The sequence below is a fragment of the Camelus dromedarius genome, chromosome 12, assembly GCF_036321535.1.
Source record: "Camelus dromedarius isolate mCamDro1 chromosome 12, mCamDro1.pat, whole genome shotgun sequence".
Classification (NCBI taxonomy): domain Eukaryota; kingdom Metazoa; phylum Chordata; class Mammalia; order Artiodactyla; family Camelidae; genus Camelus; species Camelus dromedarius.
Genome location: NC_087447.1, coordinates 65,809,735 through 65,881,823, shown reverse-complemented (window position 1 = coordinate 65,881,823; position 72,089 = coordinate 65,809,735).

Sequence of the window (72,089 nt, the reverse complement as noted above, 5' to 3'; positions counted from 1 at the left end):
ACCAAAGCAGAGTGTAGTCACACAGACCTTTTCCTCTTTAATAACATAATAGTGGCACACTTTATCAGTTTTAAAATATGGCAAAATCACAGAATTGTGACTTATTAAGAACTACCCAAAAATAATGTTAAAAATAATTACAACTCAGCTGTGAAAATATTGGCTATCTAAAATAAATTTTCCTCCAAGATTACCTGATTTAGGATTAAAAACAAGAGTCAAGGAATAGAACAAGAAGCAGTGGAATTTCCTGAATCGTCACTGGAAAATATTTTTGTAGGCTTACTGCTAGCAGATTTTATCCAGCTGTGTTTTACCATGAAACTTTCAATAGAATGTAAACAAAAACCCTACGCCATAAAATTTTCCCTTATTTGTTAGAATCTACCCATCCTAGAATTTCACAAGCCCATCAGTGTCCTCAATACATGCCCAGAGCCAAGTGGCAGAGGCACCATGCTGCTGGAGAATGCCTCGTCCGCCCATGTGACTACTGAGTCCACAACACCCCACCAATCACAAAACGCTCCACTGACGCAGCCTCTTCTGGCAGGGGCCAAATGGCAGTGCCTGAATTCACACTTACAGGAGGGTCAGGCAGCCTCTTTGACTGTGATGGCATAACTCACAGGTAAGCTGAAATGACATTTTCATGAGCATCACAGACTAGTCAAATTTGTTATTAGACAGAGGACGTTAAGAGTTGTAGTCATCACTGGCTTCCGTAAACTGACCATCTCTGGGGCAACACTTTCATTTAAATGGCCTTCATCAGCTTCTTACCCATTAAATTCAAATACAGCATTAATCACTTCAACTCTTCCTCCCAAAATATGCATCTGAGGGATGACTTTTCTTTTCCTAGAGCCACGAGGACCTGGCTTTGCTCCTGAGGACCTCAAAGAGTTCTGTAAGAGGTGAGCAGACGGCTCTGATATGCAGTATCTTATTTCCTATTATGTTTTTTTTAAAAGCTGCACCAACCCATTTTCTTCCTCGAGGGGTTCTTCGCTGACACTTGGAGGAAGTTACAGCAATTTCAGAAACCTTGCCAAGTAAGCACCGGCCCTGCGCATTGTCGGTGGAGGCTCTTCTCCTGAGAGCCTGAGCACTCACTTGGCCTATATTATTCCTCAGTGAACACTCTAGGTAACAGTGTAGCTATAATTTAAAACAAATTGTCACACTTAATTCTCACCGACTCCCCCAAAATTAAATAAAGAAACCCGCCTATGATAGCTAATTATCTCCTTTTAGATATAAGACTGGGGTTCAAACAAGTTAAGGTAATTGATTGATTTAAAAATCCTTGTTCACTCTACTGCACTTACAGTTTTTCCTTATGATATGTTAGAAAATAAGAAAATAATTATGAATAAAAGCATCTGAGACCCCAGAGGTGGGACTTTTCTAAACCTAGGGCTGTTCTAAGTGCAAGTCAGAGCTGATTCCACTCTTTCCCAAATGACTCGGGTTTTGTTTCTTTATAACCTGCTTCAAATCATCTGCCTTTTCTTTTCCTCTTCTGTTCACAGGCATTTTTGTGATGGGTATAATTACCAACAATAAAACATATCCCTCTTTCAGTTATTGTAAGTTGCTTGTGAAATTCCACATCAACAGTCAGTTCAACTTGATTCTAAGACTGTTAGTGGAGGGCGATCAAAACAATGCTGATTCCTTATTTTCGATTATTTGAATTAATTTGTGGTCCGACTGCTGAGAAAGATGGTCAGCGCTGCCATTGTATATTTGATGCCTCTGACAGTAGCAAAATACTACTGCTAGCAATTTTATATTTTACATAGTGATAATATTTATATTTTAGTAAATATCTGAAAATGTCTTGATTGATATGCTCGGCAGGTAAAATACACAAAAGTAAAAATGTAACCATATAATTGCACATGTATATCTGTTGCAAAGTGTCAAACCTAATGCCTTATTCTTAGAAAATAAAAATATTTTGAAATCCCCCCCTTTACTTCTTGAAATAAAGTGAATAGTTAATATAAAATGCAGACATGTATACAAATAAAAGTAATGAATTAATGGTAAAATAAGGTGAATGGAAAATTACTGTCTGAAGTCAGTTTCTGTTGCGTCCTCACTTGGTAGAAAGGGTGAGGGAGCCCTCTGGGGTCTCTTTTACAAAAGCACTAATCTCATTCGTGAGGGTTCCAGCTTCAGAACTATTGGGGCACACAGTCTGCTGCCCCCAAAATGTGTCAATGTCATATTGATTACTTTGAATTAAAGTTACTTAAGACGTGGCCAATGCAAGAGAGACACTCTGACCCTCCTCTCTCTCCCTGCAAGTAGGACATAAATCTCTCATGTGAAAGGTGCACTTCCTGCACCTGGAGGTGGAAGGACACCCTCATCACCAGAGAGAGGGCATTTGGGGCCAAGAAGCCTGTATGAATAAACCTTGTACTCCCTTAATTTACTACCAAACCCAAACTCTGTTCAGATGCTTTGATAACTGGGCACCCAAAACTTGTTTCTTTGTCCTGTCAGTTCTTCACAAATTTATTGCCTCTTTAAAAAGTATAAAAGCTGTCTGCTTTGGCCACTTATTAGGTCCTATTTCTATGAGACCTTCATGCACATGCATTAAATTTCTTTTTCTCCTGTTAATCTGTCTTGTGTCAATTATATTATTAGATCAGCCACAAGAACTCAAGAAGGGTAGGAGGGGAAATTTCCCCCTCCCAGACAGAACCTAAGCACCACCTATAGACCCCACCTTCTAATATCACCACATGGCATTAGGATTTCAACATATAAATTTGGGGGGAACACAGACCATAGCAGGGGTTGAGGGACCTCCCATTGCAGCCAAAGGCAAGTCTCTGAAGGAGCATCTTTGAGTAGATGGCAGCTAGGGTGTGAGGGCATAAGCCAGGTAAAGGGCATACAGACAGGACAGCAACCACTGCTGGAAGAAAAATATAATAAAATGGCATCTGTTTTATTGGACAAATTCTGAAGTGCAACTACACTTGAAAAAAGCAAAATAAAACATTCAGATGTTTGAACCTATTCATGGAATTATAATGAATATACAGTTACTGTTATAGGATAATATAGGTGGTTGGTTGGAGGTTTAAATACCACAAGCCATGTTGCTTTAAGAAACATCATTTTCCAACGTGTAGTTGAACCTTTGGAAAATCTGCATAAAAAATACAATCTTTCTTCAAATGACACAGTAGTTACATTTTTAAAAAATTCAGTGTATATAAAAATGTGCTGGAAAAATAAAGAAGAGTTTGGTCCCAGGACTGGAGAATGATGAACAAGGCTTCCACTTTCATAATATCTAGAGGGACATTTGAAACTTGTGAAGAACATTGAAATATTCTTCATTGTGGGACTGTCTTTATATTAAACATTAGCTTTCCTGACTTACCTACTAACAGCCCCTCTCAATCACTGAGACAAACAAAATGCCCCTGCCAGAAATCTCTAAACTCTGACCCCCAAACTTTCTAAGATGTGTCCAGGGTACAGTACAACCTCACTGAGAATTATCAGTATAGGCAAATTAATCTTGAGGAAGTGAACTGGGGACATGGGTAGGTTTCATGATACAATATTCCACGTTCTACAGTTCAATTTCAAGGACATGTAGAAAGACCCTTACCCACACACACACATTGAAGAGATAATTGTTAGAAAAAATATGGAACTAGTGCAATAATATAAAAGCAGAAAAACACTACATATACCTATTAAGTCGATGCTGGTTGTCTTATTAGTCTAAAGTGAAAAGCAAAGTTCTATTTACTGGTCTAAGGCTCATATTTGCATGCATATTTATAACAGAATTGTGGTTCATGCTTCTAAAATTTCCAGGTATCATTCAAGAAGAGTGCCAATTAGAACACAGTGGCATTCTAACGTTATGGAAAGAAATACAGAAATTACATTAATTAATGGAAGAGAGAAAGGTCAAAGTAAATTTAGAGAGAAATTCTTTCCCTATTACAACATATCTGTAACCTGAGTTATAATAGTTGGTCGCCATTGGACTCAGAACTATAGTCATTTTGAATAACATTTCATTTAATAATAAGAATGCAAAACCTTTGTACATCGGGCATTCATACTACATTAAAAAGTGTCCATTAAAATTCTCAGGATCTCAGAGTTAAAAATAGTCTGCCTTTCCTCTATTGGTGTATTCAGTTTATCTTATATCTTAAGGAATATAATTCCAGTAACTCTGAAATTCCCTACCCTTGAGTTTGTCTTGAAATAAAATGGAGAACAAAAAGGGCAGGCATAGAAGGAAAACAAGATTGCAAACGATTGAAGAAAAAAGTGTTGGAGTATGTGCCTCGCCGCCTTCACAGACTGCTTATACTTCCCTATAATCTGAACATGCTGGAAAAAACCCTTTCAGCTATGGCACAATTATTTTTCCTAAAGAAGACACATTATGGAACCAGAGGTACCTAAGCAGGCAGAAGTATACAGAGAAAACTAGATTTATGGGGAGATAATTGTTACGAATAATTATAGTAATTACTATTCAGAGAAAAATACATCATTCTTCATTAAAATCACCTCCTTCTCTTATGCTCTGAACTTCATCATTTCCTGTATCTCCTTGGAGTACATTTCCACAATTCTATCCACCTCCCACAACTATTTAACGTGTTGCTGTCCTTTGTCTTCCTTTTTAATCCACCCTTTGTAATCATTCCAGGTTGACCCTAAAATTGCTCTCTTTAATTACTTTAGGGGAAAACTATAATATATGCATCATATTAAGTTTAAAACATCTGGTTGATTTTCAAAGTCCCTAACACTGCTCCACCTGACATTTTGAACTATACTTCTTACTATTTTCTGAAATGCTTTCTGCTCATTATTCTACTCAAGACTGCTTGCTTACGGTGGTTCCCAAGTTCTGGTAAGGTGACTTTAAGTTCGGCGGAGGGGTATTTTGGACCCTCTACTTAGTCAGGAATCTAATGTCAAATTAGTCTTGGCTAACAGTTCTTCCCTGTTTCACTCCTGAACTACAGTGTCATCATGTCATTTTGCTATTCCTTATCGTTTAAACACAGAGACCTGAATAATCTGCTTGTCATTTGTCTTGAAGGGTCTTTGCTTTTTGTTATTGCTGTTGAAGATCAGTATGATTTACATATTCAACTGAAATATTGCTGCTCAGTGGGGGTGTGAGCGAGAAATTATACAAATGTCAAGATTTTGAGCTAAATGTCACAAGGAGATGGGTATTCAAAAGGAGGGGGTATTCCAGGACAAATAATTGAAAGTTAAAAGTGTGAACGAAAAATACTGCAAACCGTATCAGTAAACAAAGAATGCTGAAGCCATCAAGTCACCAGCATCTGCTGCCACCCTGCAGTGAAGACAAGCCTGCAGCCTGGCCTCTGCAGCCACTCACAATGGTGCACCCTGAGGGGACTCAGAATAAGAAAGGACAGGATACTGGCCCTAGATAGCTAGGTGCTTGTCAAAGGAATGAATTCAATGAGCCCAAATGTTTGCTCCCTCCCGTACATAGAAAAGCGCTAAATTCTTTCACTTGAGATGCCTGCTTTTCTTTAGTTAACAAGTAATCTTTTAATGTTCCAACTACCTGGTCTTTGTTGTGAAATTCCTATATATTGTGGCTCCTCCCCTGCCTCCGGAGCAGTCCCTCAGAGCCATCTGAGAGGCTATCATCCAGGCTCGAAGGGGTTGGAGTCCTCAGAAATGTCCACCAAATAAAACATAACTCTCAACTTTTAGGCTGTGCATTTATTTCAGTCGACAAAGCAAAAAATTGTAGAATCAAGCCTAATTCTCCCATTTTTCCTGATAATGATTTCTATAATTCTGATCAAGTAATGTGGCGTTACTGTATTACAATAGTGTTAAATTTAGGCAAATACTGTGAAAGATTGCCTTAGAAGAAAGCTTTTTTGCTTTTAAAAAAATGCTTTTCTGTATAAATCTTAGTCATACTATCTTACTTTAGAGATATGAAGGCCCCAGTTCTGATAATATTGAAAAGAGCTTCATAAAATCACCTAAATTTCTTGAGCCACATCAGTCTTTTTTTTTCCCCCCCTAGTTTCTCCAAGACTCAAAAAAGACATTATTACTGGAAAAACAGTCCTGGAATTGGTTACACATTCATATCTACTGAATCTTATTATGTTTGCTCATTCTGTTTTCCTCTATCTGGAATATTCCGGGAACACTAAATATCAATTGAAAGCCCTATAAATTTGTCAGCCTGGTCTTGTTTTTTGTTTTGTTTTGTTTTCACTATAAATTTCTACTAAATGAGAAGGATGACTTCAGTGCATGGAATGGAAACCAAGCAAAGTAAAAGGAGTTTTTGACCAAATAAAGAGGAGATTTTTCCCTTTCTCTTTGAAAAATCTAACCAGTCCCTTTGCTATATAATAAAGAATTTATCTGGTCTTTGGTTCCTCTAAATTCCTGGAATTTCCCTAGTGATGAGTATCTTTGTTATTCATGGTTAGCTTTGGACCACACCTGTGTTTATGTTGAAGAGGTGATTTAGGATAAGAGTTACTAGTTATGCCTGAGGGATGAACCCATGGACCATGTGATTAGCGGGTTGGGGTTTTGAGCCACTTGGTATCAGCCCAGCCTCCCAAAAACTGGTGAGAATAAGGGGCTACAGGTTTAGTTAAATCACATGGCTGAAGATTCAATCAATTACGCCTACATAATGAAATCCCAATAAAAACTTTAGACACCAAGCCCAGTGGAGCTTTCTAGTTGGTGAACACATTGATATTCCAGAAGGGTGATACATCCTGATTCTGTAGGCAGAAGGCACAGAAGCTCTGCATTTTGGGTCTTTCCAGACTTTGCCCTATGTGCTTCTTCTCTTGACTGCTCCTGATATGTATCTTTTATAATAAAACTGGCACTGGAAGTATAATAGTTTTGTGATTCCTGTGAGTTTTTCTGCTGAATTATTGAATCCAAGGAGGGTCTGGGGAACTCTCAAATCTGTAGTTAGTTGGCAAAAAATGTGGGTGGTCTGGTGACCCCTGCAATGCAACTGGTGTCTGATGGGAGGGCAGTCTTGTGGAGACCTGAGCCCTTAACACATGGGTTCTACACTAGCTACAAGTGATTAGTGCCAGGACTAAATTACAGTATGTTAGCTGGTGTCAGAATACTCACCCTTATCTTTGCAGATCTGCTTTTTCTGCTTGCATATTGTATCTTATTCTCCTATGACTTTGGTTTACATGAATCTTTGACTTGACAGGCACCCTCGTAATATTTTAGCCCCTTCTGATGAGGAACAAAGATTATCAGAGACCACGCCATATCCAATGGAATTGGAGGCAAACTTTGGTTACCACTGTCACATCTTGCTAAATTTTGACTAAGAAGTGCATTTAAACTAAAGAAATAATTATTTTCCTGGTTAAGGCACATTCTCAGTGATGAAAGAATTTCCCTGCTCCTCTCCCCACACAAAGTTTTAATACCTACTGCAAAGAACTTCCCTGCTTATAAAGTAGGTCAATTTTCACCCTTTAAGAAAGTGAACGAACAGATCGCTTTTTTTCCCAAATAAAAATGAATTTATTCAGCCCATCAAAGACCCAAAATATAACCTAAAATAGATGCTTTTGTGTGACAATTATTAACCATCTTCTACATCAATAAGTTTATGAATATTATTGGCTCTGAATGTGAACCATCTTTCCATGTTAGGTGAAGTCCTTCCCCTCCACAAAATTGCTTTGTGTTTAAGCTAACTACTTGCAAGTGCTCAACTGAGCTAAAATGGAATAATTTCTTAAACAGTGGAGAAGCCGAAGCTTTTGGTTTAGTCAATCACAAAGGGAAATTCTTCCTAGTAGTCCAGTTTATGTAACACAGATTTTAACTCACAGAGTCTTATTGCTATTTGAATGTCCAAATAGACCCTAAGATAAATCCTCATTGAAAAGTGAGTATGTCAGTGTTTTAAGCATGCGACCATAAGAAAGACAAACTCTCCTGAACTAATGTGTACCCCAATAATAGATGATTTTGGTGATCAGTTGCTGATCATTTAAACAGCTCAATCTCTCAGTGTCCTTAGGTTTAATTTCCTGAGACAGAGAGAATGTGATTGACTCAGTTTGGATCAGATAAACACCTTTGGTTCAACGAGCTGTGAATAAGAAGCTGGGATTATTTGGTACCAGTATGATAGGTCATTTCATCTTCACCAAAGTCTTTGATGTGGGCACTCAAAAAAATACATGTTAGGAGGCAAAAATTAGTATGCATACTACACTAGTGCACAAAGACCTAACTCATAATGTATTTCTGTTTATAATAATTAATAATTATAGTAATTATAATTTATAATAATGCATTTCATGTATAATAATTAATAATTGAAATTATTATAAAAATGTATTTTTATTTATTATAATAATAAATAATTATAGTTATAATAGTTCATTATTATTATCATTATTATTTTTATTATTATTATTTTCTAGGTTTCCTGTAAGTATTTACTCTGTGACTTTTTTTTTCAACAACTTTCAACACCTGTTTATTGAGCCACTGGTACATGCAGGGCACTCTGCTAGGCCTTGTTTTTGTCTTTTTTTTTTTTTAATTGAAGTACAGTCAATTACAATGTGTCAGTCTCTGGTGTACAGCAAGCACAATGTCCCAGCTGACTCTGGGACTTAATTGAGAATGTTTTATGCTCATTCTCAAGGCATAACACAACACAAGTCCTTGTTGACAGATTTTTATTAGAAGAAGGATATTATAATTTAATCTTTGTCTATGGTGAGGGGTTGGGAGATGAATATGAAAAAAGAGTATAGAAAATAAAGAAAAAATTGAATCAGCATGTGAGGTACAAAACACAGTAACAGAATTGGTGTGGAGTGGAAAGGGTCCTCATTCCTTGGTCAGTTGCAATTATTTTTATATTTATTATCAAGGATTCTCTGACTTCCAGTTTCTTTAATGTAAATAAGAGAGTTGAGAGAAATGGATTTCAAGTTGTGCCCAATTATTTAATTCTCTATAGAAACAAAGTTTTATGTTGTCTGTGTGATCATTTCAGCAGTCTAATTTAGTATCGAAAAAATATCAGTGTTCTGGGAGCAGGCTGCAGGATGGCATGGAGGAAGGAATTCTGAAAAGGAAACAAACATGTATGACGCCCCTAGTTTACGTTGTATATTGTTTAAAGCATTCTTAGTCACATTATTTCATTTTATCCTCATAAATATTCCATCAAAATTGATACAAGAATTCAAGTGTATATATGGTTGAAAAGTCCTTCAGGGAGGGCTGATTCGGGGTCTAACAAGACCACCTGAGGATCCCGTCTGCCCTGATCAGTTAACACTGTTTTTCTGTGGGCTGCCTTCATTTTCAGGAGGATGCTTCCCTTCAGAGTGACAGGTCACTGTGGCAGACCCTGCCTAACACTTTGCCAGCTCACAACGTGAGAAAAATGTAAGCTTAGACCAAGATCCCAGGGATCAAGGGCTCAAACTTAGCTCCGTGTTCATCCCCGAACTATCTACAGTTGCCCAATGAATGGAATACACTGACTTAAGCTCAGTTTACCTGCTGCACCTTTAGTAACACAAAACATGCAAAAGAGAAAAAGTGCAGGAAATCCAGGGTGCAACTTCTCAAATTAGACTTAATTGAGGTTAGGTTTCAGAATCATGGATTTATTCATTTAAGAAATGTTCATTGACCACTGCCCATAAACTGGACACCGTGCTAGGTACTGGGGAGAAAGCACAAAATAATCAGACAGTATCTTTAGGATTCATGCAGGTTAGATTGATGGGGCGGAAAACAGACAATCTATCCTGAGAATAGGTTTCTATTTCTATTCATCCAGAATCCAAAAGAGAAGGTAAGTGCACGGGGAAGTGAAGCCCACACTCTATGCCACATTTCCCATCATGTGTTTTCAAATCCATACCTGGCATGGGGCAAAGCAGCTAAGAAGTTATGCTGGAAGTGGTGCTTAAAATATGTAGAACTGAAAGGTAGACAGACTTTGAAATGCAGAATAAGGCTAAATGGAGTTAAATGTTGATGTTTCTAGCTTTACTGAAAAAATGCTGAAAGTAACACATTGCGAGCTCTTCAAAGTTCCAGATAGCAGCTATCACGTCCTTTATGCTACTTAAACAAATACTCCAAATTGCTCTTAGTCTTTACTTTTAACATTATTTATTCTCTCCAAATTGCTTATGTGCTTAGTTATTTTTTTAATTGTTTTGTTTGTTTCTTGTTTTGTTTTTTGCCATCTCCACTCACATATCTTACAGCCAACAGTGATGTGAATTTGCAGTTGAACTACTCTCCCTCCCATGTCTTTTCCAGGGAACTCTTGCCCAGAAAGATAATTGTTGCAAATAACTCTACTGTTCATTTTAGAAACTTTCAGGAAACGATTTAAAGAATGTCACGTCGTTCAGCTTTTCAACAGACAGCATCCAAAGCTGTTTACTCTCCAGGATTTGAAGATTGTTTACACTCCTGACCCCAAGTTCCTCCCTTGCTGTGTGAAACAGTCCTCAACTGTTATAGCATAATTCTTACCTGGTCCTAATCAAGCCCCTGCCTTGAAAGATCCACCTAAAAATAGACTCTAAAACTTTGTAGCTGTCCTAAATTTGCTGAACTGCAGGAACTGGGCAAAAAAGGAGGGGATACGGGGTTAAGTACAGGAAACCATACATCATGTAAACAACAGGGGTCCCTGGGCTAAGAAAGAAAAGCAGGGACCTCTGGGCTGGTAACTGGTCACATATTTTGGGGTGACAAGTGGCCTGGAGGTCAACAAAGAAAGGTGGGAAAAGGGAGCAGTCTCCAGTGCCCAAATGTAACCTTTTACTAATTAAGTCCTCATTTCAATAAAATTAGCCTTGCAGATCAGAAGTACCCAGCATGCACCAACACCATGACACTTCTGATCGAGACTAAATAAGGACAAAAGTCCCTCCTCCCTTCAAGAAGGTGGAGTTGGGATGAAAATCAGGCAATACGATCCCAGACCCTTCCCTCCCTAATAAATATTCTTCCCCTTTATTTTTACACTCTGTGTCACCAACTTGCCAAAGAGACTCAGGGCAGCTGCTCTCCCGAGCCTGCCCGCTCTCCCTCTGAGGGTGTACCACTATCCCTTAACAAATCCCCGCTTTACTTTCTTAACCTCTGCGTCTTGTCTCAGAATTCTTTCTGCGATGAGACAAGAACCTAATCACCAGTAACACTAACACTCTGTCAAGGTAGTCATCTCTCTTACCATTTTTGCCTCAAGAGGTTTTTGGTGACATTTTCATGGCGCCAGAATTCAATCAATAGCCATGAGAGAGTTTAACCACTGCATTTCTAACACTGAGTGCCTGCATATACTTGCTGAATGAATAGATGAATGAATTACAGGTTCATTCAGATTCAGAACAGACCATACTTCATAGTTTTATACTTGAACTATAAAAAAAAAATCAGTAGCAAATTATCAAGAATTATGTCAATAAAGCTCTTAAGGCTATACCCCTTCCACATATTTCTGTTGTCTTCTTGAAGAATATTTCAAAGAATTCTGCAGGGAGCAGTATGTACAGTCCAGAAAGAAATGTACAAGTCATTTGCAGACAAAGAATGAATTTAAAATAGACCAACTGGACTATTCATTGATACCTGATGAGACGTACTAGGATTACAAATTTAGATTCTTTATGAAGTGTTTTCTGATGAACTATAGTCAATCCTCAAAACCCCATGAAAAGCTTTTGTGCAATCTATTTTTTTTTTCTCATCAGCTATAAGTGCAAAACCTTTGTTGAAATTCATGCAGGATAAAGAAGTATTTAGAAACACAACTTGATATCCAAGGAATATTTATTCTAAGCATTTTGGCCCATTTAAGTAACTGCAAATAATGACGTGTCCTACTACGTCCTTAAGGGAATTGCCTCCCTTAAAATGTAAGCTAATTTTTTAAAATGTATGATTAAAATGTCAATTTTTCACGATTACATTAATCTAAGTGTCAGGATTAGAACTCAAGATTTAGAGTCTCAGCCTAGAGTTGATTAGACAAGAGAAGAATAGCACTGACTGCTTTCTCCTAGAGAGAGAAATAATGCAAATAGGTACAGCCTCAGGTTAGCAAACAATATACATTTGGCTTGTCAGAGTCCTCCTGTCCCAGGGGCTCTCTGTGCAAAGAGAAGGTGAATTCAGCGAATGGTTAGTAAAGTGGCAATCCCTAGTTTTCAGCTTCAGTTTTTGCTTTTGCCAGAAAAGGTCTTTTCCTTCACAAGCAGAGAGGGGAAACCCACAACTGCATCCTAAGGCAAGGTGTTTCCATAGACAGGAACAGCTCAAATGGAAATTAAGGCCAAAAAATAGCCTGGCGACTTGGGGTTTGCCCCTACTGAGCAGTTAGACAAAATAGACCGTGAAATGCTTTTGTAGACAACAAAGCCCTCTAAAAGCGCTAGCCCATTAATCATGGGTGATTTTAATTACTGTGATATTGATTAGTATAGCAACTATGCAAAATCTAAGCTAGACACTGTGCTTTCCTGAGCTTGCTTTTTTTTCCCCCCCTCCTCAGTTTCATGAACAGCTGGCTTAACCAAAGCCTATTTTAAGACCCAAAAAAGAGCAAACATGAATAAAGTAAAGCTGAAGGTTGTAGAGGTTTACAATGAGAAGTTATTGAAGACAATGGAATTCTGGATTCTCTTAGAAAACTTGGATTCTTCAAAGAAAGCCCTGCAAAGAGGTATGCCTCTGGGGAACGTTTCGGTCAATTTCTACAGTAAATGCATGAATGGTTCTATGTGGTTTTATTCTCTAGATTGAATATACACACAGTTATATTAAAAGACATATATATGATGTACTTTCCAAAGTGTATATGTACGTCTGTGCTTTAGGGCCTAGCCTCTTTGCTTTTGTGAGAATATTGTCTTCATATATAATTTAAGTTCACACAAAGGGCAAGAAAGAAAATCTTTTATGAAATAATTTAGCTAATAATATCACACCAGATTAACATATTTAGGCACACTACAACTCAGACATGCAGAGAAAACATAGCTGGACACAGCTTGTCTTCTTTTCTGTAACTCATCTAATGGTCTTCCCAAGCTCTTAACTGCTATGTGGTGATAATAAAATTTACATTTACATTTTTTAAATTTCAAACGTTCCAGTTAGTATCCTTAACTTCTTTTGGTTTCAAATAATCTCTTAATTGATTTAAGAGTTGGGTACATGCTCAGGCTTTCAAAGTTAATTTCCCCAGCCACATGCCCATCCATATGACCTCTGAATATCTAGGGTGGTAATCTTAATAGACCTCATGGAGAATGAGGCAGGCAAATGGGAGGGAGGCCAAAGAAGACTCAAGGTTCTTCCATGTAGGTCCTTGTCCTGTTTTCCCAAGCAGAGTGTTTAACCAGCCAGACCTGTCATTCTCTGACCCTTGAACTAACGTCTCTTGAGATGCTTCATGTCTTACTTACTGTTAAACTGGTACCTGATGATGAAGTCCCAGCTTTTCTCTTTTTGGTCCCCAAATCTCTATGCATTGTACCTACTGTATCCTCATTGTGGGCTTATCAGTGGGGACAGAATAGCTCAGTGGTAGAGCACATGCTTAGCATGTCCCAGGTCCTGGGTTCAATCCCCAGTGCCTCCACATTTAAAACAAAACAAACAAAAAAAGAAACCCAGGCATATCAGTTTATTAGTCTACTCAGTGTGTCTGTGGTTCTTCAGGAATGGACAAAACTGAAGGGTCTTCTGCACACTTCACTGGGCGATGAGGGGCCGTGATCACTGTCTTAGGCTTATTAGTCTATCCTCTTCCCCAGGGTCGCCCGCGTGCCATACTGCACTGTCACAGGGACGGGGACGAGCGTCTCCTGGACGGCAGCAGCCTCTCAGGGACTCGGAAAAGCATCTTCTGCTGCAGTAGCCTGTAATGAGGTAGGCTTGGGAAACAGAGGAGCACAGACGAGAAACTCGCCTAACTCCTTCCTGTATTCCCTGCCCTTTTCTCCAAAGGATGGTACATTCAAAGCAACAAGCTTAACAATATATTAAAAAAAAAAAACTGTACCAAATAGTTTTCAGTTGCATCTGAAAAAAACACGTATAAAAAACAAGTCCCTCATCTTAACAGCCAGCATTTATGTGCCAGGCACTGTGTGTCATACTTAATACTCGTATCAACTTGCAAATAGGCACCAAGACTTTACCAATTTTGATGAGTAGTTTCGAGGCTCAGGGAGGCTAAATAACTTTTCTAAATGTCACACAGCCAATATGGGGCCAAGTGGGTATTCACATCCAAGTACAGATGACTTCAGAGTGAGATTTTTAAGTGCTATGATCAAATGTCAGAGAAGGAAGAACTGACTCATTTATACCTACACCCCCCATGAAAATCAAACATCCAGGAAAATATAATAAAACCAAGCAAATGTAAACACTGAAAACTTGGAGTCCATAGGTTTTAATATGACATGCTGGCTGTTTTGGGAATTTATAATGCATGTGTTGGGCCAAGAATAGTAGGAAAGATCAATCAGCAAATAAGGAAATAAATGTTCTTCTTAGAGTTCCTAAGTAAAAGACACCTATATGTAGATGTAAATAAATCACTACATCTCAAATTCAGATTTCAATATTAAGTCACTCCGTACTGGAAATATCTAGAGTGGTTTTTGCCTCTTATAGTACACTTTAAGGAGTGAAATATACAGAACTGGAAGTGGTTCCAAGGAAAAACCCTTAAGAGGGACATTTTGTATTGCTTACGTGACCTGGGTTAAAGGGACCGATTACCTCATCACCAGGGAAAATGGACTGCAGGTGGCCCATGACATGTGCTCATTCGTGGGATAAAGTTTCGTATCACTGAGTGGGATTTGGAGTTCAAGTGGCTGCTGTAAATGATCACTACGACTGCAATGAGGAATTTAGGGACCGTGAGGAGAGCCGGCTTCTTCTGATTGAACTGGATAGCATAAAGATAGAAAATTATAGCACAGGGCCCTAGATATTTGACTTTATCTCTTTCTTTCTCTATTTTGCTTCTCAAACTCACCTGCTCCAATAGGTTTAGACTTCCTGAGTCCCTAAGAGAATCTCTTATTTTATGATTAACAGTCACTGAGTGAGACAACAATAAATCAGACACAGAAATCAATTCGAGGAGTTACAGAAATAACACAGTAATGTGAAGCCTCTAACTTGCCAGGTCTGTTACGTGAAAGTCAGGCTGGGATTGGTAAAGAGACTCTGAGAAACATAATGGAACCATGTGCGTAAGATAAAATAAATATGAGTCCTGTGAACCCCCAGAGCCTATTAATGTTCCCTTACCTATAGAAGTAGCTGAGTTTACCTTTTGGGGAAGAAAGCCACGACTTCTTGGACACTGAAACGACCTTATCTATATCAGCCAGAGTCTAGTCAGGAAACAGAAATCATAGCAATTACTTGAAGAGACAGAATTTTACAGGAAAAATTGTCAGCGAGGAATAAAGTTGTTAGCTATGTAACTAAAAGGATAAAATGAGAACTCCAAGGTATTGTAACGTAGCAGCTTCAGGATACAGTTACTGTCCCTATATTGAGAAAACAAAGGAGGTGGTTGGAATCATTAAAACTTAGACATTTATAAGAGGGGGCCTGAGAATCTGGGATCCAGACCTCGGAAGAGGGGACACTGGTCAGCTGGAGCTGGTAGATCAAGGTAAGTGCAAGATAAAGCTGGTTGTGTTGGTGTTTGGAAAAACTGTCAACAGGATTCAGTTACTGCTACTGGAGGGCACAGCTTCTGCTAGCGTGAGGAGACACTGATGTCACCCTGATAGAACCAGAAACAAACAGGGAACTCACAAGGAAGAACCTGGAAGAAGCAAGAGGCTTCCTCTGCCCTTGGACTCACAGCCTCCTAGTACCTTTACTGCAGATTCTAACGTAAAGCCCCTCGGCCAAGCAGAAATGTATTTGCGGAGACCCAATTCCAGCACACGAAGAGTACACGAGGGTGGTGGCTCGTCACCCTGGGCAGTTACTTCCAGAGCACCGGCCAGTTACCCTCGCGCCCTGCTCCTGCCACCCCCATGGCTTTCACGTCCATAGCCAGAGTCGTACCCTCAGGCGCTTCAGGAGGACAGATGCAAGATCTGCCTTGAGAGGAGACACTTCACATTTACAGAGATGTGGTTTACAGATCAGCTGCAAGACTTTGCTAATTTATATTGTCAAAGCCTAGGGAGTACGTGTGGTAACGGGTTATATGGTTTCTCATAGGCAAGAGTGAATACAACACTAGAGAAACTTGAGTCCGTTATTAAGGATGATATTTTGGATTTAATTTCACAGCTACCACTTACAAGCTTTGTGAACTTAGACAAGATGCTTAGCTTTACCTAATTTTGCTCATCTATAAAATGGGGATATAATTACATTTAGCTCATGTAATTGTGAAGATTAAGTTAATATACGCATCTGCTTAGATAAGTATCCAGATCGTATTAAGCATAAGAGTATTAACAAGTGCAAAGTAGGCAGGAAGCTAGAAGCAACTCTAATAGTTTGTTTGAATATTTCAGTGAAACTTGGATTTCAGCAGATACATGAATTAAACAAAGTTGAGGTATCAGAAATTCCTTATACGACATATAGGAAGAAATTCAATGACAGTACATTTCTCACATGTGTACACTTTTCACATGTGATCTGCTCATCAACCCCCATCCATATCTCCCTGGAGGTCCACCAAATAAATACTGGTTTAGGCTTCTCAAAGGGATAGATGGACTTTTACCAAACGGGTGTACGTTTTACACTGAGGAAAGAGAACAACCTTAACTCTCAAAGGATTCCCATACTGTGGTTCCCAGCCAACACTGAGACCTGGGTTCTCCTATGTGACTGAAGTTTACCAGTCAGAATAAGAGTGTATATCGACTGGGTGATAAGTGGAAATTGGCTTGAGTTCAGCTCCAACAGCAGGTTTGTAAAACAGCCCTCTATTTATTTCTACCATTTTCGATTACATAATTGGAACAGACAAACTTGGCAGCTAACAAAATTCCCACACTGGTTCACTCACTTGAAGAAAGAGGATTATTTTCTTGTGCAGGCCTCAGCAAAAGCCTTTGAACTTCCCCTCTACATCAAAACAACAAACCAAATTCAGTCTTATAACTCTGACGCACCACAGATACTCGTGCCACCAGAAGACCTGAAGGAGGTCAAGGTGGTGATTTCTATCCTGTCTCCGTTTAAGTAGCAGAAGATATACTGGTGCTGTGAAGAGAAGATGGATTGGTCTTTGAGAACGACAGTGAATTATTTTAAACTTGATCAGAGGGTTAAACGCAACTGGGGTTGCTGTTCCCCTTGTGGTCTCTTTATTCCAGCTAATCAACATTCTTCTGACAAGTGGTAAGCAGTTATCAGTGTGCAAATTATTTTTTCTTCCTCTGTCTTAATAAGCAGATGCAGTCTGCTTTAAGGTCAGTAGTAGCCCTCTGGTTCTCTCCATAAATTGGCTTCAAGAATCTTGATCATCTCACTATCCTACAGGATATTATGCTGGTTCATTGCATGGCTAACACTGTGTTGAGTGAATATGGTAAGCAGAAACACTCTAAATGCCTATATATTCATACATGTATACACTAGAGAATAGGAGGGAAACTGACAAAACTCAGGGTATCACCTCAATATTAGGCAACGGTCTGGGGACGTTGAGATAATCCTTCAAAGTAAGAAACAATTAACTTCCTTTTGCACAACTATTCCTTCCTCAGTATGGGGTGACAGGGATATTGGCATTGCTGGGAGTTGACACTGTGGGATTTTGAAACCAACGGTCCAACAATGTCATCTTATTCAGTTCTTCTCATCCTTCCAAAATTTTAGCAATCACCGAAACCTTAAATTTCTTTCTGCTTGACAAACAGTGGTTTCTGCTACTGCATGGCACCATGGAAGGTACTGCATAATTTCATGTTGCTGCTGTAACAAGTTACCCAAATTCAGCAGCTTGAAATAATGCCTGCTCATCATCTTACATTTCTGGAGGACAGAAGTTGAAATACATCTCACAGGGCTAAAATCAAGGTGTCAACATTCCTCTCTGGAGGCTCTAGAGGAAAATTTACTTTCTTGTTTTTCCCAGTTTCTAGAGGCCACCCACAATCCTTAGCTTGTGTCCCTGTTCATCTTTGAGTCCAGCCTTCCTCGCATTACTCGTTCTAAATTTCCTGCCTCTTTCTTTTACTTATGAGGACACTTGTGATAATATTGAGCCCACCCAGATAGTCCAGGGTAATCATATCATGTCAAGGTCATCTGATAAGCAACTTAATTTCATCTGTGACCTTAATTCCCCTTTGCCATGTGACAGAACACATTCACAGATTCTCGGGATTAGGACTTGAACCTCTTTGGAGGACTGTAGTCTGTCTACTCCTCCTCCTACCTTTCCTTTCCTCTTGACCTCATGTGTCCATGAGAAAGAATCTCCATTCAGTGATCTTCTTGACCTCTGACTCCTCAGAGTAGTAACAGTGACTTTTATTGAACTTGGAAGGTATAAATGAGCATATACGCCCCACCTCCTTCTATGTATTCTCCTAAGGCAGTGCTAGGGTACAGACAGTATACATTGTACTATCTGTGCAAGGCAGCACCTGGGAAAGGCATGAAGCTATCTAGTACAGGCTAGGTGGAAAATCCTGCGGTGCCCCACCTGGGGTCAAGTACTAACCAGGTCTGTATCAGCATATCTAAAGAACACTGCCAGCAGAAACAGACTCACAGACGTAGAAAACAAACATGATTACCGGGGTGGGAGGAAGGGGGTGGGAAGGGATAAACAGGGAGTTCTAGATTTGCAGATACTAACTACTATATATAAAATAGATAAACAACAAGTTTCTACTGTATAGCACAGGGAACCATATTCAATTTCTTGTAGTAACCTATGGTGAAAAAGAATATGAAAACGCATAGATGTATGTTCCTATATGACTGAAGTATTGTGCTGTACACCAGAAACTGACGCATTATAAACTGACTATACTTCAATAAAAAAAAATTAAAGTACCTTGCCTAAAAGTCTTCACTAGTAGTTAAGTATTTTGTCTTCAACTATCTGTCTTCAGTATCTACACCTCAATTGGCTCCAAGCTCTAACAAAGAAAATAGGGTGTAACATGTAATAGTGTATCTACGACATGAGTGGTTATAAGCATTAGAGGTTACATATTTTAAAATAGTATCTAGAAATTGATGAAGCAAGAACATTAGAATATATTAAGAAAATTAATTGTCAAGTCCATCATGAGAGAGTCTGTAATAGAGGCAAAATTAACGAGCTGACATGGCCATTACATAAGGTGCACCCAAGTGTTTTGGGTTCTGCTCCCAACTTCAACGTGTAGGAGTGTGGGCTTTCCACACACTAACAAGCAATGCTTGAGACATCAGCTGGGTGTCCTACAGCTTAACTCAATTTGGACACCATTTACCCTTAGATAGCATCAGATTCCACAAGAGCTTAGTCCCACAAGCTTCCCCTGGCCCCCACCCCTATCTCACTCGACTTCAGGTACTATTTGCAAGCCTAGGTTCTCACCTGTGCTTCTGAGCAGCTGGCTGTCAATCAGACAATCACGGCTCAACAGATGCAGCTAGAGCTGTTTAACCTTCCCCTTAACTGCCTAAAAGAATTCAGACAGAGGGTCTTTACCAGGAAGAGAGCTATTACCAAAGACATATTTTTTTTAATAGGAGAAAGACTTATTTGCATGTCACGGCAAACATTTCTTTACCAAACCTCTAATCTTCTCATTTTTCTCTGAGTTGTCTTCCTCTCCTTTGAAGCCCCCAGTCCCTACCCGCTCTCCTTCACTCAGGATGACGTAAGCCTCAATTGTCTGCCTGCCTTTGGATCTCATGTCGCTGGGGCTCTCATACATAGGAAATTTGTTTTCATCCTGTTAATCTGTCTTATGCCAATTTAATTATTGGACCAGCCAAAGAAACCAGACAGGAAGAAAGGAAAAGTTACCCACCCCTACAAACTGACAACCAGCAAGGTTTATTTTTCTTACCGGACACATTTATATTAATGTCAAAAAAGAAAAGGGCAATGTTTCATTAACTTCTTCTCATTTTTGACACGAATTTAGACAAGGCATGGTGATGGAGTCTTTACCCCTCTCCTCAGGAAACCAAAAGATAAAGCTTCAGGATTACAATGGGTCAGCCAAAGCGGCAAAAAGCGAAGACGCTCTTTCTTCCAGGGCACCGTATTTTTATTCTTGTCGTTACTACAAAACCATGACTCGCTAACGTACTTCTCATTTCTAAACAGAGAACACATACTCAATTTCTAATATTTAGCTCACAGTTTGAAATGCTGGTTGCTTCCAGCTGAAGTTAATTAGTTTTGATAATATATTCACCAACTTCGTAAAATGTAGTATCTCATTCTTTGAATAAGCATACTGTTTATTATATAAATTCTGTAGTAGCATTTTTCCTGTGACCTAGTACTAAGGCCATCCTTGTGATAGAATAAATAAGACCAGTCACTGGCTGAATTATAAAATAAGAAGCTTATCTTTGGTAACTTGCTTTTGTCTTCTTTTAAATGTGCTCTTTAGGTTATACTAAAGGACAAAATCCCACCCATTATTCTCCTACTGTGCAATAATTTAGAATCCTGTGGGATCAGGTGATGTTCAAAACCTTTCTAAATACACATTTAAATCCATATACCATTCTTGTCAAATATCCCATTACCTTAAGTTTTATGGTAAATATTAAATTAATTAAACAAATATACCAATCTCTCTAGCTTCAAATTCTGTGCATTCCCACTTCTAAAGATTAGAATCTCTAGCTCAGAAGCTACATAAACATCAAATTTCTTTAATATGTAACATTCATTCTTTCAATAAATGCATTACATTGAGCTATTACCATAGATGCCAAGGTCTCTTCTGGGCACTGGGTATATAGTAAAGAACTAAACAGACAAAAATTCTGTCCAAAGATAATGCTACCTCTAAACAAAGTGGTAGAAACATTTCATTTTTTAAATTCATCTTATTGTCTTAATAACTTATACTGATTTTCAGTCCATTTTATTTTCATATCCCATCAGGTACCCAGTCTCCTTTAAACCCTCTTGTCTTACATCTTCCCTATAGCCATCTCTGTCAAGTAATCCTATTCTACATCTTATTCTCTCACAGTCCAGATAGACAGATGATTGGATGTGTCAAGGATTTTAATGCTGATTAAATAAGCTAAAATGTAAATCATTCAATAGTCAATAGTTTCCAGCATATTAGTATTACAGGAAAGGTTTTAGGAGGAAAGAGAGAAAGAAAAAAAAGGAAAGAGAGAGAGAAAGCAAGAGCAAGCAGGGAAGGAGTGAAAAGAGGAAGGAAAGGAGGGAGGAAAGCAGCACAGGAATGGAAGGGTAGGAAGGAAAACAACAGTAACGATAGCAATGCAGCCGAATAGAAGTTGATTGTTGGTAATCCCCCTAATCGTGCCTACTTCATAGAGTTTTTATCATTCAGAAACAGAACTTGGCACTCACTTGTTTTCTGAAACTACTGACGGTTTTATTGGCCAAAACCCATAAATACCATCTATGAATGATGGGTTTAATCCTAGGATATATGGGCCAAATTTATCAAAACTATCTGTTAAGCTTTCCACTGCTGTGTAAAACATTCTCGTCCTTTAGCAGCTTAAAACAACATATATATCTTATTTCATCATTTCCATGGGTCAGATGTCAAGTACTGGTTAACTAGGTCCTCTGTTCAAGGTCTCACAAGTCTGAAACCAAAATGAGAGCCACGGCTGCAATCTCACATGGGACTCAGAATCTGTCGACTTATTGGCAGAATTCAGGTCCCTGCGGTTGTAGGACTGAGGTCTCCATTTTTTTGGAGCTGTCAGCCAGGGACCACTCTCAGCTTACACAGGCTGCCTTCAGGTCTTAGCCACAAGCCCTCTCACAGCAAGGCTGCTTACTTCTTCAAGACCAGCAGAGTAATACCACTCAAGTCTGCTAAGATGGGATCTTACAGGACATGGCATGGTCACAGTCCACATTCAAGGGGAAGGAACCGTTAAGGGCATCTACACCAGGGGCAGGGACATTGGTGATCATCGTAAAATGCTGCTGCCAAAATACCTTTAACTTCTCCAGTTTTACAAGTAGGCTTGTTCTCCAAGGGTTCTTGCTTATGGATAAATAGCATGGACCAGGTATGGATCCTATAACGCAGAACCAATTTAGCTCAATGCAGAGAAACTCTGTCCATTTTCCCAAAGAATTTTCCCTTCTAGAAAAGTACTTTAGCTTACTTTCTCTCCTAACAATGAGAGCAAACTCTTTTATAAAAAACCAACTATGAAATGTCATTAAGGTCTATGTTCAAACTATCAAGACCAAACGTACCAATGATGATGGCTTACAGTCCTAAAAACGTGAGTTTCAAGCCACTGGTTTCTGTGGAATTAGGTGTGTTTTTCTAGCTTCTTTCCTAATATTACGATTCAAGGAGACTTTTAGACCAAAATATGCTACCAAGTTTCCTATTTATCTTCCTTATTTCAGAATTACAAAATATACTAAGTACAGAAGATTCTGTAAATTCTTCAGTCTCATATTAAATATTCAACATAGAAAAACAAGATTTAAAATGCTCATAAAAACAAGATTGGAGCTCAACAGACCTAAATCACACAAAAACTTGTTTAAATGCAAAATGTGTTGACTTCTGTGTATACCTAATGGAGAAGTTTTTTTGTTTTTAAACACATACACTGAGTGCTGAAGCACATTCAGAGAAAATTATATTCTGAGTATAGAAAAACTAACTCTAAGTCACATAGACACACTGAATCATGACAAAATAATCTATTTGTTAAGCTGAGTGGTTTCTTTGCACAGGAGTTATATCATTAATAAGAGGGCTTTGAATTTTATTTTGAAATATATATTGTAATATAAAATAAAGAACAAGTAAGATCGTACTTTATTTTGTATTTTGCGAAGGAGATAATTCTAATTTATACCTTCCATTTTTCTCCTCCTCTCACTGTAGAAATAGGGAAAAATCATCGGATAAGGGTGGTTTAAGCATATACAGACCTGGCAAAAAACAAACAAAATCACTCTCATAATAGAAGAGGTCTTATTAGATATTTGATGGATTTAAAACAAAAGCAGAGTTTTCTTCTTTATCTTATTTGGATATGTAACCATGTAAAAAATATTTTCATTAAAAAAATTTGACATGCGAGTTAATATTACAGCTTCTGATACATTCTAGTATGGCTAGAACCACAATAAAATGGGAGAGAAAAGATTTTTTGGCACTGGATAGATTTGTGATTAGTATGACTGGTAGAAAACAAGCCAAGGAAACAGGGCTGTAAAGTAGATAATTTAATTTAATGACAAAGTGTGTTTTTCTGCATGACAGAATCAGGGCTGTCCCCAAGCTAATCTTTCTCACCAGCTAAATAAAGACAGAGCTCTTCAGTCCTGAATTGGAAATTATGCAAAGGTTTAATTCTAAATTTATAAACAAGGAGTTAATTCAGTAACCTGGGGGCTTCCCTTGTAAAATGTTTGAGTCACCTAAGGCTCTTCTACATCATCCTTTAGTCACGTCCTGTTGAATTTAAATATTATTGCCATCGCTAAGGTTCCTTGTCCCTCTTTCCACTAGTTAATTTTAAAATCTTTTAGCTTTCCTCTTTTTCTAAGTCATAACCATTGGTCATAACCACTGACAGAGAGTAATATGGATAATTATTATTCATTTATTCACTCATTTATATAAACATCAATTCATTCAATATTAGGAGAGTATCTATCAGTAAGGGCTCTACTAGAGAAAAAAAACTAGAAGTAGATATTATGATATATTTAATACATAATATTAAATAATTATATAATATAAAATATAATATAATAATTAAATAATATATAATATTAAATATCAGATGCACCCACACATAAAATCATTGCAAGGAATTGCCTTACATGATCGTAGGGACTAGCTAGGTAAGTCTGAAATATGGAGGCAGACCACTGGAAAGGTTGGAAATTCTTGGCGAGAAGCTGAGGCTGCAAACCGCAAGCAGTATTTTTTCTTCCACAAGGAAACCACCTTTCTGCTCTTATGCCCTATCAACTGATTAGATTAGGCCCACCCACATTAATGAAGATTACCTCGTTTACTTAAAATCAACTGACTGAGGATTTCAATCACATCTACAAAACACCTTCAGAGCACCACTTAGTTTAGTGTTTGACTGAACAACTGGGGACTCCAGCCTAGCCAAGCTGACACTCAACACTGACTATCACAGTATCCAGCAGCCGTGAAACAGAGTGACAGGCACAGTGGGAACCTGCGTCTGACTAGGAGTGTGCTTCCCCCAGTGGGAATCCCCACTATACAGTACATTCTGACTATTCTGTAAAGTGGCTACATAATGAAAACCAACTTGATATAATGGGGAAAATGAGCCCATAAAACTCAGGGATCAATACCTTCTTCATGTGACCTTCCTTGACCTTCCTTAACTACTGCTCTGATGTCCACTCTCTCCTCTACAGAATTCATATATGGAATAAATTTTTGTGTTCAGTCAAAAATACTGAGTTGTCAAATTTGTAGATACTGACAGGCATATGTAGAAGAGATAAACAAGAGTATACTGTACAGCACAGGGAAATACATGTAAGATCTTGTGGCAGCTCACAGCGCAAAAAAAAATGTGACAATGAACGTATGTATGTTCATGTATAACTGAAAAATGGTGCTCTACACTGGAATTCGATACAACATTGTAAAATGACTATAACTCAATAAAAATATTTTAAAAAATAAATTTTAAAAAGTTAATTGGAAAAAAAATACAGAGTTGTCATATTTAACAACTTTATAAGTCTTCTAACTCCTCCTACTCCTCATCTCATAGTTAATTAAGCACCTTGAAGAAAGAAAATACAGAGTGCCTGGCTACTTCCTCCATCTCCTACCATGCTTTGGGGGACACGATAGGTTTGCTAATGTGAACGAAAAGGCTCAGTCCACTATTGACTTAAAGTACATTTTTTAACATTTAAAATTCTTGGAAACTTGTAAGTAGGAGATACGAGTTATGTTGACCAGAAAACAGGAATTAAAACAAACCTGACTCTGTTCCTATCCAATAACTTCACTGACCTTTTTATATAAACCCTTCTCCCTAAGGATGAGCTGACATACACCAAAACCCGCAGAGGACTACACGGAGACTCCTAAACTTGACTTCCTAGTGCTGCTTCTAAGAATGTCATTACTAATCCAAAGAGCTCAACTAATGGAGTTTAAAGTGACAGAGTCTTTTATAGAGTAATAAAACCTTTTAAGATGTACTTCAGGGGCTTCTAAACCCCCCAGTAACATAGTAAATATAATGAACATAAAAATTATCTTTGCAGCTGTTGTGTGTGTCAGTAGCAATCATAAACTCCCAGCACTGCAGAAGACCAAAATAGCATCTGATATTTTGATTCGCCCAATTTAATCACAGAGAGTTTGAACATTTACCGTTTTACAAGTTTTGTTTATTGATTTACAAGATTTTTATAAGATGATGTGAAATCTTGGGGGACACACAGTTAGCATGGACCCATACTCCTTACCCCACAGGCCCATATACACTCTACCAAAAGCACCCGCACATGTAGCCTCAGGGAGAGCCAGCATGACACAGTACAAGTCTGAGTGAAGGAAAAAAATCAGATGGTGGATTTTTTAAATTTGTAAGGGTATGACAATTTCTATCAGGAATATGAATAAGCAAAATTAGCAGACTTTGTCTGGCCTCTAACTTTCAATTTGCAAGTATCATCTTGGTTCATGCTTACAGAAATTTACTGATAAGATCACCAGCGATATTTTTTCCCTACACAATAGATCTTGAATCAGACTTTAAGACATAACACTTTGTTAGAAATCTTAATCTTTTTTGAATTTTTTGGTTTGTTTTTGTTTTTCCAATATATACAATAACACATTAATTTATAAAGATTGTAATCCGATGGGCACCTTCTGGCAATAACAAAAATCTGTTGCTGTAGTCCAGATTCCTTGTTTGCAGATTTTTGTGGCTCTCTCTACATTGCTACTTTACAACACTGGACACTGTCAGACAGAAGTGTCTTCCACATCATGAACTTTAATAGGGTTTATTGATCATGATGTAATATCAAACAACTCTCATTATATTCCTGTGCTTAATATCTAGAAAATACTAGTTTAAAAGTAAATGTTCAAGATTTGCAGATACTAACGACTATATATAAAATAGATAAACAGCAAGCTTATACTGTATAATACAGGGAATTATATTCAATATATTGTAGTAACTTATGGTTAAAAGAATATGAAAATGAATATATGTATGTTCCTATATGACTGAAGCATTGTGCTGTACACCAGAAATTGACACAACCCTGTAAACTGACTATATTTTAATAAAATATATTTAAAAAGTAAATGTTTATCTTTCTTCTTTAAATTTTTATTCATATCATATGCCCTTTCTGTTAAAATACAGAATTTGGCCAAAGATTTTTGTGTTTTATGTGCTAGCACTATGCTGGGTTAACAGGTTCGAAATAAGTAAGACATGATTGCTGATCTAAAAGAAAATGACTGCTTTGAATGGAGGTGAGTGAAAGGACAGAATCCTACCTTTCCCAACACCCTCTGTGAACGTGAATTCCCATTAGAACGTGCTTAAGATTATTGACCAGAGATAAACTTTCTATAGCAAACATTTACAGGGAGATCACAGAATTTTTTATTGTAAATCCAGAAGATACAATGTAAAAGAGAAATACAATAAAGTGACTAAAGAGTTAAAGGAGAACTTAACTAAACCTTCTCCCAGCTGTTAGAGACACATGTATGATGTTCAACATCTGCACTCGCCCCTCCATCTCCCCTCCGAAAAAATCAAAAGCCAAAACATGTTTGCCTCTTGGATTTCATTTGTTTCTTACTGGTGTCCTGGTTTTGAAGATAATGTTCTGAAGAGATGTGTGGGTGCTTGGTGTGTGCTGACTGCTCTTTTGATAGCGCTCATTTTATACGTCCAAAGATAAAGGACTGTTCTCTCTGCATGACATCGCCACGATCGCTACTGTAGCTCCCTGTCAAGATTCACTGATCTGGAATATTCTTGTTAAGAAGAAATAGAAGAATTTGATACCTAAAGTAAATGAGCTTCTGGGTCTCCAGGGGATATCTTACATGTCTACTTTTCCCACATACAGGAATTGATCATTTTCTCTGGAAAAGAAGGAGCTCAAAAGTGGCTTAAAATGGCCTTCAAGTGTTTATACGGCACGGAGGAATAACATCTGACTAAAGAGAGGGTGTCACCCTTCTTGAGGAAGTAACAGAGGATAAGGACTTGAAATACAGCAGGAGGGGTTTAGGTTTCCAAGGGAGGGGAAGTTGGCTGAAAGAGACGAGAGACTCTGTCCTTCCTGACTGTCCTTCATGACATCTGTCATGAATAATTAATGTGCCATCCTGGATGGCAAATGAAAAAGATCATAAGATGTTTCACAAGTTGGTGTAGATTAGCATGAATCCCTCACCACCATACAAGTCAAGTAATTGATAATTTTTGTTATGAGACTAGAAAACATCTGGTTAATAAACCATTTCAACACTTGTATCTAGCAAAGCAAGAATTAAAAGAATGGATAGAAATACATGTGAGCTCAACATCCTGGGCCATTTGCAGAATTCAGTTCAGTAAGTTCTGTAAGAGACAAGCTGCCTGCCTGACTTAATGTGGGAAAAAAAAAAAAGTAACTTTAAGAAAACACTTTTTGCCTGCAGCCAAAAATCCAAGACTACTGATCACCTGATAATTGTGAATTTTGCAGAACTAAAATGTCAAAATTCTCTGTCTCATGGTAAAGTTAGTGCATGCAAAAACCAGTGGGCAAGAAACAGGATAAAAACTGGATTCAAGGAGACCTGAAAATATGGGTCCGGCCTGCCAGGCACCTCTCGAATACTTTATTGCCCAGAAGTAATTGGCTCCATCATCTCAGATGTTGCCTGAGAGGGGCTGATTTGTTGTGTTTCAACATCTTAGGCTGAGAGCCTGAGGCCTGCAATTAAAAGATAAATGCTATAAAAGCAGACGCAGTTTCTGTGGCCCTTCCTCTATTACGTATCTGGCTTTGTTTCTAGCCCCGGTTATGACCAGACATTGAATTAGTCAGTTAGTAACTACAGTAAATACTAGGGAAAATATAGGGCTTTTAATTGCTCCTAGACCTCCATAATCGTACCATCGTGAAGTAGGCTTTTAATGCGGCAGAATTCCTAAAAAGAGAAATATGTCTTTAGGCCTGCTGAGGCAAGGTCGTGGCGGACAAGAGTATGAATATTCTCCCGGGAGATCGGGCTTGAACCACAAAGTGGAAGACCAGGGACCAACTTCACATGTTGGGAAATGAGTCCTGCTATTTTTCTCCAACAAAAGTCAGAATAGGATATAGAGCAGTGCTATCTTGCAGTCAGCCTTCAAAGATGCTCCCCAGGGAACCACTTCTCCCAGCATCCATGCCCTCGTGTGGGCCTTTCCGTATTTAACCTGAGGTGTCCCGGTGACCAGCGGTAAGTGAGAGGATGCAGCAGAAGTGAGGCTGCAACAGTTCTGAGTCTAAGTGTTAAGGGGCTTGGGAGAGCCTTCTAGAGAGCCCTGAGCCACCATGTAAGAATTCCACCTGCCCCACGGGGGAGGCCACAAAGACTATGGGGAGAATAGGGAGAGAGGCCACGTGACGAGAGAGAAACACCCCTAACGGAAAGGGAGAGAGCGAGCTGCTGTCCTAGATGACAGTGTAACCTCCAGATGATCCCATCCCCACTGCCATCAGACTGCAACCACAAGAGGGAAAACGTGTGAGACCGACAGAACCATGAAAAATAATGAAGTGACTGTTTTTAGCCACTAAGTGTTACGGTGGTTTTGTAAGCAGTAATAGACAACTAGCAAGAGGCTGTCTCTTCTTTCATTTCTTTTAATTTCTAAGTAAGTATTATTCCTGTGGTTAGCCTTTACCATCCCATAGTACATGGAAGGTCTTCAAATTAGTTTAAATTAATCACTTAGGCATAGACTATAGACCATGAGAAACCACATTTGGGCAAGGCTGATTGAAATGCTCACCACCCATCAATCCTGGATCTGGAGCTGAATGAAGCATCTAGACATACGTTGGCATGGTGGGGGATATTATAAGAGCATCTTTGATTTTATGTGAGATAGTTATAATATGTTATAAGGAAGCCCACTTGAAACAATTTGCAAGAAGAAAATGTGTGCATACAGAGGGGAGTCAGGAAAGGGGATATTTATTTGCTTACTTCTTCCAGCATCACTTCCCTGCTTTCTTTGGTAGAAAGCCTGTTGTATGTGGCTTGGGTGGCACAGATATCAGGCTGACATCACCACAGGATGCTGAGCTTGTCAGGAAAACCATTTCTGTAGGAGGTGCATACCAGGAGAACATGAGTCTGAGACTTCTGCCAGCCTACTTGCTTACTGTGTAGGGAGAGTCTGAGAGAGAAGCCAGACCAGACTGGGAATGTCTATCTTGAGGAGAGATGAAGAGAAGGGGAGAGACAGACAGACAGACAGACAGACGGGGGGGGGGGGTCGGTAGGGTGGGGAGAGAGAGAAGGATCCAATAGCATTACTTCAGCACCTGAACAGGTGATACTTATCCTTCCCAGGAATTTGAGCCAATAGATTCTCCTTCTTCCTTATTACTATTATGATTATTATTGCTATTATTTGCTTTTGAGTTGTTTTCCTGTCATTTCTCATGAAAAGAGTATGACCAATGATTATCATTCCCACAAAATTTTACTGTAACTTTCTGGGAAATCAACTACAATTGTTATACTAGACAAGTGAAGAACTAACAATCTGAACCTTCTCCTTTCCCTGGGAGGGAAATTACAGAGGGTCATATTCCATGATCTTGCCCAATGTCATAGTGACCCCCATGGACCCTTTCTAACAGAATTTTGCCCAGTATTTTTCCCCCAGAATACGTCTCGGGGAGGGTCTGACTTTCTGGGCAGTGTTCCGTCATAGCCCCATTTCAGGGAGGCATGTGTATCAAGGAGAACGTTATTAGTTCAAATTCAGGGGTATGTTTGTTTTACAGAGTCATGGGAGGTAACCTACACTGACTGCAGGTTGAGAGTAAAATTGTTGGGATCCAGAAAAAAAAAGTAGTGAAAGCTTTTCCCAAAGCCTAGGGAGTTACAGCTAAGTCAAGGACTTGTGGCCTGAAGTCATAATAAGGTGATGGGCAGAACTCTAAAAGCTGGAAAGCAAATAAAATAAAAGAGGGTAAATCACCACAAAAGGATCAGAGGCTATGGGGTTCCCACCCAAAGGAAACTTGCTGGAGAAATGCCTGCTGCCCCCTTGGGGGAGTGTGTGTGTGTGTGTATATGTGTGTGTGTGTGTACAGGTGTGTATACATGCATGTGCACACAGGTTGAAGGAGAATGCCATGAAGATCATCATAGTGAAAAGCAGAACCTCAACAGCCTTATTAAAATCTGAATCCTTTGACCTTACTATCTAAACAAGTATTTTCCAAAGTGTGCTCCAAGGAACACTAGTCTCACATCATGTACCGTAACAACCATGCACAAGACTGGGAATCCACACATGTCACAGCTTCCCTTAGATCCCCGGTAGACATAACAACATTAAAGATGGCGAGAATTTCTGCACTGAAGAGACCATTGAACATATGTTAACATGAGATTATCCAACTCATTCTGCAGATACTAAAATTTCAGAGAATCAGTCCATTAGCATTAACTCTGGGAGAAGATCTGTCTGTTGAATGCTTCCCATGAAATCGCCATACTTTTCAGCACGATGTCAAGGTTCTGTAACTTACTCCAAATTATCCGTACAGACTTTTCACCTGCTCTATACCAGCAGGAAAATATTGGTCCAGCCACAATAACCCACTCTCAACTCCCAAGTGAGACAAACAATTTTATGCCACTTTGCTTTTCTTATGGCCAGTAACAGCCTTTCCTCATACTTCAGTTGAACTCAACATTCCACTTCCATGAAGTCTCTCCCAAGTCCCCATTCAAAACGTGATATTTCTTCCTTTAACTTTTCAAAGCAGTGCTTGGATTTCTTAGAAGCACTAACCTCAACTGATGTTAGCATTATTTGTCAGGTTAAAAAATTTTTGTAGGCAGGATTATAATTAATCGCCTTACACCCTGATGCCTAAAAAAGTAATATGAATAGATGAGGAAATCCACAAGTATGTTCAAATAGACTGAACTATACAAAGTCGTATGTAGGTATTTACTAAATGGGAGCATTACCCAATGATGATGTAAGAAAGAAATCATGTGGTAAAGATTTAATGATATGTAGTTGTAACCGGGCATGGAAGCTTTCCACTATTTTGTATCAGATAAAAATACCATGCCATGGACTGCTCAAGGTTAATTAAGTTGGCTCATGGCTACTCCCTGGAGATACTCTGGCATCATCTCTTCATATTTGCACTTTTTCAAACCAGAAAAGCTGGAAATGACACTTTCACGTGTTTAAATATCAGAAATTCTCCAGTGCAATCTCTGGCCCTCAAATTCTTCATTCTATATAATGCTCTTCTGGAAATAATGAGGCACCCAGGCCTCCTACGTAACTCATCCCTTTCGTCAATGGGATTAAAAAAAAAAGACTCTCTTTGAAATTAATGAGGAACCTTATATTGACTTGTATGCAAAAATCCAATAGGGATTTTTATGCCTGTGCCCAGAAGAAAAATCCTCAGGCTTGTGGAGGCTGATAGTCTTAAGCTGAATTCATTCATGACCCCCTAATTTTCAGCTGGATAATAAATCTTAGGGTAGTTACTCAACTCTCTAAACCTACTTTCCTCATTCATAGAGTGAGAACAATAACATCAACTTTATGGTATTGTTACATGAATTAAATGAGAGATTATATGTGCAGTGCCTTGCCTCCAGAATACCTTATACCAGATATTTTCCATACATGGAAACTTGATTTGTTTGGTCCTGTCTGACATGAGCTTCTGGCATATAGAGTCCAGGAAGATGTGGAAGAATCAGACATTTGTTTATTCTGTAAATAATATCTTCTTGAAAATGCTAGTCAATTTCCATGAACTGAAAATTATATATTTTTTCTATTCTTAAGATGCAGACAAATACACAACTAGATACCTATCAAATTACCAAATATAGTTACGATGTAATGGTAACAGTTAGGAGTAATGATGGAGCAATTGTGAGTAATGTAAGAAAACAAAGAACTGGTGACTGTTGGGATCATGGATCATAAAGGGTAAACAGCACTACTCTTCCCTACTTGCCCCTTGAACTCATTAGGAAATACAATAAGGAAGACAATAAGTGGAACTAAAAATATATCCCTTTTGGTATCAGTAAAAATGTGCAGTTGTGCTGGTCTTGCTACCTGAATTCTGCATTTAGGCAGAATTACCCAGTCTTAAAAGTTATGGTCACCTCTAGGAAAGGGACCTTAATACTCTGCTTATGAAATGGCCCAGAGCAGCGATGATTACAAGCTGACACCTGGCAGGCTGAATCCCAGAGAAGAAGGGAAAATGGGACTTTCAAGCCAACCTCTTTCTTCCAAAATTTTACCAAGCAAGAATTCTTACCTTCCTGGAGTGGAATGAGCAGAGAGAAGACAGAGGCTGGAAAAAATCACTAGAGTTTTCTCCACATTTGGATAGGGAAGAATTTTCTTCACAAGAATACCTAATCTATTTTAGATGGGATGACCACGCATCTGTGTGTGGTCACACCTGTTCTCCCAATGTAATTATTAACTGTGTTCCTTTTCACTCTCAAAAAAGTTCAGGTTTGTTTTAATGATAATTTGGTTGCCAAACTATGTGATCACAATATAAGAAGATAAGGAAGATTTTTTTTCTGGAGGTAGAAACTGTAGCACAGTCTTTGGGGTAAAAGTAAGAGTTACTGAGGCTAAGAGAGAAAGGATGGGGTTATAGGAAGAGGAAACAGGGAGAGATGAGGAGAGGGAAATACAAACTTCAGGACAGCATGGAGCAAAAAACAGTGAGGTTTGTGCAGAAATTATAAACAAGCATATGCTGTTGGAGCATCAACAATAAGAAATGGTAAGAGACTAGATTCAGGTACCTGTTGCTGAGGAAAACAGAACTGGTCTCTTTTGCTACATTATGGGTTTGACTGCACAGATTAAAATATTATTAATTTTTACATTCAACATAACTTCACTGCTTGGCTTTAAGGGGCCTCCACTCTAAAGAAGGGTATATAACACATTTCCCCTATAATTCCCCTATTATTATATATATTGCTTGTTTCATAAATAAGCTGAAGAAATATCTGACTCTTAAAATATACTGTCAAGTACTTAGCACTGTTTGAAGGATCATTTTTCCTAGAACAATTTTAAAATTCATAATGTAAAAATTGTTTTCTCATAGGAAAAAAACACCAAGATACTCAAACACATATATTTACATTTTAAGGTAAACTGTCAGGTTTTTAGATAATTTTGGATACTAAATTTTGGCATGTTTGTGAATTGAATCATAAATTTCAGTGATATATTTTCTATGCTTGATTATGCAAGAAATTTCCTAGAAATTTAAAAAACTAAAAAAATTATAGTCCTTATTCTAAACAAAAGTATGTATTTCAATTAAATTTCACCATCCACATTTACCAAGTAGTAAATTCCACCATAAAGATATTTAATAGCTTAGAAGCTAGAAATGGGAGGGTACTTCTTACTTTGGCATGGCTCTACATTGTCTCAATTTATATCCTTTGAGTCCCTACTAATCTATTAAGTATTTTAGGTATGCTATCATTTTGTTATTCACAATAATCCTATAGGTTACGTATCTAAAGTTTAAAAGTGAAGAGTTTGAGACACAGAAGTGGGTAAGATTTAACCAAAGTCATGCCAACAATAATTGACAGGACAGGATTTTTAAATCAAAATCTGTTTCCTGCAAAATCCAATAATCTTTTGAATATACTACAGTGCCTCCTCTGCATTACCAAGCCTTTTTAAGATCAAAAAGAAGAATAAATATGGTGTTTCATTTAATCATAATCTAAGCTTTAGCCATTTTTTCAACTATTCAATTTATAGAACAGTCAGAGGAGATCGAACAATAATTTAATGATAATCACATTAAAATCAGTTGAACACCTAATGGAGTGTACAATTTCTTGTTGTCAGCAAAATTCCATCCTCCCATAATTTTTAACCTCCCGTACAGAAACAAACAAAAAGAGGAGGAAGTGTTTCCACTGCTTATTTTGTACTCTCCTAAAGCATTGCTTTTGTCTCTTGGTGTCTGCAATTACCTTCATTGCTAAATCCCTGTTTAGTCTAAAATTGTACCCCTTTGCTACTCACTCCTTTTCAATTTCACTTCATCTTAGCGAATCAATCTTTTGATTGAGGGGAAAAAAATAATGTCGGATTTAAATTGTCCCATAGTACTTCGGAGACTCCTCCTGACTTTAAGCTAATCCATTTATATTTTCTCACTAACTTTTAATCTTTAAAAGGATTTTCTAATTCTTTTTCCATATGAAAAGTTTCCATATGAACCTTCAAGAAAAGAGTTTTTTATGAGCCAGTCAGGAAATATTTCTACACATTTTGACACAGACTAACATCTATCCATTATCAAGGGCAGTAACAATTTAGAAAGCATGCATTCTTCATTCTAAGAGCTGACTCTTAGACAAGAACAAATAAATACAAGAGGCTGTAACCCTTGAACTATAGAAAAGGAGTCTTAAGATTTTATGCTTTTGCAATCTGTGAGTGATTGTACCTGAGTATCCTATATTGAAACGTCAGACAGAGGATAGAGAGCAATTTATGCAGGACCAGGAGCAGTTGATCAAGATGATTTCGTTGAATTAATTTGTTCATGAATAGAGTCCCTGGGATCCAGGTGAATACACTTCACAGGAGACTGTTCAATGTCTCCCATCTTTACACCAAAATGTCTCCTGTCATATTTGACCTGCGTCCCTCCTGACGTACTTCAGTCTGCACTTTTGCTACTTCACAGTGTCTCTCATTCAAAAGACTCTGGAAAAGCAACATCTATAACCAACTCTTCCAAAGCCTTCTTCCTTTACATTCCAAAAGTGAATTACTTTAGCCTTTTGTGGAAGGCCAGTTTGGCACAATTCTAGCTATTTTTCAGGGTTCCACTCTGAACCATCTTGTAATTATCCCTAACAGTTAGGGGGTGAAAACACAAACACCGACTCCATTAGAGCCCCACTGATGAAGAGACTGACGCCTAGTCATCAGTGGGCGCTCATTTACAGGACACTAGTCTTAGCATATAAACTCCAACATGGTCCTTAAAAACTAACAGAATCTACGCCCTGGCCATGAGGAAGCAAATCCAAAATATGGACCATGGCTAATAATAACATTTACCTAGAAATGTTTCTCTGCACTTTATAGGTAACAAAAATTTGTCAAAGGTATCACACCCTTCAAAAGGTTTATTTTCTATTATTTATGCATCAGGTTTTTTTTTTTTTTTCTTGCATTGCTTCACTTCAGTTAGCCATGAAATTACATGCCTACCGATGCAAGGAAACAGAACAAAGAAAAGAAGAGTCAGTTTCTGGATTTTTGGTAAGAAGAAGGGCATACAGAAAATTGGATGGAAAAAGACAAGGACCACTGCCAAATACTAGAAAATATTTCCCTTCTGGGAGACAGGGGAGAGCTGGAAGAGAGTGAAGAGGTCACTGAAGTGACTAAGGCTGACAAAGGAGTCTGAGCCCCACATACCACTGAGATCCCCTCCTCAAAATCCCATTGTGGCAAGGGATGACTAAAGCTCCTAATTTTATGAGAAGCTAAGAGAAAAGTGGAGAACCATGCCACATGGCAGGATCCCAGAAAGACAGAAAAATTACCAGAGATGACTGTGTGGTGTATGCAGACAGATTCTCTGCTTCTTGGTATGGAATAAAAATAATAGAGTTACTCATGAATATCTGGAAGTGGAGCATAATTTTGAAGATATTTACACAGAAATACAGTGTTTATTGTGAGCCCAGGAAAAAAAGGGGGGGATCGTTCTTGGCACAGTCTATGGAGATTCTGAATGAGGTCCAAGACACCATCCCCCGACGAGGATACATCAACATTCATAAGCATCCCCAGAGGGCATATGCATGCCAAAGAACAGAAGAAAAAAATCTGTATTAATGAGGGTTTTTTGGTTACCACCCACATAATGAAGACCTTGAGTACATTACAGAAAAATAAGAAAAGTTACATCTGTTTTGTTTTACACCTGAGTTTCTGCTTAAAATTGATATGTACAATACATACAATATTTATCAAGTATTATATTAATCATCACTACCCCCTTTTAACAAATTTGAACTTAATAAACATAGATGATGTTCACTGAACGTGTACTATTAATTACCTAGTCACCATGTTAAACATTTTAAACTCATTATCTGATGTAAACCTTACAAATCTGTTGAGGGTTTTTTTTTGTTTTTTTTTATAATTGCTAGTTTACTGATGAATATGAGGAGGCTTAGAGAGGGTGTATGAGAGAGGGATAGTATATTGCCTAAAGTCACAGAGGTAATAAAAACAGAGCTGGAGCTCAAATTCACCTGTCTCTGAACCCAGAATCAATGCCTTCAACTTGTGTAAAGCACCAATTTAATGCAGAGAGGAGACACTCCCTAGAGAGTTTGTCTTATTCCTTCAAAGAATGCAACTGATTAGAGTAAATCTTCCTCAAAAGAAAACATTTTGAAGCTTCACCATTTACTTCTCTTCCACGTTTGTATGTCAGTTGCACAGACAACACATCCTTGTCATTGACATCATGGTTAAAGATATTTCACCCCATTCTTTGTTATGCATTTTTATTTACTCTCCAGAATAATTAAATTAGAGTTAACTTTTTATATCCACATGCTGCTTCTCTCTGCATGTTCTTCATTGCCCTCTACAATGTTATGAATCTATTCTTAAGCTGTTGTCCCAAGTAATTTTCATAACCATTCTCTTTGTTTCATCATAAAAGGCATTGGGTTTTGAAAAAAATAATCATTCTTATTAAGTATACCTCTATTTCATGATTACTTTTCTAGCCCAATTGTCTCAGTAGCAACTCAGGGAATATTTGTGATATGAATTGAGTTGGGTAAGGAGAGATGTTCAAAACTGATCAGCTGGGAGAAAGGAGATTTATAAGATTAATGACAAGAGAAGGAGGGAAAGACTGAGAGAAAGTTGGCAATTTTTGTGTAAAGCATGTTAAGCACATAGTAACTGAGAGATGTTCAATAGGCTGGAAGGAATTCAGCAGTAGGTCTCTGGAAAGAAGTCAAACCTAGAGTCAAATATAGCAAAAACAAAATGGGCAGATGGTCAGAGTCCAAAGTAAAGAGAAATTTTCTCTGATATTCAAGTGTGGTGACAGGAAGATTGCGGAAACTCCAAGGTCACTAAAATAACTACCCAATTTATTCTGAGTCTCTTGTTTCCAGGCACCTCTCCTAAAAATATTCTTGATCTACTTTTCACCCAGCATTTTTAAAATGTAATTCTTCTATTTCATGCATGTGAAGAAACCTTCCTGGCCACCAATACTAGTATCAACTCTTAAAATGGAGCAAATAACAAAAATTATATGAGCACTGAGATATTAGAAAGAAATTAAGGCATAAATACTAAAATTTTTGAAATATACCTAACTAGACTTAAAGCACATTTTTTTTTCTGTAATTAAAGAATCAAAACATTTCAATTTTGTTGTGTTTTAAAAAATCTGTGTATGTGATGTCTTTTCCTTTGGTTAAGACCTGGTTACTCGAGGAACAATACGTCTCATGATAATGTAAATGATAGAGTAAGCTTTTTTTTTTTTCTCCTTCTCATACTTCTGAGCTGACTGTTCTTATACTCAGATGATGTCTGGATGTTTGAGACTTTAAGACTCAGAGTAGAATATTATTTGTTTTATTACTAAACTTGACAAACTACTGAAAACTGAGATTCTTCCCATCATGGCAGTTTTCACATTCTGTTCCTAATGAAGCAATGCAAGTTGGCTTCACCATGAATTAGCAGCGGTGCTATTGACAATAGAGTTCCATTAATGCTAAAATGTTCAATTTATCTCAAACCTAAAAAGCTATTGTGGTTCTAAAGGTTCCTTCTTAAATATTAATAACAGTAGGTACCATTGTAATAGCTACTATAGAAACTCAGAGGGAGGTGTTAGCTATTATTAGTTGAAATTATAACACTAAAGCAACTCAGGGGTTCAAATTAAAACCTTTCACTATACCCCTGAAAGGAAGACTCTAAAACTCTAAAAAAAGAACTGCTGAGAATGGAACTGTAGCGTGGAAAAGGGAAATGAATCTTTTCTAAATATTGTCTATTTTAACTTACTGCATTTAAAGAGAGTCCAGGAGTCTAACTAATTGCAACACTAAGAAACATTTAATTATTCATACAGAACAAAGAAATAGTGCCCTAGAAACCGTCAGACACCTGGTGGGGCAGTCCTCCACAGGGAAATTAAGGATGCGTAATATTTTCTCTTTCACGTCCTTTCAGAAGTGCTATAAAAAATACAGCCACATCTTATCTGAGACTGGAAGGAGCAGATACACTGTAGCCATTTTCACAGAAAGTTGGCCTTTCCTAATTAGCATTCTCATATAATAAAAAAAAAGTGGTCTACAATTTTTATGCTTTCATTCTTTCACCCTCGCTACCTTTGAAAACTGAGTATCATCAACCAGTTAAGATTGAGAGGAGACCTAGATGAGATCTTCTGTCAAAAAGCTTCAAAGCCCACAAGAAAAGGTGAGATTTTAATTGTTCCCTCTGTCCAAAAAAAAAAAAAAAAAAAAAAAAAAAAGCCTAAAAGCTATAAAACTGTTAAGGAAAATATCCCGGGACATAATCCCTGTGTGGTTCTCTAGCCTAATGATGGCTTTCTCTTTTTCTTCTCTCTCTGCACATGCCGTTCCTCCCACCTGGAGTTCTCTTCATCCCTCGGCTGTATCATCCAAAACCAAGTTCATGTTATTTCTCTTTGGAAAGTACTAATTCAACTATTCTAACTTCCAAAGTTCTGCATGCCCTGTTTCTACACTAGTGCCCTTTGTAATATTTTGTTTGTGTTTCTCTTTGTTAAATCATCCCCCAGCTAAACCATAAATACTTTAAGAACAAATGAGTGCATCGGCGACATGAGCATTGTGATCGCCGTAGTTCTGACTCCTGCCGTGGGGTAACCTGTAGGTGCCTAAATCAGCTACACATTCAGCACTGAATTAACTCCTCTGTTATCAGCTATACAATTTTTGGCAGACATCAAAATGTTACTTGCTTCAGTGTCTTATTTATAAGGACTAAGTAGGATCTTATGTGTAAAGTAGTTGGCACATGCCTAGCACACGGTAAGAGCCTAATGGATGCTAGAGGGGATACGACTCACTCAGCTATTAAGGAAAACATAGATGTGTCAGTTTGAACAACTCCAGGGGGCACCATTTGATATTGTAGTCTACATGACTATCAGGATGGAGCTCTATCTTTATTCTGTACATCACATACATATAACATATGTGTCACTATTTCTTTTTCTTTTTGTGCTTTTTACCTGGCCCTTTGCTAAGTTTTAAGAATACAATAATGGAAAAGATGCACTTTCATTGCCCTTCTATAAATCACCATCTATTATAAATTGAGTCTCATTTTTTTTACCCTGAACATAGTAGCCATTAAGTTCCCCCAAAATTTCATGCAGGAGTTCTTTATTCTGCAAGAACTTTGTGACATTTCTTTGCTGCCAACTACCAAGTTCAAAGTTTTGATAGAAGGTGTCAGACAGACGTGATCTGCCAGCATGTCTCATTCCTCCCTACTGATTAATACATAAAGAAAAATGAACATGTAAAGCCATGGGATTCTCCAAGTTCAAAAGTGAACACACCTCCCAAAAGGTAAAGCAGTTTGATTTTTTTAAAAAAAACTCTTTCTTTCAGCTGTGCCTTACAAGTTGTGAGACACACCTCTCACCGGCTAAACGCTGAGAATTCATCCCTGCTTACAGCTTTTTTTTTTTTTTTTTTTTACCTTCCATTTTTTTGCCCTATACTATCTCCTTCTTGTTGGTCCTTTATCTCCAAATAATAGCTTTCCTCAAACTGAGACAGACACCTCAGATGTGACAACCAGCAACAGATTAATGACAGAAGATCCTTTTATGTGAACACAAATGGCCATACAGGACCCAAAATACCCCTGCACATCACAGCGATGTGCAAACAGCTACCCCCCGAGTCCATCCCTTTGAAAATATTCCCTAGATTTCAGTTATACCCAAACATCAATTATTTTGACCTGTTGGATATTTATAGGCTTTTCTTGCTTTACCTTTAACCCATTTAATTTAGACATTTCCCTCCTGCGACTTTACTGTAACTTCTCTTGTTTAAGGTCACAGGTAATCTCTGAGTTGCTTATTCCTATTACTAAATCTCAGTTTTTGTTTTATTTGACCCACTGGTAGCATTTGGTGCTATTAATCACTCCTTCCTCTGGAGAAGGGGAAAAAAAAAACCTCTTTTCTATTAGTCCCCTAAATTTGACACTCTACTAATGTGCTTTCCTCCTTGACTAGCTCTTTCTTATCAGGCCCTTATTCTTTCTCATCTCCCTTACCTTTTAAGGTCAGAATGTTCCAGGTATCAGTACCTGGACAATTTCCCTTCTCCCTCTACACTCATCCCCTTGTTGACCTTGTCCAGTTCCATGGTTTTGTAAGTACCATCTAATGATGCTATTTCTCAAATGCATAAATTCAAGTCAGAGTTCTCCTAATCTCCAAATTTTTATGTATGTAAATGTGTGTGTGTGTGTGTGTATAAGAAGTGTACATGTCAAAATAATAGATCATATGTTAAGTGAAAAAACAAATCTCAATAAATTTAGAAAGACTGAAATTATATCAAGCATCTTTTCAGAGTACAATGATAAGAAATGAGAAATTAATCACAAAAAAGAAAGCTGGAAAAGTCAACAGTACATATAGATTAAACAACATGGTGCTGAACAACCAATGGGTAAACAAAGAAATCAAAGGGGACGTTTCATAAAAACAAACTTCAAGACATCAGAAGCAGGGCCGAGTGAAAAACCTACCTTTTCCTCTCCCTTTCAATCTTCAACCAGTAAAACATTCACATCTCAACAAAGGTGCCTCTGTTCAACACCACAGGAGGCCAGAGAACTCTACACAGCTGTACATCTAAAGGTGAGTGGATGGGGACACACAGAGGAGAGGGAACTGAGGGAGCAGCAGAGAGGGTGACTGTGATCCTGGCCTTCTGACCACAGCAGTGGAGAACACAGCTTCAGAGAACCCAGTAACAGCAGGGGAGGCGGCACGCATGACTCCAGCCACTCGACTGCACCAGGCCAGGGCCACAGTGCAGAGCCTGCGCAATTTACAACAGACAAGTGAGGCACCTGTGTGACTCCAGCTCTCCCCTACACTATCCCCTTCCCCTCATGGTGGACATTATGTCTCAGAGGATTCCAAATACAAGGAAAGAGCCCACCATCCTGGTGACAACAATGGCTCTGGCAAAAAGCAAGGCTGCCATGACCCTGGTGAAACTAGAAAAAAGTAAGAATGAAGGCATGAAGTCACACCTCTTACAGAGACAGTGGATGCTGCAAAGTGCCTCTGCTGAATATACCCAGAGGCAGCTTAGGTAAGAAAAATTTAAAATCTGAGTGATAATGTCCCCTATCAGAATACAACAGAGAGGAATCTAAGTCTTAATCTGTCATTTAATACCAAATGCACCGGCAGAGAAACAAACAGCATAATGTTCATCAAACAACATTAAAACCCACAGTAATACTGTAACATAAAAAGAAAATGACAGTTCTCCAGAAACCAACGGAAAGTCTCAGAGTATTGTGATCTAACAGAAGAACACAAAATAGCTGTCACAAAGAAGCTCGATGAGATAAAAAAGTTCAGAAAGCAGTTTAATGAACTCAGAAATACAATTAATGAACAAAAAGAATACTTTCCCAAAAAGACTGAAACTCTAAAGATGAGCCAAACTGAAATGATGGAGCTGAAGAACACAATATACAAGATACAAAATGCACTACAAAGCACTGGCAAATAGAGCAGACCTTAAGAAACAGAGAATGAGTGAGCTTGAATATATGTAGAAATGATACAAGTAGAGGAGGAAAGAGAAATAAGATATAAAAAAATGAGGGAATTCCATTTTTAGATTTTTAAGGAACCTCCATAACGGCTGCACCAATTTACATTCCCACAAACAGCTGCACCAATTTACATTCCCTTTTCTCCACACCCTCTCCAGCATTTATTGTTTGTGAACTTCTTAATGATGGCCATTCTGACTGGTGTGAGGTGATACCTCATTGTAGTTTGGATTTGCATTTCTCTGATAATTAGAGATATTGAGCATCTTTTCATGTGCCTGTTGGCTATCTGGGTGTCGTCTTTGCAGAAATATCTATTTAGGTCTTCTGCTCATTTTTGATTGATTCTTTTATATTAGGCTGTATGAACTGTTTGTGTATTTTAGAAATTAGTCCCTTGTCAGTCATATCATTTGCAAATATTTTCTCCCATTCCGTAGGTTGTCCTTTCATTTTGTTTACGGTTTCCTTTGCTGTGTAAAAGCTTTTAAGTTTAATTAGGTCCCATTTGTTTATTTTTGCTTTTATTTCCCTTACGCTAGAAGCTGGTTAGGAAAAAATATATATATTGCTGCAATTTATGTCAAAGAGTATTCTGCCTATGTTTTCCTCTGGGAATTTTATAGTATCTGGACTTACGTTTAGGTCTTTAATCCATTTTAAGTTTATTTTTGTATATGGTGGTAGAGGATGCTCTAATTTCAATCTTTTACAGGTAGCTGTCCAGTTTTCCCAGCACCATTTATTGAAGAGACTGTCTTTTATCCATTATATATTCTTGCCTCCTTTGTTATAGATTAATTGACCATAAGTACACGAGGATTTATTTCTGGACTTTCTATCCTGTTCCAGTGATCTATGTGTCTGTTTTTGTGCCAGTACCATACTGTTTTGATTACTGTAGCTTTTTAATATGTTCTGACATCAGGAGGCATGATTCCTCCAGCTCTGTTTTTCTTTCTCAAGATTGTTTTGGCTATTCCAGGTCTTTTGTGTTTCCTTACAAATTTAAAAAATTTTTGTTCTAGTTCTGTGAAAAATGTCATTGGTAATTTGAGAGGGAGTGTATTGAATCTGCATATTGCCTTTGGTAGTATGGCCATTTTAACAATGTTGATTCTTCCAATCCAAGAACACGGTACATCTTTCCATCTGTTTGTGTCATCTTCAATCTCTGTCATCAGTGTCTTATAGTTTTCAGTACAGGTATTTTGCCTCCTTAAGTAGGTTTATTCCTAGATGTTTTATTCTTTTTGATGTGATAGTAAATGGGATTGTTTCCTAATTTCTTTTTCCGTTTTTTTTGTTGTTAGTGTATAGAAATGCAACTGATATGATCCAGCAATCCCACTCCTAGGCATATATTCAGAGAATACCGTAATTTGAAAAGACACATGCACCCCAATGTTCACAGAGGCACTATTTACAAGAGCCAAGACATGGAAGCAACCTAAGTGTCCATCAACAGATGACTGGCTAAAGATGTGGAGTATATATGCAATGGAATATTACTCAGCCATAAAAAAGAATGGAATAATCCCATTTGCAGCAACATGGATAGAATTAGAGATTATCATATTAAGTGAAGTAAATCAGACAGGGAAAGACAAATATCATAAGCTATCACTATATGTGGAATCTAAAAATTATGCAAATCTTATTTATAAAGCAAACATAGATTCATGGACGTAGAAAACAAACTACGGTTACCAAAAGGGAAAGGGTAGGTGAGGAATAAATTAGGAGTTTGAGATTAACAGACATATATTACTATATATAAAACAGATAAACAACAAGGACCTACTGTATAGCACAGGAAACTATATTCAATATCTTATAATAACATGTAATGTAAAAGAATCTAAAGAGAAAATGCATATATGTCTATATATGTATAACTGAATCACTTTGCTATACACCTGAAACTAACATTGTAAATCAACTGTGCTTCAATAAGAAAGAAAGAAAGAAAGAAAGAAAGAAAGAAAGAAAGAAAGAAAGAAAGAAAGAAAAGAAAAGAAAAGAAAAGAAAAGAAAAGAAAAGAAAAGAAAAGAAAAGAAAAGAAAAGGAAGGAGTGCCACCTTAAATAGATACCAGGTGATAGAGGAATGATGGTGCCTCTTCTCTGTGGCCCTGAATTTACCATCTTACCTAGGCCCTCTTTGAATCATCTCTTCTGCCTGATCCTTGTGTACGTGCTAACACTGGTAACTTATATAGTATAACTGAGAGAAAAATGGGGTGCATGCATCGTATTTAAGCCCAGTTATGCAGGCACAGCTTTTGTCATCACTAGGTAAGACCGGCTAGGCTTACAGCTAGCTATTATCTGCTTGGCTGATTTAGTCTCCTTTTTCAGTCACATAAAAATGCCACCTGCTCCTCACTTGACTGAAGATGGAATGATGTGAGCATCTAGTAGAGAAGACAGGAAAATAACAGAGCATTTGTGATTCATGTGTTTATATTAATTCTCTTTCTCTCCCCCTCCCTCTCTCCATCTCTCTCCATCATATCTCTTTCACAACAGACTATGTTTACCCCAATATACAGCCCATTCCATTATTGTATTTTCGCTTTCATCCTGAACTATTTTTTCTCAAAATATATCTACCTATTCAACTGGCTCTTCTGAGAAAAGATTATTGATAGCTAAGTCTACAGCAGAGATTTTCAGTGAGATACAGCATATTCTCCCAACAGTCTAAAGAATAGATTTATAATGTCATTGCAGAATATCATTCAGATACCGTGGCCCATTAAGTTGCAATTGATGCTTAACTAATGTGCTTTCTCTTGAAGTGCCTATCTTTCCACAGCCACGGAGAGCAACATGCCAAGGGAATAGAGACATGATGGGTGAGAGAGTTCAGCTTGGAACTGCCATACAGGAGAAAGGCTAACTAGAGTTCAATGGGAATTTTACGTTCATATAGGATCATGTCTGAGGCAGTAGACTTTCTTTAATCAGATTAAATATTCTTACCTACCTAGACTAAATCTGATATTTCCACTGCTATTTTTCACTAAATTGAAAAACAGAAGAGAAAATAGTATTGGATTTATAAAAATGTAAATCAGCTACCGAGCAATAGAAAATGGTAATCGCATCACAGGTTCTTTACACTTTCAGACCAAGTGGGGAAAAAAAAAACAACAAAAACCCTTTGCAGTTCTTCTTTGTTTATATACCTATGTACCTATGTCCCCAGTTTTCAGAGATGACACTACTGATGGGTCCAGTTGTAATCATTCTCATAAACAGGAGTCTCAAACTTCAACAAAATTCCCACATTGAAGCCTAGAAAATACTGCAAATGTAGCACCTTAAAAACTCAACTGCTTCTCTGCCTCAGGCTACTTGTTCCTCTTTCTTTTGGGGAAACAGAATAGCAGAGTGGTTAACAACCAGGACGCAGGCATGACTACAGGAGTCTGAGTCCCAGCTCTGACACTAGCCAATGGGGGTAATGAGAGCATATATGCCTACAAGGTTTATTGTAAGGCTTAAATACTGAGCTCATAGAAAGCTCTCTAAGAGTGTTAACAGTTTTATTATTATTACTTCTTTTTTTCTAGCCTGATTAATAGTAATGTTCATCTTTCAAGTTACCCAGACTAAAAACTGCAAGGCCATATATTTAATAACTCACCATTTAAAATCATTTAGTTACCAAGTATTATTTCTACCACAATAAGGCTTTTTTAACTGCGCCTCACCTCTTCATTCTGTTCCTCTCTAACTTATATTTTTCTGGATTTTTAAATTCAGCTCAGATGTTCTATCTCTTTTCCAATCTATCGGTCAGATGGCCTTCTGACTTATCTTGCCAAAAATTGAAGACATAACTCTCTCATTCCCTAAAACCTTCAGTATCTCCCATTACCTAAAGAAAAATCTCCAAACTTTTTAGAATGTTGTCCTAGATTTTCCAATATCTAGTTGTAAGCTACCCTTCCAAGTTTTATGTTCGATTACAAACTTTACCACCTCCACACATGGCTTTAAAAAATATTTTTATACCAGTGTATCCTTCTTCAGATAGTTTCCTCAACTTTCTTTACATCTCTGCCTATGAAAATCCTATTCATTCTTTAAGCCATATCTTAGATTTCCTTTGGGAGATACTTCTGATCCAGACTAATTACTGTCTTATTTCTTATCTTTCTCTATAATTTACCAAAGCAGCTACCCCATTTTACCTTGCATACATTAGTAACTTATCTGTCTGTCTCTGCATTCAATTTATAAGCTCCTTGGGAGCAGAAACTCCTTCTCCAGTTTTTACCTTTAGAAACCCCTTTCACAGTTTCTACCATGAAGACACCCAATAAATATTGGTTAAATAGAACAAATAAATATAATTGTATTAATTACATTCATTTGTCAAGTCTTCTGATAAACAATGGAAACAAACCATGGAACAAGACAGAGTTCTTGCTCGTCGAGAGCTGATAGTAAATTCAACTCAATTTTGAGATGTCTATGAAAATCAATTCAAATGTGTGTTCGATTCTTAGTTTCCAAGATGATTTCATGCAGACAAGCCTGTTTAAAAAGGCTAAGGTAACTCATAAGGAAGACAAAGTTCACATCCAACCCAGCATAGAAAAAATCCGGTTATATTAAGGTTAGTTATTACGGACTGAACGTCTGTATCCCTGTCCAATTCATTTGCGGAAGCCCTGATAGCTAATGTGATGATACTAAAAGGTGTGGCATTTGGGAGGTAATTAGGTTTTGATGAGGTCATGAAAGTGGAGCCCCCCATGAGGAGATTAGCACCTTTATAAAAAGATAAAGGGACACCCCAGAGCTTCCCTTCTCTGCCACGGAGGATACAGCAAGAAGGTGGCCACCGGCAAGCCAGGAAGAGAACCTCACCAAGAATCACGTCTGCTGGCACCTTGACCTTGGACTTCCCAACCTACAGAACTGTGAGAAATGTCTGCTGTGTAAGCCGCCCAGTCCATGGCATTTTGTTACGGTAGCCCAAGCTGACTAAGAGAGGTAGTCACATGTTTCTTGGTAAAAGTACCTCAAAATGCCTTAGTTCTTCTGTTATCCTGCAGGCAATTTGAGGTCGGAGATCTCCTTTTACAAATTTTACTAAACCCATGTTAAATATTCAGTAAACATTTGCTAAACCAATGAATGAACAGGCAGAACTTTGCAACTACCAGATCCAACACACTCCTGAAGGACAGGAACACAGGTTTATGTCTCTCAGGGGCACCTGGTTCACTGCTGTGAGGGGGTCAATAAAGAACACCTCCTAGCAGGTGTCCTCTGAACTCTGTTACCTCCTCCTAAAAGAATTACTACTAATGAAGTAGTAACACATTATTTGTGCATGATTTTTCCTTTTGTGGCTGGCTAAATTATTTTTTCAAGCTCCTGGCTGTAATGAGTATAACTTTTCTCCAGTTACCATTCCTCCTAGGCTACATTTATTCACGTGTGATGGCAGGTCTGAAGGACCCAGCCACCCCCTTTCATGGCCCATAGGTCCCTGGTGCTTGTTCCTTCACTGCAGTTTGGTATCTGTTTGCCTGTGAATTGTAGCGACAAGCAAAGGGTATTATCAAAAGCAAGGACCAGGACTTGGAAAGAAAAGTGTCTTCTTTAGACTGTTAGGTAGGGCATAAGATGGTGAAAGCAGGGGGAGAGATGGTGCCAAAAGAGGAGAAATTTGCCTGAGGCAAGTTAATTAATTAAAATAAACATAGGAATTTGCTATTTGAGGGAACACTATATTGAATATTTTTTTTTCAAATTAAGTACATGTATTTCATTTTTGTCAAGTATATAGTACATTGTTTGGTTTTGTGTTCTGTGGTGTGTGTGGGGGGGTGCACGTGTGTGTTAATGAGTCAACTTGCCTATGTTTTATTTTCTTAAATTGGAACAGCTGCATCTTTTCTGGAGCACCACTGATGACCAGGTGTATCATGAAGAAAAAAGGTCATTATCTAAGTCTACCTAAGACTCAGTGACTTTACTACATTATCACTTCCATTCACTCTCTTTCCCTCTTCACTAAAAAACATATAAACCTCCTTGCGATGGTTACTCCTTTACGAAAGGGTCTCATAGTGAACTGGTCTACTTTGGGTACAAATATTAATTGACCCAACTACATCTGTGTGTGTGTGTGTGTGTGTGTGTGTGTGTGTGTGTGTGTGTGTCTCCCTGTGGCCAGTTACTTCCCACACCTTGAACTTCAAAAGGCAATAACAGTGTGGGGTGTGTGGAGTATGTATACACACGTGCTCACTAACTGCTAATTGTATGACTTGTGCTTTACTGCTTTTTGATCCTCAAATTTTCCTTTTGCTCCTTCAATTACCAAGGGAATATGAGTATTTTTATAAAGCTGATTATAGTTCACTAAAAACAAAAATCTGATCTATAAAAAAGCTAACTATAAATCAAAGATTTTTCACCTTACAAAGGAATTCACTAAAACATTCCTTCTTTCAGTGTATTTCAGATACTTAAATTTTTACCAATTTACTTAACTCATAACCTCAGGAACACATAGAAGGATATTTAAAGTGCACTTATCACTACATTTAAGAACCCAGGAAGTTATGAGAGAAAAGAAAAATAATTAGAACATGTAATATGTTCTTTGGCTCTATTTGATTCATTTGAGATCCTGGTAATGTCTTTGAATGTTTATATTCTTGCTGAAAACTATAGGTCATTCATTCTCTCATTTATTCAGCCATTCTTTTAAAAAAATTGAGTTCCTACCATAACTCAGTTAATTTTTAAATGTATCACAGTTCAAATAGGAGACACTGGCAATGAACAGAACTGCATTCATAATCAATACCTGCAAATAAACAAAACACATACAGACATAATAACAGAGGATAACATCTCATTGGACATTACCAGTAAACAGCACTATGCCCTCTTGACCAAACAGGAGCTTGAGCTTTGTTCTCTTCATTTACAATCTTCGTTAAGTGTGTTATAACCTCTAGGCTTCAATTTCTTTATCTTTGATATTTTATCTTTACCTTAGAGTGTTGTTGGAGGGATAATCAAGCTAATATATGTAAATCATTTAACATATTGCCCGGAACAGTGTACATTCCCAATAACCATTAACTTGCTATTATGTAATTATTACTACTATGTTATCACTATTATTCTTATTATTTGCCTTATCTTGACTAGCTTAGATTTTCTCCTGTTTCTTCGGCAGGTAAGAAGCAGCCTTCTTACTCTTAGTCATTAGTCTTCCCAACCCAGTGGTCAGCATTTTCAGTTAGGTAATTCTTCATGCTATAAATGGAGCCATTTATCAAAACTTACCAAATTTCTTCCTCATGTGCAAGAAGAAGCCATCCTGGAATAGTCTCTTTCCACTGAAATGTGCACTGAGGCGGTGACACGGAGATCAGTACAGCCAGAGCTAATGATCTGGTTCCATTAACAATTGCTCATTTGGGTGGTAAGTGACCTGAGACGAAGAGAAAATGCAATTTTGCCTGCCAATACAGTAAAAAATGGTTGCCATTACAGTCCTATAGAGATTATAATCAATGATACTTTTTATTGGCTCAGTTGAACGACATTGCAGCCAATTAAATCCCTGTTTGGGTGACACGAAGTAAAATGAAAGCGTCTCCTTTCTTTCACGGCTTGTACAAAATTAACTCGTGTACAACAGCTTTAGCCTTGATGCCTTTTGATGGCAAGAAGTCACCTTGTTCACCTGACAAACTAACCTCCTTAACCAAACAATTTTGATCTCTGCATTCAAAACAAAAATTGTTTAGAAGTTTTCACATCTTTGGAAAATAAAATGGCTACCCTTCTGCCTATTTTTAACTTAAGGCTTTCATTGTTTCTTTCTTAAATATATGGTGAAACTATCTTATATGCAAATTGTCAAGTTTAATTGAGATTTTATTTTTAACTGACTGTACTGTGGACAAGCTATTGAGAGCTCTAAAACTGTCACACTATTTTGTTATCCAGAAAGCTATGTTATTAAACATTCATGTGATATTTTGTCTAATAGTATTATTTGGATCCAATCATGCCAAAGTATGATTTTCTTTTCATAAGAACCATTGTGGAACACAAGTGTGTGTATGTAGAATAAAATATTTAAGATTTACCTGATAGTCGCCACGTTTTCAAAGCAAATCACAATTTTGCTTCTAAAAAGACACGGACCCTGGAATTGCCTAAACCTAGTTAATTTGGTACAATCAATAATGATGTTTCTACACTTACTGTCAGAAAGCTTTCGTAACATTAAAAGGGTATATGTCACCAAATTATTGAGCTATATCCATTTCTCATCCTAAACTTGCTAAAAAGAGAAACTGAAATGAGAGAATTCTGTTTCTTCCATGCCCTTTTGCCAAGCTTTAAAATTTATTTTTATTTCAAGCATTACCAAGCACTTAGTGTGTGACAGACACAGTGCTTCAAGCTAAATATACAAAGATGAATGGGACACAATAATTTCCTTTTAAATTTTTACTGTCTTGTCTTTCCACATAAAGATAAACCAATTTTGCCTTTAATTGACTGGATATTGCCGAAAGGGAGTCGGGGAGTGCCATCTGGCAGGAGGTGAATGGAGCCACTTGGATAGCTGTAAAATTCCGTCATTAACATGGACACTGCGGCCATTTAGTTCCGCAGAATTTATGTCGGCTTTGAAGGAAAACAGCTGAATTCTTTTATCAAAAGACCTGTTAGAACATTGACCAGCAGGACCCTATTTAATTACAGACATAGGAAACTTTTCTGGTCTAGGGAAGAATGTGACAAATGGTTGAGGTAAGAATAAAAAAATAAAGAAATAAAAACTTTCATTTTATAAGGAGATTTGTAGTTCTAAATAACTTTTCTTACTTCTCCCAAACTGTAAGAACCAGGAAAAACACATGATATTTTCTTTTTGTTTTTAGAGTTTGGTTGGTTTATTTGATTTTTTTTTATTTAAAAAACTTTTTTTTTTAACTTGCCAAAACTGAGTTAAGACATATAAAATACAAATCATTCTATATATTTTATAGAAACTGAAGCCGAAGCTAAAACGCTTCCCTGCAAAAGAGACCAAAATCTAGGAACTCCACCCCAAAGAGAAGTGAGTTTTTATATCCACCAAAACACATGTACAAGAAGGTTCATTGTATTTTTATTCACAACAGTCAAACTCTAGAAGCAGTTTGAGTGCTCATGAACACTAAAATGGGTAAATAAATAGATTAGAGGTTAAGTATTCTAGACAGAGAAAACCAGAAATGAGAGAATATGGTTCCTTCAAGGCTCTTATTTTTTTTTTAAGACTGAATTATAATTATTAGGGAGAGAACAGAAAATGAAGTAGCCTAGATAGAGAGTTGGGAAAGACTGAATAGAGAATCATAAAAACTGTATTAAGGAGTTTACACCTTTTTACTAAGCAACGCGCTGACAAATTTGAAGCAAGGAAGTACTATGACCAGATGGAGGTACAGTTTAGAAGGCAGCTTTGACTGCATAGAATAAAATGAAGTGATGTCGAAGGTGCTACTGTAGATGCAGGTGTATTTATGTGATTGGCTGCTCCACTGCGTTCATAAATCTACGTAAATTAAACTTCTTAGCAAGGCTTTCCTTAATTTTTCCAAATAGGTACCACTCTTTTCCCTAATATGTCTCTCTATCTTTCACATATTCCTGATTTTTTAAATTTTTCATTATTTACTGAAATTATATTATTTATTTGTTTCTTTTCTACTTTCTCTGCTAAGATGCAAAATCCATGAGACCTGAAATCTTATTGATCTTTTCCTTGTTGGGTTAGCAAGCACAAGAACAGTGTTAATACACAGCAGATATTCAATAAATATTTTTGTATTCTTAATAAATGACTCCCAAAAGTACTGCATTAAATTCTAGTTATAGTTGACATTTTATAAATGAGGCTTTCATGTTATTCCCCCATCCACTGTACAACTACTTGCACGGTTAGTTCATACTGGCTTCTAGTAAATGGTAACAGCAATATATATGCTATATATTATTTTATAATATGAATTGATATGTTATATGCCTACATTAATAAACATGCCTATTAACATATGCCAGAGAGATCCAAAAAGGGTTTTCAGCTCTCTGAAAACAAGCTCATTCACACAATAACCCCTCCATTTCCTTGCTGACAAATACCATTTCCAGGGAGCAGGGAAGATTATCTAGGAACTTGGGTGCTCTTCTGATTCTCAACTGACCATCAAAGAAAAACTGACTGCCAAGTTTGAAGTCAGTTCAAAGTTGACAAACCCTGAATAAAAATGACCACTTAATTTAGAAACTGTGGTATGGAGCGAAGGGTTGGATAAAAGCATTTATGTCCCTTAATATTTTGGATAGCAGGGCTCATGACTTCATCCGAAAGAGGGAGATGATTTTTTAGTGTGAGGTTCTGAAGAGAAGATAGACTGCATTAGAAAGCTCTCACAGCAGCACCCCAGACCACGTGATTAATAATACACTGCGAACTGTATCAAGAAGGAGGCGGGGAATATGAATAAAGCACCATATTTCCATCACTGACTGTTTAAGTGACTGCTATATGACAGACACTATGTTTAGTGCTATGAGATGAGCAAGTGCCTTTCCTTGTACAGATTATGATCTAGTGGAGAACAGACAGAGTAACACAGACAATAAAAACACAGTCACAAGTACCACGGGGTGAGCAGGGAGTTGATGGTAACACAGTACATGTATGTGGACCCCCTGGACTTGAAGGGAAGGGATCCCTGGTGAATGAAGTTCATACAAACGCTTGAGGGATGAGTAACAGGCAGTCAGACAAATGCTGGGCAAAGAGTTCTAAGAGGAGGCGACAACATAAGCTCATACCCCCCCAAAAAAACGTCTTCAAGTGATCTTTCCAAACGTTTCAAATTGTTTAAAAAAATAATGGAATAAAGGACATAAAATAGTTTGTGGTATAAATTCAAGTTTCATAGTAAAATAAAAAGTAAAATAAATGGTTTGATTTCAAAAAAAAAAAAAAAGTTGTCAAGTGTGGCCAATAGAGAATTGTTTTGTTAGAGTCAGAGAATCAAAGAAAAGAGAAACCTAATGATGAGGACAGGTTATTGAGCAGTAACAGGTAACACAGGGAAAGCTGAACTTTTGTTTCTATCACAAAGAGACATGTCTTCAGAGTGGAAAGGAAAGAATAAGCTTGGGCCAGGGGAAAAGAAACACAAGATGGGTGAAAATACGTTAGAGAGACTTCCAGATTTAATAAATGCATTCAAATCTCCTGGCCCATTCTACATTCCTGTCAGAGCTGCTAAGATTCAACAGAGCAAGAGTTACAGCATGTGTGACTGCTCATTAAAAAATAACCTTCGGCTAGAAAGACACTCTATTCAGCAAAATTAATCAGACTGCCCTTGACATTGATCGCATATTTCTGTCTTTTGCTACATTAACTAGTATTTCTGGCATTGTTATAGGGGTCAGGGAGATCTCAGTGGGTGGGGAGAGGGATTTACAGAACCTGAACTTTTTTTTGAGAAGATGCAGACATTTTTCACTTTATCTTCCACATTGATCAAACATTGTCAGTTTTACAGTTTAGCATAGCAAATAGATCTGTGGCATTATTTCCAATTCATGTAGTCAATTTCATGTATTTTTGAAAATTTCCAGGTTAGAGTACAGTGTAATTGTTATGTGTGCAATGTCTGGAATCAGAGCGTTCAGATTCAAAGTCCAACTCCTCTGCTTTCTGCATGACCTTGGACAAGTCTCCTTACATTCAGTGAACCATTTTCATCAACTGGAAAAATGGATTTGATGATGATGTTTGTCAAGAACCATGAAGATTCTGAGATTTTACTATATTTTCAAGATAACAAGTTCAAGTACTGCATTTTTATACGTGCTGGTGCAAGACATGAGACTCATTTTAAATTTTTTTTTCTTTTTGGGGGGAGATAATTTGGCTTATTTATTTAATGGAGGTACTGGGAATTGAACCTGGGACCTTGTGTATGCTAAGCAGACACTCTACCACTGAGCTGTAACCCTGACATGAGACTCTTGAGTCAGAGACAAAGGACTCTATTATTCATGGCACAGCAGACAGTATGAACTCCATGTTCCCATAGATTTCTCAGGCCCCCAAATTCCTTAGGAGCAGTGTATCAATGGGTCCAAGTTAATGCTATGTACACAGACGTCTGTGTCACAACTGAAGAAATCTAAGCTTAGAAAGCCCCCCAACTTTATAAGAGGTTTAGTAGGAAACCTGACCAAGTTTTGCTCAAATGTAGACCTCATCTTTATTATTCTGGACAGAAAACAAACTACCCTCTGCCTGTGAAGGAGACATTATCTCTATCTCTGAAGGCTGTTTTCTATACTGGCATGCATAAAAAGATTGTCTGGAATAAAAGTTGTAACCAGACACTCAGAGGTGTGAGACAACTACAGAGAACCATCTCCCAACAACAACAATAATAATATATAGCCCTTAGGTGTGTTGTAAAGATTAAATGAGTTAATGGGTATAGAGCATCTAGAACACTGCCTGATATAGACAATTAAATGTAAATAACACTCCTATTCTGATAACCCAGGTTTGTGTAGATATTAATTTGAGACACTGGGAAAGGCAGAGCAGTCTTGAACATTCCCCACACTGCATATGCTATTACATTTCTGATAAACAGGCATACCTCAGGTACATTGTGGGTTCAGTTCCAGACAACTGCAGTAAAGCAAGTCACACTGTATTTTTGCTTTCTCAGTGTGTATAAAAGTTATATTTACACTATAGTCCATGAAGTGTGCAATAGCATTCTGTCTAAAAAACAATGTACAGAGCTTCATTTTTAAAGTCTTTATTGATAAAAATTGCTAACAGTCACCTGAGCCTTTAGTGGGTCATAATTTCTGCTGGAGGAGGGTCTTGCCTCAATGTTGATGGCTGCTGTCTGATCAGGGTGATTGGCTGCTGAAAGCTGGGGTGACTGTGGCAATTTCTTAAAATAAGGCAACAACGAAGTTTGCCTCATTGACTGACTTCTCCTTTCAGGAACAATTTCTCTGTAGCAGGCAGTGCTGTTTGCTAGCATTTTATCCACAGTACAATTTCTCTCAAAATTGGAGTCAATGCTCTCAAACACTGCCACTGCTTGATTTGCTAAGTGTATGTAATATTCTAAATTCTTTGTTGTCATTCCAACAGTCTTCACAGTAGCTTCACCAGGAGGAGATTCCATCTCAAGAAACCACTTTCATTGCTCATCCATGAAAAGCAACTCCTCACCTGTTTTCTCATGAGATTGAAGCAATTCAGTCACATCTTTAGGCCCCATGTCTAATTCTAGTTCTTTGCTATTTCTACCACATCTTCAGTGACTGCCTCCACTGAATCTTGAATCCCTAAAAGTCATCCACAAGGGTTGGCATCAACTTCCTCTAAATTCCTCTGTATGACTGATATTCTGATCTCTTCCCATGAATCATAAATGCTCTTAAGGGCATCTAGAATCTTGAATCCTTTCCAGAAAGTTTTCAATATACTTTTTCCACATCCATCAGAGGAATCACCATCTATGGCAGCCGCAGTCTTATGAAATGTATTTCTTAAATAGTAAGACTAAAGTCGAAATGACTCTGGTCCATCAGATGCAGAATGGATGTTGTGTTAGTAGGCATGAAAACGACACAAATATTGTACATCTCCATTAGCACTGCTGGATGCCATTGTCAGTGAGCAGAAATATTTTGATAGGAATAGTTTTTTTCTCTTCAGTAGGTCTCAACAGTGGCCTCAAAATATTCAGTCAACCATGTTGTAAACAGATGTGCTGTCATTCCAGGCTTTCTGGTTTCATTTAGAGAGCACAGCACAGTAGATTTACCATGATTATTAAGGGATCTAGGATTTCTGGAGTGGTAAATGAGCACTGGCTTCAACTTACAGTCACCAGCTGCATTAGCCCCTAACAAGAGAGTCAGTCTGTCCTTTGAAGCTTTGAAGCCAGGCATTGACTTCTCTCTAGCTATGAATGTCTTATATGGCATCTTCTTCCAATACAAGGCTGTTTAGTCTACACTGAAAATCTGTTGGTTAGTTGTAGCCACCTTCATTAATTAACTCAGCTAGATCTTCTGGAGAACTTGCTGCAGCTTCTACATCAGCACTTGCTGCTTTACCTTGTACTTTTATGTCATGGAGATGGTTTCTTTCCTTAAACCTATGAACCAACTTCTGCTAGCTCCAAGCTTTTCTTCTATAGCTTCTTCACCTCTCTCAGACTTCAAAGAGTTAAAGACAGTTAGGGATTCATTCTGGATTAAGTTTTGACTTAAGGGAGTGTTGTGGCTTGTTTAATCTTCTATTCAGACCATTAAAACTTTCTCTGTAAAGCTAATTCTTTTTTTTTTTTTTTTTACTTTATAGTACTGCAGGATACTCCAGGCTCATCATAACACCTCCTCCCCAGCTATTTCTCCAAGAAGCCCTTGTTTTCTTTATTGGAGAATGGTTTTATAAAACAAGATTTGGGTATTAGGTGCATTTGTTGCTTCTGGGGTGTCATTGCTTCTACACTGCCTTGGCTGATAGAGCAAGGAGGCACTGTGACTATACTAACATGTGTATGTACACATATTTGTAAATATCTCTATATCTAAGCACCTGCACCTATATTAAGCTAAACCCGAGTCAATACTGATGTCTCCAGTACTAATCAATTAGCACAGGGATCATTCTGGCTTCCTCTTGCTTGTCCATAACTTCCCACTCTATCAGTGAGAGACCTGGCTTCCATCATCTGCCATCAATTTACTTACTAGTTCAACTCCAGTGTGTGTGTGTGTGTGTGTGTGTGTGTGTGTGTGTGTGTATGTGTGTGTATATAAAATGGTTTCAGAATCATAAGCCTGTACTCCAGGGAAGCTACTTTATCAACTAGAGGGCAATGTTAATTTACACATCCTTTTGCCTTTGTTTTACAGACTCCACAGAGTTTCAAAGTTGCTTAGGTTAGTACCATATTCTTCCATGTCCTTTGGTGTGTTTGTTTCATATATTTATAAAACACTTAGATCCCTTTGTCACATTCTGCATTTCATCCTGGGAGACCCCCTACCTCCTAAATGGTTTTCTAACATTTGCACACATTAAAATTATTCTTTGTGCTCTATGATTGCAACAAATGCCTATTGTTTGTATTCACAGATTATATGATCATTTAGAATAGTTTACTACCCTAAAGAAATCCCACATGGGTTCACCCATTCAGTTGCTCCATGATCCTGAATCACCAGCAACCAATGATCTGCTTACATCCTCCGTACCTGTGCCCTTAAACTAGTATATCACATAATTGGGATCACACAGTATGTAGCCTTTTAAGACTGGGTATTTCTTACTTAGCAATATGTGTTGAAGATTTATTCACTTCCCCTTGTGTTTTCATAGCTCATGTATGTTTCTAGCTGAATATTTCACTGTATAGATGTACTAGTTTGCTTATTTATTCGTCCATTGAAGGACATCTTGGTGATTATAGATATTCAAATTCAAGTTTGTGTGGACGCCATTTTTCAAATCAGTTGGTTAAGTAACTAAGAGTATGACTGCTGAATCATACGGTAATACTACACCTCACATCCTCACCAGCACTTGGCATCACCAGTATTCTGGCTACTAGCCATTCTAATAGATGTGTAGTGGTATCTCATCATTGTACGTTGCAATTCTTTAATGACAAATTGTATCCAACATTTTCTCATATGCTTATTTATCATCCAAATATTTTTGGTGAGGTATCTGTTCAGGCCTTTTGCACAGTTTTAGAATTTGAATTGAGTTTTAAGAATTCTCTGTAATATTTGGGATACAATTATTACTAAAATATGTGTTTTGCAAGTATTTTCTCTCAGTTGTGGTTGTCTTTTTACTCTCTAACAGTATCTTCGGCAGAACAAAAATTTTTCATTTGTTAAATTTCAACTTATCAATTGTTTTTCACGGATCATGCTATGGGTGTTGTATTTTAAACTAATCTCCAAACATTAGAGTATTTCCTATGTTTTTTTCTAGAAGCCTTTATAATTTTCCACTTTCCATTTAGATCTATTTTGACATCTTTTTTTGTGTAAGATGCAAGGGTTTTTTTCTAGGTCCTTTTTGTTTTTAACTTGGATGTTCAGTTATTCCAGCATCATTTCTTGAACAAACCATTGAATTGCCTTTTTATTTTTTCTTTTGTAACCGATCAGTTAGCTTATTTCTAGGCTCTCTACTTTGTTCATTGATCTATGTGTCTCTTCTCTTCCCAATATCACATTATTTTGGTTATTATAGACTTATAGTAATTCTTGGAATTTAATAGTATGAGTCCTCCAAATTTATTCTTCGTTAGAATTGTGTAAACTATTCAAAAACTTTGGCCTTTCTATACAAACTTTAGAACTGGTTTGTCAATAGCTACAAAATTTTTTGCTTGGATTTTGATTGTGACTGGACTAAATATATACGTTAAGTTTAGTGCATTTATTTAGATCTTATCTGATTTTCCCATCAATGTATTGTAGTTTTTGGCATATAGGTCCTATACAAATCTTCTTATATTTATGCCTTACTGTGTCATTACTGTGCTATTATAAAACTATTTTATTTCAAATTCTTATTATTCATTGCCAATATATAAAAAAGCAATTATTTTTTCTATATTAACCTTGGATTCTGCAAACTTGCTACACTAGCTTATTACTTCCAGAAGTGTTTATTAGCGGTGTTAGTGATGGTGGTGGTGGTTCTCTGGGTTATTCTACATAGAAAATCATGTCATCTAGGAATAGAGACAGTTTGTATTTCTTTCCAATTTGTATTCTTCTTATGTCCTTTTCTTTCCTTGTTTCATTATCTAAGACTTCCAATATGATATTGAATAGGACTGATTAAAAAAAAGACAATCTTGCTTTATTTCCAATTTTTTAAAAAAGAGTCCAATTTTTCACCAATGTGTATAATTTTACTATAGATTTTACACAGAGGCTTTTTTACCAAATTGGGGAAGTTTCCTTCTATATCTAGTTTGCTGAGAGATTTTGTTATTAATTGTATAACGCATTTTGTTGGATGTTTTCTATTGCATCAATTGATATGATAATTTTATACTTCTTTTTTAATCTGTTAATGTGGTGGGTTACATGGATTGATATTTGATTGTTGAATCAGCCTTGCATACCAGAAATAAATCCCACTTGGTTATACTGTATAATTCTTTTATACAGTGTTGGATGTGATTTGCTAATAGTTTACTGAGGGGTTTCATGCATATTTTTACGAGAAATATTGATCTATAGTTTTTCTTTCTTGTAATGCTTTTTTATCTGGTTTTGGTATTAGGGTAACTCTGTCCTCATAGAATAAATCAGAAAGTATTATTTTTGCTTTTAGTTTTTGGAAAAGATTGTGAATAACTGCTCTCAATTTTTCATTATGTTTGGTAAAATTCACCAATGTAATCATCTTGCCTGATGATTCCTTTTTTATGAAATTATTAATTATCAACTCAAGATTTTAGTAGCAAGGGGCTATTCAAGTTATTTATTTCTTCTTTGTATGCTTTAGCAACCTGTGTATCTCAAAAATTGATCCAGTTCATCTAAATAATCAAATTTGTGAGAGCACTATTGTTCACAGTATTCATTTATTATCATTTTAATGTCCATAGGATCATTAGTGATAACTCCCTTTCATTTCTGATATTGGTAATTTGTGACTCATCTATATTTTTTCTTCACTAGCTTGGTTAGAAGTTTATCAATTTTATTGATATTTTCAAATAACCATCTTTTGGTTTACTTGATTTTTCCCCCCACCTTCGCCTGCCCAACCCCAGAGAGGAGGCCTTTCCTATGCAGACGTCTCTGGGAACACTTCCTAGGGCTCACTCACTCCCCTCCTCTGTGATAGTTACATGGGAACCTAATTTTCACCATGAGAAACTGTAGGCTCCTTTTGTGAGGAATATAGCCTATAAAGTTGTGGGGGGTCCTTAGTCTGTGGTCACCAGAAGCTTCTTCTTTTCAGGATAGTTCACACTCAGTCTCCAGCAATTTATCCAAGTTATCCTGTAAATAATGCTACTAGTTAATGACTTCAGGAGCTTCTGCTCAAAGTAAGCAGATCTCAACTGTGATTCCCTGATTTGTCTGTTTCTCTAGATGTTGGGGTGGCAGTTTGACCTGAAAACTCAAGTCTCTGTTGGATTTGAGAAATTTATTGCTTTTCTGTTTGTTTAGCTTCTTTTTATCATAAAAATGGGGGTGAATAAATTCCAGGCTCTACACATTGGAGCTGCAGTTGGACTAAACCATGATCTTTTGACAAAATCTCTACTGGAGTCAGGAAAATGTGGTAGATAGAAAATGCCTTCATGGCAGAAAGTATTTGACAACATCTCACATAAAATATTTAAAAGCAAGATGATAAAATATAGATATAGATAAAATTAAATAAAATGAAAGTAAATCCTAATGAACTCAACAATTACATTCAAAATATACAGATTGATACTACCTAAAGGGACATTATTAGGATTTCACAAAGGTCTCCACCTGATTATATTATGTTTGACTTAAATCACTAATTGAGACACAGATAATAATCTATTCTAATCACATTCATAAGTTAAAAGAAATTTGGAGAGTATTTAATATATAGGATAAATAACTCATATCTTGATATGTTTGAACTTACAAGTAGAAATTCAATAATATTGCTTAAAGGTCCTAAAAAATCCTTTTCTGGAAAAAGATCCCAACTTCAAATTATACACAATTGGTGAGCCACGACAGTACTAGAATTTTTTTTTTTTTTCTAGTAGAGGTTTTAGTAGACAGTTTATCTGTTGAGAGTCTGATATGATCACCAGACAGGCTAATCCAACTGAAAAAAGAATAATGTGTTCCTTGATGGTCTTAACCTACTTTGAGTTGGTCTTATCAAATGTGAATTAGTATTTTCAGTTCTGAAAAACATACAGTAAGGAAACTAGAACTTTCAGTGGAGAATTCCAGGCTGATGAAGGAAGCAAACCATTCTAATGAAAAATGTTTGGAAGAAGTCTAAGATATATAGTAGGGAAGAGATGAATGAGCATGTCGTAATTCTTCAAATATCGAAAAACATGAATACATGACTGGATCAGATAGCACACCATTAGAAAAAGCTAGAAGATAAATGGCAATTGTATAGGGGATTTTTTCATTTCTCTGTAAGAAAAAAATGTACAAACTGGTAGTGTGTTACAGAGGAAATGCTGTGTTCTCCAGACTAGAGATAACAGACAAAGATATTTTAGAGAGAATTTAGGCATTGCATGAATGATTAGACTAGAGTTACCTAAAGATCATTTTTCATCCAAGATTTCGTTAATCAGTGAAAAATACTGAAGATAAATGACTTTATCAATTAGCTTTAGACTATCGTTAAGTGTAAGTACTCTTAAGATGTAACGGAAAACTAAAAGAATTAATGGTGTTAGTTAGCAGGCAAAAACATGACTAGTGTCCTCCATTTCCCATGCTTTCCTCTTCCACACCTGATCAAAATTCAGAATGCTTTAAAATGTCTATGCACTGTTCCCTTCTGTATAAGTGCATACCCAGCAGCTTCTTCCTGTAAAAGGACAGCAGATTTCCTTCTTTCCTATCTCAAGGAATCCTGGAGAATGAAAATGATGTGGCAGACTTTTCTTTTAAAAAGTCACCAACAATGTCTCCTTACTCATAGGTTCTTGTGAAATGTGACTTTGCTACCTCCTTATCAAAAAGTAGAGTGTATTTCCCTACCCCTTGAATTTGTGCTAGAGAGTCCATCCAGTGATTAAGAAGGAAAAATAAAACGCAGCAAATCTAGAAAGGAAGAGTTGTTGTAGACACTTTGAAAAGGCAAAAAGGGCCCCCTAATTTTGGATGATAAGACTGATATGTGGCACACACACACAAAGAGGGTATAAAAAGTTTTAGTATCTACATTAATTGAGGTCTCTGAGGAGGGCAAGGAAGACCTCTCAAGCAGGTTTGAAAAGGCCAGAAAGAAAGGAAAGGAGATTGGGTCAGGGCTTTGATTTTGGTTAGAGTTGCTAAAAGTATATTTACTAAAAGTATATTATTCAGGTTAACATATAAGGATTTCAGCATCATTTAAAATATATTAATAAATACACCTTTAGAATTTCTCAGTTTTAGTCTTTTAACATGGAGAATGTAAGCAGATACAACCAAGGTAAACAGAAGTTCTTTCTTTGAAATAAACTTAAGAGTTTTGAAAAATGGAGTCTTGATAACTCAAAATTTGAGAATTGTTAATCCTTTTTCCTAAGGCTATTAAAAGAGTAACAGACAGTGTATTTTTTGTTGGCCTATTTTCTCCTAAGAACTGGTTAGAGCAATATGTCTGTGTATATAATAGAACGGGGTAGGGAATTTAGTCATATAGGCAATCATCGGTTATCTATATGACTAATAAAGGCAAAATCTAGTGATACTGCTTATAAAATTGGTCTAGTCAAGGTACAGTATCTGTTACCTTTGTTTTATAGTACATTTTGAGTCCAAACATTTTGAAATGTGAAAACAACAGTATTACTCTGGGTTTTCTAAGGGTGAGCAAAACATAGCAATGCTCAGGAAATGAGAAGCCCTAGAAATGTATTCACACTTACTTCCACTTTAACTTTGGTCCCTATAATGATGAGAAACGGTCAGAAACAGAAACTACCCTCAGAACTCTATTCCATCGATTCAGGAAGAATTAACTTAGTATAATTTATGGTTGCAGGGACGCCAAGGCAGTGTCTCTGAATTCAAGGAGCTCAAAATCTCATAGACTTTCAGAAAACTATATAAAGGTAACAGAATATATAATGCATGGAATTATGGTATAGAACAGCAAGAGGATTTAAAATTTAGATTACTCATAAAAAATACACCAGTAATAAGCCCTCATTTGAATCACAGTCTTTAGGTATAACTACTATAACAAGAAATTGTCTTTTTATGACTTTAAAGAGCTACACACAATGAAAGTATTGAAAATTGGCCTACTGGGAGTTGACCTCTTTTAGTTTTTAAGGTAAAAATCTGGGAAACATTCTCAATGTTCCAATTTAAATATTTTTCTGCTTCTCAAAATGTTTCCTAAAATGATTTATTCCAAGTCAACAATCATATTTAAATCATATCTCAAATAATTAAGAAAAAGAAAAAATATTTAGAAAGCAAAATGTTATTTTTACTTTAGATCACAGCATAGTTGAGAATATTTATTCTACTGGTTAGCTAATCAGGAAGAAAAGCAAGTGTACCGGTCATCAAAGCCAGGAGAATGAGCTCTTTATTGTTCTGTCAGTTTCTTTGGATTTAAAATAGGAGGCAAGTCATTGTACTTTTAGAGCTATCTTTAGCTCACACAAATGATGTGTCCCTTTCCTCCTGAGATAGCATACATCAGGTAATCCCCATGGGGATCTTAATGATATATATTTTTTTAAAAAAGGTTTATTTTTATTTTTCATCTTTTCACCTTGGAAGTTAAAAGTACGTTCCATAAGAGCTTCTAGTCTAAAAGGACTGTGAGTGGCACTGACCTCTTATTTTATTTGTATACTTCAGTCGCATAAGCAACAGTCTTTAAAAAAATTATTCAATCATTTTTTGATATTATAACAATGTTATTGATCTCATTTGCATTAGATATGTTTGTGATTTTAACAACTGTTTAGCTAGGATGCTGAAGATTTCATACTTTAATTATCTAATATCAGTTGGGAAAATAATACCATTCTTTAGTATTGATTGAATGTTCTCAGCGTTCTGTACTTCATACACATAGCCGTATACACTTAATAGGTTTGTCACTTAATAGTTTTGTTCTAAAATGACAGTCCACAAACAATGTGATGAAACACCACTTACACACTTATTGATTTTATTCTAGTCTAATAGTCTACAGTAATATTCTACACTTGTTTGCTTCTAATGTTAAAGTGTCATAGAAGCATGAGTCCTGCAAATAAACGAAACTATTTTTGAAATTTATTTTATATAAGAAAGATGTTTTAATTCACATAAAAAGTGATACAATAATATGAAATAAAGAAGATATTCTAGGCCTCTGATTGAGAAGATAGATGACCAGAATTTATATGGGGTGCCTGGATTGAAATTTTTTATCATAGGATTATAAAATGTTAAACCAGAAGGACTTTTGGAGAGTATGCATTCCAATTTCTGTGATTCACAGATGAGGTGATTAAAATTCAGAAAAAGTAGGAGACTTGTTCAGTAACGTATAGCTAGTCTTGGCAGGGTTAACACTAGAATCTGATCTCTATGCCAATTTTTGCTACTTAGTAAATTAATTAGGCAATTCATATTAAAATAATACTGATTTTGCTATATTTAATTAATGATAATAATAATAAAGAGATATAGTCAGCATTTAGAGAAGCTTTCTTAAAACCATTAATAAGGCATGGGGGAGGGTACAGTATAAAATTAGATGTATGATCAAGGTAGAACCTAATAGTCACAAGTTGTCCAAATTGAAAAGAAGCCATTGCTAAAGCCAAATTGAAAAGTCACACTTTCATTTTAATATATTGAAATCAGCATTTTTCCTCATTGACAAGTAACTTTAATCAAAATTATTAAAATGACATGTTGAATGTTGCACTCAATCACCTGATATCTCTTTTGAAAAGGACAGGAATAAAAAAGAAAGTAAGAACCAAGTAAGAACTAAATGAGATTGTGCTTAGTCTCTAAATTGAAGCCATATTCAAGGTTGTCACTGAGACATTAATTCTACTGGGAGGACCTGTGTAGAGGGAAAGCAGAAAACTCCCCTTCCTTTTTTTTTTTTTTTTTTAATGGATTGGGAAAAGAGTTTCCCTTATCAGAAAAAAGTGAAGGATTTCCAAGAAAAACAATTGTAGCAATTGGAGATGCCTTCAGGGAAGGCCCGTTTTCTCAGCTGGTCTTCTTGTGTCAAATACCATTTATACCCTGCCAACTCTCAAATTTTTATCTCTGGCCCAGAACTCTTCCTTGAAAAGTAAATCTAAATGCAGATTCAGTGTCTGCAATTACACATCTAACTGCAAAAGCGAATGTCCAAAACTGAATTCCTTATTTCCGTATCTTTTCACAAACCTCTCACAATCTTCCCCATCACAGTAAATGTCAACGCCTTTCTTCCAGTTTCTCCAGTAAATGTTATCAGAGTTAACCTCTGACTTTTCTCTCCTTCTCTTACATTCTACATCCAACTTATTAGAATATTCTAACAATTCTCTCTGCAAAATTCAATCAGAATCCACTTATTTCTTCCCATCCATCCCTCTCCAACACTATCTCCCTGGGCTAAACCTCCATCAACACTTGCCAAGATTACTGAAGTAGGCTTCTAATTATGCATCCTGTCTTTGTAATCACCCCCTCTCTAATCTTTTCTGTTTGTTTATTTTTTATAGCAGCTAATTAATCCATTTAGAAAGAGAACTTGATCATGCCGCTTCTCTTCTCAAAATTCCACTAACCCTTCCCATCTCACTAAGGATAAAAACCGAAGTCCCTCTGGTGGCTTAAATGACCAAGCCAATATTACACCTTCTTCTGCACACATACATCAAGCCCCATACCTCTCTGAACCTCTCTCTTCCCTCTCTTTTCTTCCCCATACTCACCTTTCCCTTATTTGCTGTCCCTTGTATATGTCAGGAGTGCTTTCACCTCAGTTCCGTTGTACTTGCTTGTCCTTATGCCTGAATGGTCTCTCTCTTCCTCACTTTTTTTTTCATTCTCTGCCCACAAATCTTTTGCACTAGGGCCATGGTCAATATACTTAAAATAGCAATATTAATCACTAATTATCAGAGAAGTGCAAATCAAAACTACAATGAGGTATCACCTTACACCACTCAGAATGGGCATCATTCAAAAGTCCACGAATGATAAATGCTGGAGAGGCTGTGGAGAAAAGGGAACCCTCCTACACTGCTGGTGGGAATGTAGTTTGGTGCAGCCGTTTTGGAAAATAGTATGGAGATTCCTCAAGAAACTAAAAATAGACTTACCATTTGATCCAGCAACCCCACTCCTGGGCGTATATCCAAAGGGAACTCTAGTTGTAAAAGATACATGCACCCCAGTGTTCATAGCAGCACTATTTACAATAACCAAGACATGGAAACAACCTAAATATCCATCGACAGATGACTGGATAAAGAAATTGTGGTATATTTTTACAATGGAATACTACTCAGCCATAAAAAATAATAAAATAATGCCATTTGCAGTGACATGGATGGACCTGGAGATTGTTATTGTAAGTGAAGTAAGCCAAAAAGAGAAGGAAAAATAACACATGATATCACTTAGATGTGGAATTAAAAAAAAAAAGACAAATAAACTTATTTATAAAACAGAAACAGACTCACAGACTTAGAAAACAAACTTACGGTTACCAGGAGGAAAGAGTGTAGGAAGGGATAAATTAGGAGTTCAAGATTTGCAGATATTAACTATTATATATAAAATAAATAAACAACAGGTTCATACTGTATAGCACAGGGAACAATATTAAATACCTTATAGTAACTTATGGTGACAAAGAATATGAAAATGAATATAGTATGTTCATGTATGACTGAAGTATTATGCTGTACACCAGAAATTGACACAATATCACTCTATAGTACATATATTTTTAATGTATTGTTTTGTTTTTTTTTCAATTAAAATATAGCTCCATAAAAACAGAGCTATGTCTTGTATATACACATAATATAGTATATTTTATACAGTCCTGTTTCTAAGGGTGCCAGATAAAATACTGGACACTCAGTTATGTTTTAATTTCAGATGAAGTCAAATAAATTTCAGCATAAACATGTCTCATGTATCACATACTTCTACTGATAAATTATTTGTTTATCTGAAATTCATGTTTAACTGTATTTTTATTTGCTAAATCTAGCAAACCCACCTATATTTCCAGTGCTGAAAACAGTAACTGAGTAAGTACTCAGTAAATATTTGTTGAATGAATAAAAGAATAAATTATGTGGCCAGCAACGGTGGAGTACCATTAAAGTGTTCTTGGGAGAAACTGATGTGTATCCCGAAGGGCTGAGCATTGCATGTGAATCAGGAATCTGATGCCTACACCTATCTTAGAGAAGTCTGAGGCAAAACCAGTTGAAGCAAACAGAATCTACATGATAAAGAAAGAAAGATTAGTGGTCAAAAAATTATACTTTCCCCCTCCTCTCTGGTAGGGCAAGGGTACAAGAGATTCTCAGGAGAAAGTAGCCTGGCTCATGCGATATTGAAAGAAACTTGGCCAACAAGGTTGTCTGCTATGGTAAATGGACCACAGCAATAAAATTCTACCGGGGGCAATTAAGGAAGGGGTATGAGAGGCAGTCACAGCGAGGCATTTGCCAGAGAAAACAACAGCCAAGCCAGGTCCCTTGAAATTCACATGTTCCCCATGAAAGGCCAGGTATCTGAAGGTGGCCACGACAATGGACTGTTATGGCTGGATATAACAACATGACTCATTTAAACATTATCTCTCTTCATCTAACTGTTTTTAATCCTATGTCATATCCAGAGGACCAGAAGCAAAACAGGGAGGATGTCAAGGAAGACTTAAAGAAGAGATCACACGCTCATTTCCATGTTACAAGTTCCTGAGCTGCAAGTCAAAGTAAAGCTTTTTAGAAAATCACTTTGAATTGGAGATGAACATGAAATTTTTAGAAAATTAAAAAAAACCAGAATTTTATGACTGCACATGTGAAATTTCATCATAATTTCCAAAACAATGAGATCATTATAATAACATTATTAAACAAGACTACTGTTATAACCAAGAGTTATTGAAAACATGAAAACTTGTGAAAGCTTTATTATATGGATAAGTAAGTGGGAAATATAGTTGTAGGAAAAAACAAAGCCATTCCTATATTCCACTGAGTTTAATATATTCAATATTAATTACAAACTTTGGTAATGATGTAGAAGTGCAAGAGGAAAGTGAAAGCTGGGTAATAAAGGTTGAAAAATAAATGGAAAAGAACTTAAAATGAACATATCTGTTCAAGAAAGTTTAACTGCAATTCAAACATTGCACATTTTAACCAGGGTACAAGACGCACAGAACAGCACATTAGTTTTTAGGAAGTCTAAATATAATTATAATACAACTAATCGTTCTCACAGAGCAGTTAAAGTGACAGAAAAGTATAATTATAGTTTAAGGAAACAACAGATGAGGTATCATAAGATATACATGGTTAATTGCTGGATGACTTGTACAGACAATGAATAATTTTGAAGAGGGAAATACAAATTAGGCCATGGTAGATAAGGAATATTATAAGGATGTGAGGTTTCAAATGTATAATTAGTAATAAAAATGATTTTAATAGAAGGCACATAGAGGAATCATATCTCAAGTACCCTAAAAAAGAAAGAATAAAAGGATAAAGTGGAAAATGTCATTAAGGAGTAGAGACTTTTTCTGTTCCCAGCAGACCAGGAAATTAGTCTGAAAAGTTGTCCCACTTCAAAAATAAATAAATAAATAAAACAAAACTACCAAAAACAACCCCAAAATCCCATTAAGCACATCATTAAATGTTCCAGAATTTGGGGAAATCACCACAGGCCAAAAAATTTTAGCCACCATGAGCTAAAATCAGTGTATTAAACCAACTGGATACCAAAAGTGGTCCTGGAGGGGAAAACATACCACCAGAAAAAAATAGAGTTTCGGAGACTGACACTAGGCTGAAGTTGCTGGGTCTCAGTCAGGAGCCGGCACATAGTTGTAGCGCTGAACCTGAGACGCACGCGTGAGGTGGGATTCACGAATGGACTACAGGTTCAGTGGAAGTGTGGACAAGAAGAACTTACCAGCCAGCAAAGTGAAACCACAAGGCAAACTAGCTTTGCTTCAGGTCCTGGGAGGGAAAATAATTAATAATAACAGCAATAATAATAAAATCTCCTCTGAAAGTTTCTAACCTTACGTAGATCTGAGAAATGAATTTATATGACCCATGCAGAAGAAAAAAAATACAAGATGAAAAATTATAATAGAGGCTAGTACTTCCCCTCTTAAAAATCGAAGAAAGCTTTCAACAAATGCCAAATTAGTGGTGAAATAGAATATTTTACATATAACAAGGAAAAAGACAAGGGTGCTTACTACCATTCAACATTTGTTTTAAGATGATCTGATCATTACAGCTTTTACTCTATCTAGTCTGCCTATCAGCCAATGCTAGGAAAGCCTGGCTCCGTCACATAGTTCAAAACGCCCATAGGATGAAAACAAACCAGCTTCCTGGCTTGAACAAGCACTCTTCTTGAACAAGCCTTCATGGTACCATTGTTGATCAGAAAGGAAAAACACTGAGAAATAAGAGGAGTAGACAATACCTTTGCCTGACTGTATGAGTCAGAATTTAGGGTGTCTGAAACTAACCATTCAGGGTCAATCCAATTTACTCAAAAGCAAATAACATGTAAATATGTATCAGATAATTGTGCAGCTAAAATAAGTATTCCCATGGCCACAATATATATATATATATATATATATATATATATATATATATATATATATATATGCACAATAAAGGCGTATTCTCCTGTGATTAATGATTATACTGGAATGTAAAAGATATAATTACTAATTTTCTCCTTTTGGGTTTTCAAAGGCAGAGGGTTTCTATTTTAGGGAAACTATTATTTTTTATATATAATATGGAGTAGTGTTTTTTTTTTAATTGAAGTACTGGAGTTTTTTTGGGGGGGAGGGAGTCATTAGGTCTAGTTATTTATATGTTATTGGTTTCCTTCTTCCTAATGGACGTACTGGGGATTGAACCCAGGACCTCATGCATGCTAAGCATGTGCTCTACCACTTGAGCTATACCCTTCCCCCTGAAGTATTGTTGATTTATAATATTATCTTAGTTTAGGGTGCACTACATAGTGATTCAGTATCTTTATAGATTATACTCCATTTAAAGTTATTACAAACTAATGACCATATTTCCCTGTACCATACAATACATCCTTGTTGCTTATTTTTTACGTATTAGTTTCCATCTCTTAATCCCATACCCCTATCTTGCCTTTTCCTGTTAACTACCTGTTTCCACTCTTAACCATCTGTTTCTTTTTATATCTGTGAGTCTCTTTCTGTTTTGTTATATACATTCGTTTTATTTTTTAGATTCCACATACAAGTGATAATATAGAGTATTTGCCTTTCTCTGTCTGAGTTATTCACTAAATAACAAAATAGTCATTTTGACAGGTATGAAGTGATATCTCAGTGTGGTTTTGATTTGCATTTCTCTGATGATTAGCAATATTGAGCGTTTTTTCATGTGCTTGTTAGCTGTGTATACCCTCTTTGGAAAAATGTCTCTTCAGATCTTCTGTCCATTTTTTTGATTGGATTGGGCTTTTTTTTTTTTTGGATAATGCACTGTGTAAGTTATTTGAGATATTAACCCATTATTGGTCATATGATTTGTAAATATTTTTTCCCATTTAGTAAGTTGTCTTTACATTTGTTCAATAGTTTCATTTGCTGTGAAGTAGCTTTCAAGCTTAATTAGGTCCTATTTGTTTATTTTTTTCTTTCATTTCTTTTGCCTTAGAGAATGAGTTCTAGTAGAAAGCAGAAGGAAAAGAAACATCTGTTTAGTATCCAGTAAGTACCTGACATTGTTTTAGACCCTTCTCACATATTTTATCTCATTTTGTCCTCCTAACACAGCTGTTAAGTATTATAATTCCCACTTTACACATGATGAAACTGCAGCTCAGAGAGTTTAAGTAATTTGGCCAAAGCTATAAAGCCAGCAAGAAGCAAAGTCTGAATTCTAATCTAATGTTACTTTGTTACTGATTAGCAAAGAACATTTTCTTTCCATTATACTACTGCATTAATAGATTGAGCTAACTAATTTGATTTAATTGTTCAATGACTTCAGAGACTCATCAAATCTTTTACAAATCATAGAGCTATTTATAGACACACCTAAAACAAGTAGCCCAAATTAGATGTCAAATCCTCTTGGCAAGATAAACTCTGCTTTACAAAAGAGTGAGACATTGCTTTGGAGGGGACAGAAGATTGGCTAAAGCAAAATCTACTTGCGCCATTTGATTATGAGCACAGTGACCCATAAACAAAAGGGAAGAATAAAATACTGCTATGAACCTTGGTTATTGGTTTTTCATCATACCAGTCTAAGTCTACTATACCTTTGTCTCAGGACAACAAAGGACTCAGTTCAATCTCTCAATAACAAAAATGTTGCTCTGTAGAACTGATACATGTGCACAGAAAATTAGGTATAGATCTATAATCTACATTTATCATAGATTTTGCATTTGTCTAGAATCCCATGCATAATTCCAGTTACCTTTACTCTAGGTTCTTGA